Below are 68,333 nucleotides of genomic sequence, written 5' to 3'. Positions count from 1 at the left end.
CCTTTGTGTGTGTGTGTGTATCTTTGTACTCTTTTCTATTTTCTTTCTCTTGCTATCTCGCATAAATTCTTCTTAGCCACTTAGCTGGACTACAATGTGATTCTATATTTGGGATGAAGAACTCAACAGCTGGAGTCATTTTAAAAAAATAGCTTCCAAGTTGTTCATTCTTAATGCCATGCATTTGTGCCCCTGGTCGCTTATGTTCTGCTTGTTTCCAAAGCACAGAGTTAACTAAGAATACGAAACCCTCAGAAAGAAACCCGGCCTAGCTCCGATCTCCTTTCACACAGCTGCACCCTCTCTGGGAATGCCTTGTGAAATTTCTGATAAGGATCTGACTTGAGAAGGTTTTGAAAACAGTTGCAGATGGTTAAACCCTTGGTCTCCACACAAATAAATGCATCAGTAAAACTAGCTGTTGGTGGTTATAAGGTGATACAACGTCAATCCTATTGTCATCAAAATCAATGCTGGTATCTTGATCTTATCACTCAACTTCTGTAAGCCACAGATTTTCCCTTTCATACAAGGAGTATTGAACTAAAATAACAGAAATAACATGTTGCATGGCTACGGGTGAAGTGCACCATATGTGATAAGCAAAAGTGCAAAATGTCCTCAAGTAGAACCAGCTAATCTAGTAAGCATACTCAGCTTGGCTCTGGCACTTCAGAATAGGAAGAGGGCATTTGAGTGTGGGGGAAAAATTTTCATTTGTTGTTGTGTGCCTCCAAGTCACTTATGACTTATGGCAACCCCAAGCCAAAACTATCTTAGGGTTTTCTTGGCAATGGTCTTCAGATGGGGCTTGCCATTGCCATTCTCCGAGGCTGAGAAAATGTGACTTGCCTAAGGCCACCCAGTGGGTTTTTATGCTCGAATGAAGATTTGAACCCTGATCTCCAGAGTCATAGTCCAACGTTCAAACCACTACACTATGATGGTTCTCCACAATTTATTATTAAAACAAATAAGAGAGGTATTCTGGCCCACAATGACTGGTGCACACCTTACAGCTACCACATGGTGGCAGTCCTCATGATGAGCTCCTCTGCAGTGGTGTACAGAAAATTATCCAGTCCACAGTGAGCTGCTATACACAAAATGGCTTGCCCTATGGAGACTGCAGCTGTACAGAGCCATTTAAACTGGCTTGTACACAAGCACTGCAATGTCTACATGGACTCTTAGTCGAGTGTCATACCTCAGCCATAGTCAATCAGCACAGTAAGCCAATACAGTTTTAGATTTATTCTCATCTCACTTTTTTTAAAATTAGAAATAATATCACCACACAGGCTGAAGACATATTATGCTACTCCAGTGCTAATCGGAATGTCCCCCAGCTTCTGTGAAGATTTAATAATAATAATAATAATAATAATAATAATAATAATAATAATTTTATATACCGCTATTCCTGTGTAGATCATAGTGGTTTCCAACAATAAATTGCAACAAAACAGTTAAAGCAACATATATCCCCAACATTTAAAACTTGCCTAAATGCCCATGGCCATAAAACATGTTATTGAGAAGTTTCTTCTTAAAGAGAAGAAGAAAGACACTATGTTGAGTCCTGGCAGCTTTTTATGCTCAGGGCTTTCCTCTACCAAATACCTTTCCATGCCTCCCAAAGGGCCACAGTTTTCCAAGATGGCAACTGTATATTAGCCAGTTAAGCAACTTCACTGTTAGAAACTGAATTTCTTGCCATTTTCCAATAAGACTGTCCTGCTTGTAGAAATTGGACAAACAGCACAAATTAAGAATCAGCTCCTGACTAATCCTTGTCATATCAAATATATGCTAAAGTCTGACTCACAGATTATGTTAATCCAGTTAGGACAATCGGAGGATATGAGCAACATGCTTCCCTATAATGCTCCATATTCCCAGAGTCCAGTACAGAAATACATCGTTTTAAAGGAAGCCAATGTTCTTAGTATATACTTAAAAAATCACTGGGTCCCTAAAATCCATCTTTGGGAATAATTCATGTGGGCTTGACCATTAATGATATCATGTAGTTCATGTCTGGGGTCAAACAGCCTTCAACCCAGAATGTTTTAAATAGAGGTCAAAAAGTTGTCAAAAATAATTATCACTCAATAAAACTTTATCTCTCTACTGAGCTCAGCTCACTGGCTTGTTTTTGTATGCCTACAACTAAAATAATTGCACTCCAAAATCATCATGCCACCATTAACTCTTTCTTTGACACTTGTTTGAAGGTGATGGGATCTATGTAACTAAATTCTTCACTGCTATTGATAAAATTACACAAATTAATCATTGTATCCAAGTACTTTAATACTTCTGCACCCTGCAGACAGATTCATTACCTTTTATTGTCAATGTGTCACTTGATGTAAAAGGAATGCTTTCATTAACTCTTCCCCAAAGTCTGGCATTCCTTTCCTACTGAATTTGATTTGTGAGGAAATCCACACTTGGAGTAATATTTTCAGGACAGAATATTCTAGTATTATGTGTATATGATGTATACTTTTCGTGATCACCACTGGAACCATGTAGATCTTACTCAAGGTCCTAGTTTTGATTCACTTCCTCCCATTTTTTGTTTTAATGGATCCCTATTTTTTATTGCAAGTCCTCTTCAGAACATTAGGGAAAAGGGTCAAATCGTAATGGGAAAAGAGGATGTGTGCAGTTATTCTAGGCCCACAAATATCTACCCATCTTCCTTACATGCCTTCCTAGTCTTAGAAACAAAGGTTTGTACATACTTTTTCTTCTCTGTTCCCTTTTACCGATAGATCTCTTGACTGAATCTCATTCTTACCTGAGAGGGAGAAGCTCAGAGAAGCAAGGAGCTTTCTGCCGAATGGGACAGGCTGCAGGGTCTGCAAACTCCACCAGGCGATTAAGTCCTCCTGTTATAGTGACATTTGATCTTCTAGAGAATCTCATTGGTCATGGCACACAACTCGGTGGAGGGAAAAAGTAAGGAAAGGGAGAGAGATGGAAAGGGGGTGGGAATGAGAAAAGGTCATACCACCCATAGCAGCAGCTGAAGGAATTGCACCAAGCTAAGATGGGAGGGACACATTTGGGGGGGGGGCAAACACCCTATACCCTAGGCTTCTATATTTACAACCCAACCAGGCAAGCAAAATTTAAAGAAGGTTGTTCAGTGCAAAGGAGATGCAGGCTCTCCAAGCATGGTGTGAAGAGAGGAGCCTAATGTCATTCTGCATCCTATGCCATTTTAAAGCCCATTTTATCCTATAATTGTTCCAGTTTTAGTAAAACTAGCTGCATGCATTATCACCCAAAGTAGGTGTATTCTAGTTTATTGTTTTAAAGAATGTGAGGTGAGATGCACTTTGGCAAATAGTGAGATCTTGCTGAGCAGACACAGTCCAAAGCATTTTGCTGCCTGCTGCAAAGGACTATATGGCACATGCTCCCTTTATGTGTACAGAAGCAGACCAGTCTGGCAGTTGAATCCTACTGTGACAATGGCAATGGGCCAGTATCTTCCACTGCACTTGGTGGTAGCAAACCAGCTTTGGTACTGGAATAGGACAAGACATACAGTACACACCATCCTGTCCTCCAACATGTCATTTACACTACCTTCCCCAGTTCTCACACCCAAGATGACTGCCTCACTTTGCCTGCTGAAATTCATGAGGGCTGTGTACATGATTTCCTAGCACAATACAATCTCAATGAGGAATGAGGAAAGTATCTGATGAAGTGGACTGCAGTCCATGAGATACCTAATAAAATGTGCTAGTCTTAGCAATGCTGTTGTTTGGGGAGCAACAGACTAAGGTGTTTACCACACTGAGCTTTTTGGAGCTTTTTGCAGCTCAGATCCGGGGTGACTGAGGGTCCAATGATGCAAATTCACATTATAATGTGAATGTGTTATCAGACAAGATTCCTTTCTATGGGCGCTCCATCAGTGGCACTTCTGCAGTGATTCCAAAGTGACCCCTTATTTTGATGAAATCAGAAAAAAGTGAATTCACAGAATTTGCTTTCAAGCTCACTTCGATTTCACTTTGAATTGGTCTGGTGGAAGATCTCTCCAATGTTGCCCCCCTTGCCCCCCTGTGTCCTGCTCCTTCATTCCCCTCCTCCTCCTTCATGCCATCTCATCCTCTCTGCCACCCTGCCACCCATCCTATCATCCCCTGACTGCTCCTTCAGCCCGATCCTGGCCCCAGTGACCCCCTGGCACCTATCCCATCATCCCGACTGCTCTTTCAGCCCGATCCTGGCCCCAGTGACCCCCTGCCACCTATCCCATCATCCCCTGACTGCTCCTTCACCCCGATGAAGGGTGACAGCTAAGGAGGGGGCAGGGAAGGAGGACAGCTTCCAGAGCTCCATTGAGCATGCTCAAGGGTGCCGATTCGAATCGTTGAACCTTCTGGTGTGGTAATACAGTGTGCACTCACCACACTTTGCTTGAATCCGCATCACATGACTTATCTGGAATCAAACTGACTCCGCTTCCCCCTTATTCAAAAGGGCAACGGAAAGGCAACCAGGTGTGGTAAAGCATCACGTTTTAACATGAATTTGCATTGCTACACAGGAGTGACTCTGGATCAGGTGTGAAAAAACATCACGTTTCACAGATGTGCCTATACACACACACACACACACACACACACACGGGTATCAAATCTGCTGTGGCTTTAAATGGCTTTAAAAGCAAGCATCAACTAATCCCAGAAGAAACTTCAGTTGGTCAAAACCCTTTCAGAAGCTACATGCTGGTTCAACAATGGCATGCCTACCCTAATCATACAATTAGACTGCTACCAGGATACAGATGAACCTGCACTTCCAAAAGATCTTTGAGGCCATTTTTTAGTGAACCTGGACCCTTTAAGTCATATTCAGAGTAACCCCATCCTACCCATATTTCTTTTTGCTAAGAAAGAGAGGGAGAGGGGGAGAAAGAGAATTCCTGCTTCCGAAGCCCTACAAAACATCACAGGAGTGACTGCGGATCTGAGCTGCAAACCCCCCATGTGTGATAAGGCTCTAACATTGCTACTTCCCTGAAAGTAAACCGCATTTCAACCATGAGAACTTAACTGAATCCTAGAATTATAAAGTTGGAAGAGACTTCAAGGGCCACCAGGTCTAACCCCCTGCCATGCAGGAACTCACAATCAAAGCACTCCCAACAGATGGCCATCCAGCCTCCAAAGAAGGAGACTCTACCACTGTCCAAGGGAGTTTGTTCCACTGTCGAACAGCTCTTACTGTCAGGAAGTTCTTCCTAGTGTTGTTGTGGAATTTCTTTTCCAGTAGTTTCAATCCACTGTTTTAGGTCTATTCTATGAAGCTGCAAAAAAAACCCCCCCCCCCCCCCCCAAAAAAAAAAAAAAGTTCCATCTTCAGTATGACATCCCTTCAAATGTTAAAACAAGGCTATCATACCACCTCTTAACCTCCTCTTCTCCAGGCTAAACATACCCAGCTCCTTAAGTCACTCTTCACAGGACATGGTTTCCACACTTTCTCCATGTGGGGTTGCCTTCCTCTGGACACACTTCAACTTGTTCACAAGTTTTTTTTAATTGTGGTGCCCAGAACTGGATGCAGTATTCCAGGTGAGGCCTGACCAAAGAAGAATAGAGTGGTACTATTACTTCCCTTGGTCTAGACACTATACTTCTATTGATGCAGCCTAGAATTGCATTGGATTTTTAGCTGCCACATCACGCTGTCAACTGACTTGGGTCATCACAGTGTTCTCACTGTCTTGCAAACTATCCAATTATCTTGTAAAGTCAGTGGATAAGGGAGGACACAGAGGGACCTGCCAGATCAAAACACCCAAAATAAAGAGCACCATTACCTGTGCCAGTAAAATCAGGTAGTCTTTAAAGCTTCCCAAGAATAATTTTTGGCTTTGTTGGAATAGACTAACATGACTTCCCTTTGGGAAATAATAATATAATAATAAAATTTTATTTATATACCGCCCTTCTTGGAATCAGGGCGGTGTACAACAAAACATACAATAATACAGGAAATGCAATAATACAAAGCCCATTAAAACAATGTAGTAAAAACATTAAAACTCATGCCAGCATGACAATGCTAGCAGACGGGGGGGGGGGGGGGGAGAGCATTCTGGGGGCAAAAGAATCAGGGGTAGGCCTGCTCCACCCTGAACAACTCTGCTGGACGCAACTCCGCGGAAGCGACACGGGCACCATAGAACGAATTCTTAGCTGCCCGTATCGCGTCTCCATAGTCCTCCAAAAGGCGGTCTAGGAGAGCCTTGTCGGCTAAGCGGAGGTGTTTCCGCCAGACATGCTCTAGCCGTCGCAGCACCCGCTTCCTCGCCCAGAGATCTTCCGTATACCAGGGCTGTTTTTTGGAAGCAGGCCTGAGAGGACGCCTGGGAGCAATACTGTGTATAGCCCTGGAGAGATCCGTGTCCCAGATGTTAGTCAGGGCATCAACAGAGTCGCCGTCATTACCAACCATATACCCCTCTAGGGCTTCCTGGAACCTTTTGGGTTCCATCAGCCTTCGAGGGTGGACCATTTGAATAGGTCCGCCACCCCCGGGAGGGATCTGGGTAGATGCCTTGATCTTTGCCTCTACCAGGAAATGATCCGTCCATGACAAGGGGGAAATATTGGTTACATTTCATGGCTATGTAAAAAAAACCACACATACTTGCACAATTATCAGGGGCGTAACTGGGGGGGGGGGTGCAGGGAACTCAGACAGCACTAGGTGACACCTTGGGGGGGGTTGTGAAAACTTGGTGGGGTGGTTGCTCCCATCTGCCTCAAGAAACCCCTCCAGCCACACACACCATCCAGGGCACTTCTGCTGTCAACTTGCTGTGACCGCTGGTGGCAGTAGGGTGCTGCTGCCATCCAACAATTTCTTCTGGATCTGACAGGGCTGCTGTCTGAGCCAGAAAAGGCTGCCAGAAAACAGGGAAGGGACTACTCCCAGGCCTGGTGGGTCTCCTAGCCAGGCAGGAAAGTGAGTAGCTTTCCTTTCTCACTCACCCAGCAGCTCCACAAGACTCAGAAAAGGCTACAGAGTGGCAGCAGCACTGCACTTGCACCAGAAAGCTAATGGAGGGGGCAGCTGGATTGTGTACCCTATGGGTGACAGCATGGGTTACCACACTGGGGTGACTCTCATGACATCACTGACAGTTATCACAATTTTATGGTTAGAGGATTTTCATGATTTTCTCACCTTAAATATTTATCTGTGGCTATTGGCAGTTAGTCATATACACTGCTTTACCCATTGGCTTTCCATAAAGGTAGGACAGTTGTGTGTGCATGTTTTTATTTTCACATTTGAAGAATGAATATCCCTATGCCAACTTTAATTGCCTGGAACTGCTGGCATTTTTTTTGAAGACAAGTAGACCTCTTATTTTCAAAACAGTGTGCCATAAGTTGCAGTTAGTACACAGAACTGTTAAAACAGGTTGAGAAAGATGTATTTTTTTTTAACTACAACTGCCAGAATCCTCAACCTCCAGACATCTTGGTCTTTCAAATTCTGGGATTTGTAATCCTATCTCAGACTAGCTTTTTCAATTTCTGGAAATGCTCAAAATGAAATCCCTTGACTATAAAACCACTGAGTGGGGGAATACGCCTTCAGAGATAATAAGGAAATCAAAATAGTCAAAGATTTCCAGCACCTGTATTGATCAAAACAAAGACTGTAGTCAAGAAGGTAGAAGATCAGGAATGGGAAGGGCAGACATGAAAGAACTAGACAAGATCTTAAAATGTAAAGATAGACAAACACTGAAGTTAAAATCATCCAAGCCATTGTATCTCCTATCACCATATTCGGATGTGAAAGCTGAAGAAAGTGGACAGGAAGAAAATCAAGTCATTGGAGACATGGTGCTGGAGAAGAGTGCTGAGGATACTGTGGGCTGCCAAAAAGACAACAAATGGGTTCTAGAACAGACCAAGCCAGAACTCTCCTTGGAAGTCAAGAAACTGAGGCTGATGATGAAACTGATGAAAGTGAGGCCGTCGCACCTTGGCCACATGTTAAGAAGGCAGGACTCAGTAGAAAAGACAATAATGTTGGGGAAGATGGAGGGTAGATGAAAGAGTGGATGGACTTCATCAAGAAGGTCATGGCCATGAGCCTTCAGGACCTAAGCAGAGCAATGAAGGATAGGGGGTCTTAGAGATGCTTCATCGGAATGACCAGATGCCCTCACCACAAAGGAGGACAAGGCACCACGTAATGTAGGACACTCCAGCAAAATGGGGGACATGACCAAATAAAAACTAAAATGACTCGTATAAATATAAATTCATACTTCTTAGTGGCATCCGCACTGCAGAAATAATCTCACCACTTTAACTGTCATGGCTCTGTGCTATGGAATTCTGGGAAGTGTAGTTTATTATGGCACCTTAGCCCTGCTTGTGGCACCTTTGAGACTGGGTGATAATGGTAATGATAATTATAATAATAATATGCAAAAGGACCTTGAAGCACCTTTGAAACTAACTGAGAGAAATAAATAATAATGATAACAAATACTGATAATAATACACAAAGGAATCTTGTAACTCCTTTGAGACTAACTGTATGAAAGAAATGGTAATAATAATGATGATGATATGCAAAGGGATGTTTTAGCATCTTTGAAACTAAGAGAATGAAAATAATTGTAGTAATAACAATATTGATACTAATAAGAAAAGGGACCTTGTAACTCCTTTGAAACTAACTGGTCAAAACAAATTTGTAATAATAAGTATAATGATAGTAATAGGCAAAGGGACCTTGTAGCACCCTTGAAACTAACTGAATGAAAGAAATTGTAATATAATATTGATAATAATATGTAAAGGGACCTTGTAGTGCTTTTCAGACTAAGTGGAAGAAGAAGCTGATGATGATGAAGCTGATGATGATATTGTAGAATCATAGAATAGTAGAGTTGGAAGAGACCGCAAGGACCATCCAGTCCTGAGGGCAGGGAACCGTCTAACTAAAAGGATTGCATGTACAGCGCTGTGTAAATTTACAGCGCTTCATAAATAAAGGTTAATAATAATAATAATAATCCCTAACAGATGGCCATCCAGCCTCTGCTTAAAGACTTCCAAGGAAGGAGACTCCACTACAGTCCAAGGGAGTGTGTTCCACTGTCGAACAGCCCTTACTGTCAGGACATTCCTCCTAATGTTGCGGTGGAATCTCTTTTCCTGGAGCTTGCATCCATTGTTCCGGGTCCTATTCTCTGGAGTAGCAGAAAACAAGCTTGCTCCCTCCTCAATATGACATCCCTTCAAATATCACCTCTTAACCTTCTTTTCTCCAGGCTAAACATCACCAGCTCCCTAAGTCTTTCCTCATAGGACATGGTTTCCAGATCCTTCAGCATTTTAGTCACCCTCCTTTGGACACGCTCGAGTTTCTCCACATCCTTTTTGAATTGTGGGGCCCAGAACTGGACACAGTATTCCAGGTGGAATATGCAAAGGGATTTGGTGAGGCTAGCTGGGTGAATGAAGGTGTAGTAGCATCAGCTAAAGCCTTAGTCCTGCTCCAAAGGGAGGCCATGTTGGCCAGAAGGTGGAAATGGAGGACAGGTCCTGAGGGGGGGGGGGAGAGAAAGGAGGCCTGGTCCCCAGGGGGCCCTGAGTCAGGAGGGTCACCTTGAGGAAGGGCTTCAACAACAAGAGAGGAAGGACTTGGGGACCAGGGTGCAATTGCGTGGCTTCTCCAGCAGGGGGCCCGCGGCGCCCGAAGAAGCGTGGCTCCGGAGTGGAGTGGCTGGCCTTGCCCTCCCAGAGGCAGCAGCAGCAGCAGCAGCAGCAGCCTCCTGTCTCCTCGCAGCAGCAGCAGCAGCCCCACAGAGGAGAGAGAGGCGCCCTTGGCGGCTAGGAGCTGCTGGGGGGCATGTTTTATTTTGGGCAGGGAAAGGGAAGAGTCCCCGGCAAGGATGCGCCGCCGGCAGCTCTAGGGAACCCCAGGAGCTGAGAGCAGCCAGAGGCAGCCTCTAACCACTGAGCAGCACTCCCCAGGTAAAGAGATTCCCTCCCCCCAACAGCCTCCCTTGCTCCCAGCCTCTCTGAGATTCGTCTTAAAAAGCAAGGTCATGCAAAGGGATCCTTTAGCATCTGTGAGAATTACTGGCGGAAATAATAATAATAATAATAATAATAATAATAATAATAATAATAATAATATGCAAAGGCATCTTGAGGCACCTTTGAGACTCACTGGGCAAAAAAAGTTAGTAGTAGCAATAGTGGTAGTAACTGTATGCAAAGGGACCTTGTAGCACCTTTGAGAATAACGGGGGGGGGGGGGAAGAAGTTGTAATAATACTGATAATATGCAAAGAGATCTTGTAACACCTGTGAGATCAACTGGGCGAAAGAGGTAGCAGCTTTAGCTGATCTCTGTGGGGTATTCAGCTGCATTTGAGATTTCCCAGAGAGGTAACTGTGTTTGTCTGCAACCTAATACCCATCTGTGTTGGAGAAGGACTACTGAACTCAAGAGGAGACGTGCATAGGTGGTGGTATACTAAGTGGGCGAAAGAAATTGTAGCATCAGCTACATCAGCAGCCTTTTAGTTGTTTTGGGGCTGCTGATGCTACAATTTCTTTCGCCCACTTAGTATCAAAGGTCCTCTACACCTTTATTATTATTATTATTGTGGTGTTGAGGCTGTAGAGCCCCTAAATTGTCCTTTTGAAAGGAATGAGTATCCAAGGAACCAGAGAGTCTACTAACTGGGCATGAAACATGGCTAACAAACTTAGATATTGCAAAGGGGGATATCTTAGATATTGGAAAGGGGAAGGGAGAAAGAAAAATCCTTTCGGCTGCCAATTTGGGGCTTAGGTTTGTTGACATGAAACTCTGTGCTGTTGAAGGAAGCTGTTCTGTTTCAGTTCTCTCCCCATTCCTGTACAGTGTACAGCTTTTCATGTGCCGCCCTCTGAAGCTGAGAGAGTGTGACTCACCCAAGGTCCCCCCCTTCTGAAGAGATTTGCCAAGAAAACCTTATGATAGGGTCTTATAGAGTCACCATAAGTCAAAAACATCTTGGGGGCATACAACAACAAATGTATGGAAGCATTTGCAAAGGGTTTGACAGGATTCTTCTACCAAGCCCCTTCTTTTCTCGAAAACCTTCCTTTACAAGACCCCTTCCCGAAATCATGGCACGCTTAAAATGGGCAGAAATCAAGAGCCCGAAGGAGGCTACAAAGTTCCTGGGATGGTTCCTTTTAAAATGCAGAACTGACAGCTGGATTTACAGCCTCTGTGACCTTATAGGCAGCCTTTCATGGTGAAATTGTCGCCAAGTGCATCATACAGTAGGCAAGAAGGCTGGTGGAAGGAAATCTGTGCACTGGCACTGGTGAGTACAGAAGAAAGGTATACCTAGCTGCCTGATCTGAGGGCACATCGCCTGGTCTCTTAACAGGGCACTTGGCTATCAACAGCATTAGATGATACAGAAAAGAGGAAACATTGCAGGGTATATTCCACGTATCATATCAGCTCCTTATCTTATATACTGTACATGAATGTGACTGAATTTAGAAATAGCTTTCCAGAAAGACCAGGATCTCTCAGCAGCAGGGCTGGCTTGACCATTAAGCAACAGAAGCATGTGCACATCAAGAGAAGGGGGCACCACAGAAATTTTCCATTGCTGTAGTCACCATGGGTCAAATGGTGCAAAACTGCAAACGGTGCAGCTGAATTAGGTTCCATGGAAGATGAGGGGGTTTCTCTAAATTTTGAGGGTTTTTGTTTTATCGTTATTATTGTTCATATTTTGAATTAGATATATATGGGGGCACAATAAAGTGGCCTCTAAATGTCTTAATCCAGCCTTGCCCAGTAGGCTTCATTTTAGATGCTGGATGCGCCTGCTGAAAAATCAGGTCCATCTGAGACTTACCAGAGAGATAAAAGTGTTTGTCTGCAATGTAAAATCCATATATGTTGGAGAAAGAGCACTCAACTCAAGAGGAGACATGCATAGATTGTGTTATTAGTCAGCTACAGCCCCAAAACAACTAAAAGGAGCCATGGAGACCTTAACAATTAACATATTTATCATACTATATATGCATTTTGCGCATTAGTGGTTTACTTTTCTCAGGGGCCCTTTCACACTGTGATTCACTGCTGTGGCAACATCTGCAAAGGGAGGAATCCTGAGACTGGCAGTTCGGAAAGTTTAGCCTTTCATATTTTGGTGTCTCTCCAAATTACAGAAGCTAGGATCTCATAGGATGCACTCGTGGCAGTTAAAGTGGAATCATATCAATATTTGTGTAGTGTGAAATGGCCCTTAGTATAGTTGCTACATATTGTATCATTAGGCATAGTGAGGTGATTGCCTCAGGTGACTGGTTCTGGGGGACAGAGAGAAACAGCTAGGGACTTCTCCAAGTTCTGTGTCTATCCCAAACCTCTTAATCATTAATTTTTGAATGTGTAATAGAGCTACCTAAAGGGGGAACATCCTTCCACCTTGAGAGTGAATCTAGTCTCTGGACATGATAGTCTTACAAGGGCAGGCACTTCTTTAAGTGATGGCATATATTATTTCACTTTGAAGTGTGGTATTCCAGGTATGCTGCATTTGCAGACCCCTTTGCTTATTCTGCAAACTAAGGTCTTTTTTGTTGCCTCCAAAGTCTTGCCAAACTGGCACCACTGGATGCATCTTGGACTCCTGGAAAGGCTGGTGGAAAATGCTATCTTATGTAATAAATAGCTGCCCTTGTTTACCAGACACTTAGGCTATGTTTTAGTTACTTGCAGTGATGCCTATCCTTACTTTCTTACACTCAAGGCAACTCATAAGAAATTCAAAGCATATTCAAAGCATAAATAGACAATCATAAATAAAAGCCTTCAGAACAAAAAAAAGATACAAAGAGTGACAAATTAAAATGCTTTTTCTTTGTTTCCTGGAAATGTATAGCACACCAACAGCTCATGGCTCACCACATTTGGTAGCTCAGGGATAGACTGCACTAGGCTTGATGATTTTCCACAAATGCATCTATGCACCATTTAAACATTTAATAAAACCAGTGATAGTGGCTATAAAGGGTGGCAGTTATCTGTCCATCTGTCTGTCTGTCTATCTATCTGTCTGTCTGTCTGTCTATCTATCTATCTATCTATCTATTTGATTTGGGTTGTTTATTTGCCTCATCAGCACAGCCCACAGCTTCACTCAGGTTTTTGTACATACTTCATTTATTACACCAATTGTCTATCCTGTGCATCATTCTCTTGCTTTATAAGACATCAGTTAGTTCATCATCCGGATGTACCTTTAGTGACATGCATAACAAAGAGAATAGCTGCCTTTCTCTTTCAATTGTTTTCATAGGTAATCACTCTGAATGGCAAATTATTAAGTGCACACATCCACTTTTTGCCTCAGCATCATGAGCACCATGCTTATCGGTGATATCTCTCTCTTTTATGCCTTTCACTTTTCTCGTTACGTTTGTAACCTTAGTGTCCTCTCCAGTTATCATTACCATTTCCTACATGATTCTTGTTGATATGAAAGGATATGCCATCCATGTATCAGTTCACAAAGCACCTCTGTATTGAGATCTCTTTCATCCGTCATCATTGCTTTTGCTTGCTGTCCCTAACCACCATTCTGCACTTTTCATTATAGGGTGGTGGCCTAGCAGTACAAATTCTTGCCTCTTTAAGACTTCAGCGTGGATTTTTTTGGTAGAAACCTATCTATGTTTCTAGTTTTTTGCTGTCTAATAAGAGACATAGGCTGCATCTGAAATACAGAAATAATCCAGCTTGACACCACTTTACCTGCCATGACTCAATGCTATGAAATACCAAGACTTGTAGTTTTGTGCGACATTTAGCCTTCTCTGTTATAGAGCTCTGGTGCCACAACAAACTACAGTTCCCAGAGTTCCATAGCACTGAGCCATGACTGTTAAAGTGGTGTCAAACCAGATTATTTTTGCAGTGAAGTTGCAATCCTATGTTATGCCCCTCTCTCACCCTTTCCTTTTCTATAAGAAGTGAACTGCAACAATCTGCAGTATGTTAAAATATATCAATATAAAATGGCAGAGTTAGGAGTAGAGATACAAATCTTCAGTTATTTCATCCTGACATGCAAGAATAATGCAGAATTGGGAGTAGGAATGTAAATCTTCAATTAGTTTGCATGCAAGGATAAATAATTACTGCAGTTTTCTCCCCAGTCTGAGATAAAACAAAATATTTTTGTGTAGCATTCTCCCCTATATTCAAGCATTCTGAAGTTTTTTCTGGAGAGTTGTTTCACATTCTGAAGAATTTTCCCAGGCAGAAAAAAAACAAACCCTTATGTTTTGTGCAAAGCAAAACAAAAAACAAAAACCCTCCTTGTGTTCCTACATAAAAAATACTGTGTAGAAAATGTGGCTTTGCACACAAAAGGCATGTGCAAAAAAGGAAAGAAACCCTATGGAACATTCTGGGATAATTGAGTAACAGGAGAAAACTCCACAAATGTTTCAGTGCTCTATTATTCTTTCTAATGGGGGCATCCATATTGTCAGGCACATATTTTTTGACCAAGAAACAAATAATAGGAAACAAAATTTCCATCCATATTTGGGAAGAAAGTGGGCTGGGGTGGATGGGAATACAGATTTAACATTGTTGGGGGGAAATTGAAATTGAAATCATAGAATGATAAAGCTGGAAGGGGCCTCATATGTCGTCAACCCCAGCCCCCCTGTTCAGTGCAGAATCTCCAGCTAAACCATCCCGAACAGGGAGCACTTCAGCCTCTTTCTGAACACCCACAGAAAGAGACCCCACCACCACCCTCTAAGCAGTTGGTTCTATTGCAAGAACTCTATTATTGTCAAGATGTTCCTTCTAATGTTCAATTGAAATCTACCCTCCTGTAACATCAAACCATTATTTTAATGATAATATGTTTAATTGATGTTTTAGAGGAGGGAGGGAATAATTGGGATGTTGTATATTGTATAGATTGTTTGTAATTGTAAGCTGCCTCAATTGTCCTTCTGTCAGAGAGGTGGGGTAAAATTAAAGCATTTATTTATTTATTTATTTAACCTGGTCCTACTCTCTGGGGTAGCAGAGAACAGGCCTGTCCCCTCCTCTGTGAGAGCTCTTGAGTTATTTAAAGAGGACATCATGCCACTCCTCAATCTTCTCTTCACAAAGCTGGACAAGCCAGCTCCTTCAATCTTTCTTCATATGTTTTGTTCTCCATAATGTTTATCTTTGCTGTCCTTCTCTGAATTTTCTTCAACTTGTCTATATACTTCTTAAAATGAGGCACCCAGATCTGGACACAGTACTCCAGATGAGGCCTGACCTCATCAGAATATAGTGGGACTATTTCTTCCCACAACTTGAAAATAAATGACCAATGGTGTAGGCATCCCATTTATTTATTATCTCGCTTTTCTTCATCCTGGAGTACAAGGTGGCATACATGGATTCACAAGTGGTTTACAGGGAGAACCCTAGGATGAATAGTGCCCTCCACAAGAACTGCTTTTGCAGCTGCCTCCCACTTCTGTTTGGCACTTTTGGCAGTGTTTACAGTAGCAGTGGGTGAAAACTAGATGTTTTAGACTACAATTCCCATGATTGGCAGTGCTGGCCCAGCCTGATGGAAATTGTAGTCCAAAACATGTCGAAGATCAGCACTTGCTTACTCCTGTTTATAGCTTCTGTAGTGCTTTGTAGTGTTACCTTAAAGTAAAACCCTGTTCTCCTATGATGGCGAGGTGGTGGGATATGGAAAAAAAATACATCAGAGTGGATATTGAAAAAGAAACATACTTGAAAGGTAGCCAGTGGAAGTTCATTTTTGCAGAATAAAGTGCAGAACTTTGAAAAAAGGGGTTGAAGACTCTTCTGTCCTTCCTTCCTTCCTTCTTTGATTTATATCTCCCAAAGTTGGGATTCAAGGTAGTTCACAACAATCAGGGGAATTAAAAAATCAGGTGCAAATAAAAATATAATTGTATTATACTATTAAAATAAAATGACACAAATTCTAATATTAAAAAACAAAATGAATTAAAAGCAATGGCCTTCCTGATTTTAGTTTTATAAATGGATTTGTAAGGGGGGGGGGAGTGACTTCTTTTGAGAGGAGATGGTATGTTGGAGCAAAGATACATGGGATGCCTAATCAGCCAAATAAATGTGTAAACAAGGGACAGAGGCTGGAGATTCTCAGGAATAATGCAAAAGCATAGATGAGAAGCATCAAATCCTGGTCCACTGAAAGATCAGCAAGAATTTTTCCTAACTTATTTAATCTTTAGCACACATTTCCATTAATTGTTATACATCCATGAGAAGCAAATATATATTGTTTTAAACAGAAGGACAGTACATGATTATGATGTAAGCATCATATCAATTCTGTATGAGGCACGTTGGTACAAACAAGCACATGTCCAGTCTGCTTTGTGCTGCAGTTGATAAGACTGCATAGGTTTCAGTGCACCACTTATACACATGCATCTCCAAGCTGCCTGTTGACTTACGGTGACCCCATGAATTCCATAGGGTTTTTTTTTTGTTTGTTTGGAGTTTTGTTTTGTTTTGTTTTTGGGTTTAGGGAATGAATGCTTAGGAATGGTTTTGTCACTTCCTTCCTCTGAAATACAGTATAGCCTACAGCACTGAGCCTGCATAGTTTCCAAGAACAGACGGGATCTAGTGCCATAAGTACCATAGTACCATAGCCATAACAAAATGGTTTGTAAGCAGTAAACATATCTTTTGGTATATTGTGCTGTGGTTAGTTCCAGCTTCACCAAAGGAGTGATGTGAGACAAACTTCAAAATCCACAAATGAATGATACCTTTATTGGCCAGCCAAAATACACAGACACATAATGAAGCTCCATTGGGTCTTCATCAAGCAAAAGATGTTTTAAAAATCATACAGAAGAAAGAAAAAAAAACATGATGGTCTTGGAGTCACAGGCCTACCTTTTATAGATGCTGTCTTTGCTATAGTTCATTTGATTTGGAGGGATCTCATTGTAGGCAGAGGCCATGCCTTTCTTGGCCATATAGGAACCAAGACAAAGGGCAGTAAAACTGAACTGCATTAGCAGCCCTAAAGATTCCATAGGATGGAGCTATGACAGTTAAAGCAGTAGCAAACTGCATTATTTCTGCAGTGCAGTTTAGACCTCTATCTCTTGTGAAGCCACAAGCCCAGAGGACATTGAATTTCTTATGAAGTCTGTAGTGCTTCACCTGGAAAAACATTTAAGTGTTTTATAGGCAAAACTCAGCCAATTAAACTCTAAAGAAATGTTTTCAGTTTATTGGAGGAAGAAACCTTAAAGAGTTAAGTTCCAGTCCTACCTTCCTTCTTGTTTAAAATTCCCCTGTTGTGGCTAATTCTGGTATTTTCAAATCCAGGAAATATATTTAGGGATAGCTGTGCTGGCCATACAGCAAATTAAAACAAAATTCACAAAAGAGTGATATTTTTATTGGAGTGACGATTAACCTATGTCTCATCTTTGCACATAGTAATAGAGTCTGTATATGAAGTCTATGCAGCTGAAGCTCTCAATTGTCCTGGCTTCAGTCCAGAGTTGTTCTGGCTCTGGGTCAGTTATTCTTAGTCCAAGAGAAAACACACCAAAAAAGGCACATCATCACACAGGAAAATTTGACCTAGAATCAAGAAATGCAGGACAGTAACTGATGAAATTTTGTGTGGCTAACAGTTTGTTGATTGGTTACTCTTCTGCATTCTTGATTCTAAGCCAAATTTTTCTACGATCTCTGATTCTGCTTTGTTACCTACTTTTGCATTCTAGTCGACTATGATTAACAAAAAGTCCTGTTTTGGTGTGTCATCTATTTTCTCCTGGACTGTCGCATAGAATCTTTCAACTTCTTATTCTGCCTCTGTAGTTTGAGCATAAACTTGGATTATGGTTATATTTATGGGTTTTCCCTGACATCATATTGATATTGAAGGGGGAGGGTAGCAAGTCCTCCCAACCTATGCTGGAAGGGTCCTTGGAGCACCCAGCAACAAAGAAAGTTCAGAGTCCGATTGTAGCTCAAAATAAGCGCACCTTTAATCTCCGTACGGGATGACAGCTGCCTACATGGCAATTCCAAGACTGTCATACCCAATTGTCTTTCTTCAAACCTTTTATACATTCAAAAATGCAAGCATAGTTTAAACAGCATCTCTTTTTGGGTTAACTTTCAACATTTCCCAAAACCAGTTTATTGACTAATTCCTATCTTCCTGCCTTCCTGACAAGTTTCCACAGTTCTGGTTAATCTTTCACAATCCCATTGTTCCTCTTTATCAGATTGCTTTAGCCATGTTATGCTGTAATCATTAAACTGCCCAACTGTCTTTTGACCTTTAGGTATTTGTTCCTCTCAATATGATTCAATCATACTTTGCATTATATCCTTTTACTGCTTTTGCTACATCTCTCCTTAGTTTAATGTTGTGCAGCTTTGGACTTTCTTTTTACCTCTGAGCACATCAACAGCTGAACATCCTTTCAGCTAGACTTCAGTTGCATCATTACTCACAGTGCTGCTCACCGTTTTCCTCTGCTGTACCTCAGTACCGGTGACCTGACAGTATTATCTTATGGTATTATCTCATTTCATTTTGGATTGTCTCATCATAAGATTTTCATGGTACTCCTTCTTCGCAGTACTAACAAATGTTAGCTGCGGTGCCAGTGCTGTTGTCTCTGAGAGAACCCCTGCTAGTACAGTGCACCCGTGTCATATGCGGGCGCACTATATGCGGCTTCCAGGATACGCTGGGAGCTGCACCGGAAGGGCTTCTCTCGCACCCTGGAAGAAACAATGGGGCGCACCGGGTGCGCACTGCGGGAACGAGGCCCATTGTTTCTAATGGGGCTTGACCTTACATGGAATTTCCCTTACGCGGTGGGGTCCGGAACGGATTCCTCATGTAAGGGAAGGACCAACTGTATTACCACCCCCCAACACATGCACATTGCTGCTGCTGTCCAATAGCTGTTTGGCATATTTAGTCTGGCTCCTCAGAAAAGACCTGTCTAACATGGGAGACCTTACCAGCAGTGCCGCTGCCATCAGCTCCTGTCTCACATGAGCACACAAGCCACAGAAGGGTAGTGCCATTGGTGGGATAAATCTTTTAGCAATGGTAAAATCATGCAGGATCCAATTATGTTGACCATCAATTAAATTCCAAGTTGTAGGTGTATAATTTAAAAATGTGCATGCAACTATACATGTCAAAGATGCTTCTAATGCAAAATTAACATGCTGTAAATCAGGGGTAGGCAACCTGCGGGCCGGATCCGGCCCGCCAAGGCTTCCCAGCGGCCCCTGAGCAGTCCTGCCGCCGATTGCCGCCGATTTCCTCCGTTTTTCGCCGCTCCGGGCACCATTTTGTTTTTCAAAATGGCGACTGAAATCTCGTGTGACCTCAGGATGTCAAAGGTCACGCGAGATTTTGGCCGCCATTTTGAAAAACAAAATGTCGGCGCCCATGTAGGAGGCCTGGTGCAGCCCCTGGAGCACTCCAACAGGGGTCCAGGAGCTGCAGTGGGCTGCAGCAGGCTCCACCTTGCTCTCCGCCCTCCTCCTCCTCCTCCCTAAGAGCAGGGAAAGGAGGAGAGGCAGATGGAGTGCAGAGCCAGGGAGAAAGGGAGCCAGGGAGCCAGAGCAGCAGCGAGGCAAGAGGTTGGTTCATTGGGGGAGGGGTTTAGCTGGGTGTTCTATGTGCAAAATTCCCTCTCAGCACCTTGTGGCATTTCTGGGTTGAAACAGTGCATGCTTGCTGCAGTTTATTTTCCATTGCATTTTAGTAATTTCCTTGCTTGTAACTTTATTCTTAGTATTATTTATTATTATTACTACTTGCCCTGGGTGTTCTTTGTGCAAAATCCCCTCTCAATGAGAAAGAGCAGGAGGAGGAGAAAGAGGAGGAGGAGGAGTGTGACTTTCCAAAGTGCATTTCTGTGTATTTTTGGTGCATTTATTGCTGAAAGGTCTGCTGTAACAATGATAGTAGTGGAGGTGGTGATGATGATGATGATGCTTCGGTGGAAGCTCCGCCCCGTAGAGTGGAAGCTCCACCCCTGGCATGTGGCTCCGCCCCTGGAGGGTGGAAGCCCCACCCCCGGCATGCGGCTCCACCCCCGGAGGGTGAAGCTCCACCCCCCGGCTTCGGCCCCCCAGTTGTCTGAGGGACAGCAACCTGGCCCCCGGCTCAAAAAGGTTGCCTACCCCTGCTGTAAATCCTCCAGCCAGAAAGGAGTAACCATTGAGTATGCCCAGGCGATAATTAAATTCCAATTGGGTGCAGTTTATAGTTGTCCCTCCCTTTCATTTTCAAAACCACATGTGAGCTTTCTTCAAGAGCTCAGTATCTATAGTTCGAGTAGAATTACATTACATCCTTGCTTTACGCAGAGGATCCATTCCGGACCCCTCCGCATAGGGCAAATAGTGTGTATGCTCGCGCCCCATTAAAAATAATGAGGCTCGTGCATGATGTGTGGCGTGGTGCGCGCATCATGGGCAGCACACCATTAAAACTTCCGTCATGCAGCTTTCAACATAAGTCATATGCGGGTGCTTTCAGTAAAAGGCACCTGCATATGACTTATTATTATTATTATTATTCATAGTATTTATAGTATTTATACACTGCTCTTCAACCAAAAGGCTACCAGAGCGGCTTACATTTTTTAAAATTAGACATTTCCCTGCCCTCAGGCTTACAATCTAAAATGGCTAAAAAAAACTCTGGTGCACTGTACATGAATACATGTCAAGGACAATGAAAAAGAACCACAGTGTCTTTTAGAAGTAAACCTGTCATTGGTGTGAAAGCATGAATGTTAGAAATGTAAGAGATTTTCCCTGTATTTATTTTTGAAATAGGAGACTCTTTCATTTCCTTAAAGTGCATATTATTTTACTCACCATCCTTTCCAGAAGTTGTGTCCCACTTTGATGAGGTCCATTTGGTTTAAACCAGGTTGGTTTAAACCAAATGGCTTTTTTTTTAAAAAAAAAAAGACTCCTTTTAAAAAATTAATTGTTCTTTTTTTTAAAAAAATCTGGGTATTATTACGGTTTTCCAGTCATTTTACTGAATCAACAATGCCTGTTTGAATTTAAATATTTTAGCTTTTAACAGTTTATTGGAAGTTGTTCATTTCAGCAATATTTAGTGCCAGCTACTTCCTTTTAATCACTTTATTTTACAGTGCAAGAAATACCCATCCCCAAACAAATCCTTCAATCAATGTAAGTTCATCCAAAACAACTCTGAGAGTACTTTCTTTGTTTTATTATGTATAGTCTACATGTATTCAAGTTTAATAGGAATAATAGCAAATAAAAAATGGTGTTTTATTGAAAGACGTAAATCATATCAAAGCTTAATAACTTTGGATTTTTTATGGTAAGAGCATTAAAACATGGTTGGTCAAGCTTTCTAATACATAAAATAATGTTTTACAGTATTAATATTATAGGCAGGATTCAATTTTTCTTTTCATTAAAACATTAATGAAAAAATAGTTTAAACCAAAAAAGGTTTTTTGGGGGATGACTGTCCTCCCCCAACTCTGTAGGAAGGTCCTGGTTGTGGTAGTCTCCTGGCAATACAATTTCAGTAAGATGTTGCCCAGGCATCCTTAGGCTCCTCTGACCACTAATTAGCCATGGAAGCCATGGGAGCGCACCATCAAATTGTTATTGTTCAAGGAGACACTGGACACCTGCTTCTGAAATGTCCCCAAAAGTACATATGAGGCCTTAAGCACCAATTGTGTTAGTGTATAACACCTACAAGCTAGCATGGTGTAGTGCTCTGAGTGTTGGATTGTGACTCTGGAGACCGGGGTTCGATTCCCCACTGGGCTATGGAAATCCACTGGGTGCTCTTGGGCAAATCATACCCTCTCATCCCCAGAAAACTCTGTGATAGGTTCTCTTAGGGTCACTAAAAGTTGGAAACAACTTGAAGGCGCACAACAGCATCATCACTCGCAGAATTCCAGCTTTAGCCATGAGAGGTCATGGGAACTGCAGTTAGTTGCAAATTCACTTCCAATACCAGTGTTTTGGGGTTTTGGTTTAAATCAATTAGTATGTGGGCCCTTCTACATGAAAATCATCTGCCCCGCCTTTCCTCTTGAAGAGTTAGCTTTAAATAGAGTTTGGGAAGGAGTTTCTTATGCATGTGTCAGTTTTACCTAGCCAGAAAATACCATTCTATATTAGACAGACTGATAGTGAAGCAGCTACAGATATTGCCCAGTAGGGCAACAGATTTCCATAAAATTAATTGAGCTAGGAGATCCTGCCCTAGCTAAGGATCTGACTGCTAATACTGTACTGATATTCCTTAACTGTATCTTATTTTTAGATCCATGTTCATCTGCTCTAGAATAACTAAACAGAGAGGACCGCTAAGGGACTGGTAATAAGATACTGACTTTCTTGAAATGGAGACTGGGTCAGAAGAGGCCAAAACTTCTTAGCATGTGAAACTCCAAGCATCCTTTCTGGCACATGTTAGAGATTTCTCCGTGCTGTTTCTAGCAAATATGAATAAACTTACCAAAATGGCTCTCGGGCATTGTGCTTTGGTTGTAATGAATACAGAGACCAAGAATGCAAGCAAATGGAAATTTGGGCAGGATCTGGAGCTTAGCAATCGTATACTTAACATATAGGAAACTATAGCAATTCACAGATGGTTATGGTTTGATATGCAGAAGTTTTCTTTTTGTTCTCTGCACCACTGCACAACAAATGTTATCACCATGAAATTTTAAAGAAAAGAAAGAAGTGGGTTTTGGAGGACTTGTGGAAAGTTTCTCTTGCCAGCCCCCACCCCCCCCCCCCCCCAAATCAGGCAGCTGTCAGGAGGAAATAGAGAATCTGTCTCCTTCCCCTCCCTGCCAGTGGACCTTGGTATTGAGGAGAAAGTAGCACAGTGGGACTTGGAGTCCCTTCTCGCATTTTCTTCTCCCTGTCACTGACCAAGCAAGGCTGAAATCAATAAGGATAAAATCTAAATAACCAGAAACACTTAAAGAGAATGAATGAACGAACGAAAAAAAAGAAAGAAAGTGTGGAGTTGTTCAGAGTGTCTAACGAAATGCATTAGGGATACACTGAGCAAATATGCTGGGTTTCGAAGGATCACTTTGCATTCTATTACTTCCATTACAAAACTGTTACATACCATGGGCTGTTTTGAAATTGTGTGAAAGGAAAAAAAAGGTGGGGAAGGTCTAAGTAAATAAGCTTGAGGAGGGGATACAATATTGTAAGAAAGGCATTACAATATTCCTCCTAATCCTTCTCCACCAGGCTGAGGAGCTAGGAAAATAGCAGGCTATTGCACTGTCTGCTTCCATAGATGTGAAGGAAGGGGGCTAGCTCTTCCACCAGTTGCCCCCCATATAGAAGGCAAAAAATGTTCTTTAATAATGTTCCCGTACCACATCATCAACAACAAATATTTCATAATATTCTTTGTTCAATTTTAGAAATGTGTAACAAATACTTCTCATATACTTTACTGGATATAGCATGAGAATAGATAACACCAGATCCCATCTAATCATGGAAGCTCAGCAGGGCCAGCCCTGGCTATTACTTGAATGGGAGACTGCCAACAAATGCCAGATGTTCTAGGCTACATTTCAGAAGAAAGAACTGGCAAAACCTGTAAGTATTATTTGCCCAAGGAAACCTAATAGAAAAAACATAGGACCGCCATAAATCAACAGGTGTCTTGAAAGCACACACACACACATACAGTATAGACACATTAAATGTTGTAGGACCACTGTTCTAATCCCATTTTTCTAGCTGATTTCAGAAAAGCAGTGCTCCTGGCAGAGGCCTACCATGGAAACAACTTTTTCTAAGATAATAATGGAGACTTAATTAATTGTCCAGATAGTGTATATCCTTATGTTATTATTAGATAGTGCAACTTGCTGCATGAGGATGGGTTTTCATAGAAGTGCCAACTGCCTGGATTTATTTCTGCTGCAAAAAGCACATCATCCCTAATTGTCTCAACAAATATAAGTTGGTATTGATATTAAGTGATTTGAATTCAGACTACTCAGGAATATATGGTTATGTATCATCATACTTGTGCTGAAATATTCCCCCCTCTTTTTTTTTTTTTTTTTTTTTTTTTTACAAGTAAGGAATATAAGCTGAAAGGAGCTACCTAGATCCTGCTCAATGAACACTAATCCTGGCTCAAGGAGTGTTAAGGCTAACACTTCCTGGGAACTGTTTGATACTAATAGCTCCTGTTTTCCTTGGGGTACTTGAAATACAGTACAGGTGGTTTTGGTTATAGCAGCTCCCATTTTTACTGCATAAAAATATAGAATGGTTCTCTCAGCCTCAGAGGCAGGCATGGGGTTATTTATCACCAGCAGTGAGGAAATTGAAAGGAGGAGAGGAATGAACTACAGTAAATGGTGGCTATGTGTGATGTTTGAAAGGGGAGGGGGCAACCAGGCACAGCTGGGGTTAAGAAAACATGCACAAGTCAAAAAGGATGAAAGGGGAAGCATAAAAATGGAGAATCTGTTAGCAGTGATTATAGCCTTTGGCTTTAATGTGATAATTTTGCCTGATTTTAACCCAAAAAAGATGACAAAAACACACTTCTTATTCAAATCCTGCAACGCCCAATTCCTCCTAGTGGGAGGGGAAGTACCAAAGAGCTGCCACCATCACCATTTTCCCACCCAGGCATTCAAAAATGTCAGAAATGACACCAGGGAGAGTAGAGGAGGTTGGTGCTACCTTTAGGTGCTCCCCCTTGAATTAAGCTCTTGCCTTTTGCCATTTTACTCAGAGAAAGGGGGATGCTTCCTTTTTTGATGAGAGTTAAAGTACAGTACTTACACTGACCTGTGTATAAGTTAACCCAGGTTTTTTGGGTTGATTTTTGTGACTAAAATTTCTAGATTTATACATGGGTATATATATACAGTAACTAAACTAATTAATTTAGGCACAATAGAGAGCGAATGGGATCGAAGAAAAAATAGTAGTAAATATTAAACCCAGCTTGGTCTACCACTCATGCCAGTGTAAAACACTTGCTGTTGTTGTATGCCTTCAAGTCATTTTCAACTTGTGGTGATGCTACAGCAAACCTATCACAAGGTTTTCTCAGCAGAATTTTTTCAGAGTGATTTTGCCTCTGAGTCTGAGAGAGTGTGACTTCCCCAAGGTCACCCAGGTAGTTTCCATTGATGAGGGGATTTGAACTCTGGTCTTCCAAGGTCCTAGTCCAACACTCAAACCACTGCACTACTCTGGCTCACCTTAAAAACATGAGCACTTTAAATTATTTGCTGTAAGGAAGAGGCATATCTAGCATTTCAATGGAGTCTGGTGGTTTCAGCCCAAAAATGCAAGATGTTTTCCCAAAAACATTCAAATATCATTCGGGCAAATGTTCAAAAAGTATCAGAGGGGAAACTGAATAAAGAAATAGCGGTGTTCTTTTTTTATTTGGTTTTTGTGTGTAACCCAAGATGGCAAGCACATCCAGGGTTGAGGTTGGGAAGTAGAAGTAAACTGAAAACAGATCTATTTAGTATTATTCAGAGTGTAAAAAAATGTCTTTCTAGCTTGAGAGAAGGCTCCATGTATGCAGTTAAAGTAACTTGCTGTATTTATTACTCATATATAAGTCTAGAAATTTTAGTAAAAAAATTGATCCAAAAAACCTGAGTTGACTTATCCATGGGTCAATGTAACTACTGTCCTTATTACTGTTATTAAAAAAGGAGCCATACCCTGGTGAAACACAAGAGTGTATTCTACCCTGCAAGCACTGACCTCCCTCTACTCTCTTATCCATCCAGCCTTTAGTGTGAGCAGAAACAGTTATGCCTGATGGAATTTTGTAAATTCTTCAGCATTGTTTTCTTTGCTTCATCCTTTAGATCCTTTGTTACATTTATCCTCGATTTATCCACAGGTCATAGCAAAATCCATAATTTTGGCCTCAGAACCTAGCCTTGACTTATACATGAGGTCAACTTATAGTCAAGTGTATACAGTAAAATATCAAAACAGAAGGGAAAAAACATAGGGCCCGTACAGACAGGCTAAAATAAAGCTGCTTCAGGTAACTTCGGAGGTATGCTGTTTAAATGATGCATGCATCCTAAGAATCTAGAGGCCGGGCCAAAGCCACACTCTAGTCCTTAGGACTAGAGTGTGGCTTTGGCATGGCTTCTGGACTCTTAGGACAAATGCATCATTTAAACAGCATACCTCCAAAGTGACCCGAAGCAGCTTTATTTTGGCCCGTCTGTATGGGGCCATAGCTAACTTTGTGCTCCACATTCTTGGTTCAAGAAAGTATATATTAAATCATGTGTTTTTGGTAAAACTCCAAAACTTGGATATTTCCAAAAATTCTTAGTATTATGTCCAATTAAAACTAGTTACGTTTTCATTTATTACTGCCTAAACACTTCAGGTAATAAAAAATAATCATTAAAAAAAAAAAGACCGGGTATTTAACCAAGTCTAATCTGCCATTTAACTTTCACCTGATGCAGAGAACATGAATTCCTAGCTTTAGAAATTAAGGTTTAAGAATGTGAGCTTTATCCAGAAAATGCAGAATAGGATCAATCCTGGTTCACATGACTTTAGAATAAAAAATAAAGTTCATTCAAAATAAACTCTCACCTTGTTGTAGAGTTTTAAAATGTAACATTGTTATAACAGCATAGAAAGGAAGTATGGGCGGGGGAGGAATCTAGCAGCAACTTTCCCACTGTACCATCTTCCACAAATCTTTGAAGGTTTATTACCAGGGTCTGAAGGTTTATGACAGTTTGCATCATTCTGTATCATATGACACTCTGATCCAATTTCCTGTTACAGTGCATACGCGGGCACGTTTTACGCGGCTCTCAGCATACGCTGAAAGCCGCATGGGGAGGAAGGGGTGGTGTGTCCTATAGGGACTAATGGGGCACATGCCCATGGCATGCGTGCGCTGCCGTACCACCATGCCACCGCATGCATGAGCCCCATTCATTTAAATGTGGCTTAAGGATATGCGTAATTTGCCTTACGTGGGGGAGTCCAGAACGGATCCCCCGCATAAAGCAAGGGCGCACTGTATTATACCTGTGGCGTTTTGTACTCCATCAGTGTGCCAATGTGATTCTAGGCTGCATCAATAGAAGTATAGTGTCTAATTAAAGGGAAGTAATAGTGCCACTCTACTCTGCTTTGGTCAGGACTCACCTGAAATACTGTGTCCAATTCGGGGCACAACAATTCAAAAAGAATGTTGAGAAACTGGAGCGTGTCCAGAGGGGGACAACCAAAATGGTGAAGGGTCTGGAAACCATGCCCTGTGAGGAGAGAATTAGGAAGCTGGGTATGGTTAACCTGGAGAAGAGATAGTTAAGAAGTGATATGATAGCCCTGTTTAAGTACAGTATTTGAAGGGGTGTCACATTGGGGATTGAGCAAGCTTGTTTTCTGTTGCTCCAGAGAATAGGACCTGGAACAATGGATGCAAACGACAGGAAAAGAGAATCTACCTCAACATTAGGAGGAACTTCCTGACAGTGAAAGCTGTTCAATAGTGGAGCACACTCCCTCAGTGTGTGGTGGAGTCTCCTCCTTTGGAGGTTTTTAAACAGAGGCTGGATGGCCATCTCTCGGGGGTTCTTTGACTGTGTGTTCCTGCATGGCAGTGGGGTTGGACTGGATGGCCTTTGTGGTTTCTTCCACTCTACGATTCTATGATTATGTGATCTAACAAAATGGGTTGAAATCCATGAAAGCTCATGCTAAGATAAATTAGTCCTAAATATGCTACTGGGTTGATTCTCCCATTGTTCCCTTTTTATGCTGAAACAGAGTGACCCAGCAGCAGCAGCAGCAGCAGCAGCAGCAGCAGCAGCAGCAGCAGCAGCAGCAGCAGCAGCCACTAGTAATGTGGATGGTAGTTGAGTATTTGCCAGGCACAAAGGTATCCAGCATAGGGCTTCAGTCCCCATACATATTGGAAACAAATGTGTTATAAAGTAGGGACCATCAACCTGAAGCCGGGGCAGCCTGAGTCTCCCTTATCTGGAAATATGAAATCCAAATTACTCCAAAAACCAAAGGTTTTTTCATGGGTGGCTGAGATAGTGACACCTTTTGTTTTCTGAAGGTTGAATGTGTACAAATTTTGTTTCATGTGCAAAATTATTTAAAATATTGTTAAAAATTATATTCAGGCAGTGTGTATGCGAAACAAATGAATTTTGTGGTTAGATTTGGCCCCATCTCCAAGGTCTCATTATACACATATATGCAAATACAGGTATTAAAACTTTTAAGAAGTCCAAAATAAAAATAAAAAACCTTCTGGTCACAAGCATTTTGGATAAAGGATACTCAACCTGTATTTTGTTTTCTTCTTACCCCCACTGACTTAGTAGCATTTATGGAATGCACCGTTTTAAAGGTTTTAGGCTGGAACTGTGTGTCAGGAAACATACACGTGTCCCATAGCTATACCTCCAAATGCCACCCCACCAAAAAAATATGTAAGCAGCGCACCAGCTGTCCAGCCATTGCTATGTTGTTGGCAAATGATGGGGATCGACGGACATATGTCCAACTATTTTTCTGTAACAGACACTGCAACAGATATCTGGGGGACCTCTACAAAAGCAGGGAAATAGCTGGCCATGCCATTGGTGATTCCTCCTCCCACTCCCAAACTATCTGAAAATGGTCATGTGGAAATTGTCAAATAGAATTTCTGCATGAATGAAGGGAAATAGAAAAAATAGAAATGCAGCCCTGTCTGAGAAGTTGACCTTATAAATTAAGACTAGCAAAAAGATATATAAAAGAAGACGTTTTGGCATCCCATGGAAGCCACTTCTTACTTTCATGTGTCAAAGTAATAGTAAATTTAAGCCACCAAACAACCAAGTTACATTTTGGATTAATAACTAGATAAATATTACTATTAGAATGTGTAAAGGAATAGAATTGAAATTTCAGGTGTAAGATGTTTGACAGAGTGGTATTTCTATTATGTGCTGTGAATTAGGGGAGGGCTGGAAAGAGGATGGGTTTGTTTGTAATGGGGGGATGCTGTAATGCTGAAACTATACTATTGTTCAATATCAATAAATTAATTTTAAATATTTTAAAAATTTAAAAAATTAAATGATCATGTGGATTGCACTGATTAAAAGGCAGACTTAGGAAGGTTGGGCGTTGCATCCTTGGAACAGAATCCCAAATTCCAAGTTGAACAAAAAAGTAAGTTACATAAATGTAAGTTAAACTTATGGTTATCATAATTCATAGACAGGATTCCAGCCAGTTTAATTCCCACTTACAGTTTATGAAAGTATAAAACAGAAAAGACTTCAGAACCAAATGACACTACAGGAGCCCAGCTTTTTTTTTCCTCAGAATTTTTATTAAATGCTTATAAAACAATTCCAGGTCACACAGAAAGCTAACAGGTTAAAGCAAAAGCAAAATGAAAAATCTAGAAAATAATGTTGGCTCTTGAGATGTAACATTCCAGTCTTGGGAGAACAGAAGTAGGATATTGGGATGAATCTTCATTTCTTATGCAGGAGGAAATTATTGTTTGATGCTGGCAGACTAAGAATGGCATTTATATTGCAAGGCATGGGGGGGGTCCTTTTTATAAGGCTAAGTATGCCATTCAAGTATTAGCAGCCATGTTTTGAAAGATTCCTTTTAAGATCCAGTTTTGCCATCCTCAAAGAGATGCTTTTCATCTCAGCACCAATCTGGTAACTGCCAAAAGCAGCACCCGAGTCCTCTTCAAGGCAATTATATTTCAAGCATGAAGAACAAAACTTTCCTGGACTCCCAGGTACTCTAGGTTTCCTCTGATGCTCAAGACTGCCTTCTGCCTTCACTCTCAAACCTTTACCTCAGAACATGTTTCCCAAGGAAATAGCCCAGTGTTCCAGTGGAGCTCAGTTGAAATGTTTATGCCCTAAGAAAGGGAAGTATATCAGGGTAGGGATTTTTAGGTGTAGCACATGAAGTAGGAGAACTCAAGGACAGACAAAATTAGGGCTTTAGATAAGACAAGCACTTTGGGGAGAATGAGTTCCTGTAATGCCTTGTGATGATTATCCTGGCTGAAATATTGGGGCAGATAACACATCATATAGTGCATGACAAAAGTACTTGCATCAGCTACAAGGTAGAAGCATTATCTAACCTGCCTGGATGACTGAGAAAAATAGGGGTGAACTTTTAAGTTGAAATCACCAATATCAGAGGAGACCCTCTTTACCTTTAGATGTTTCTCTTTTCACCCTTATTTCATATTGAGATGAAGTGTAGCCCCATCAAAAAAGCAAATTATAATTAGATGCTGCAGCATGCATTACAATTTAAAAGACTCACATGATAACAGCGTAACACAGTAGAAGGATGCCTAGAATCAGCTATAGCAAGGCTGGGGAACATTTGCGCCTCCAGATGTTTTAGTCTGCAACTCCCATAAACCTTGATCACTAGCTGTGCTAGCTCAGACATCGTGGAATTGACATGCAAACCATCTGGAAGGCCAAAAATGTCCATCCCTGAGCTATATAGACTACTTTTTTTGTCCCTTCTACACTTTTTGACTTACTTTATTTTCACATTTGTTTTCTCGCTTACAACTCAAAAGAAGTTAACAAATATTGAAGGCTCCTCCTTGGTTACTGAGATAGTGAAGATAAAGGCTTGTCTATTTCTCCTAGACAAGCCTAGGTTCTAAATCCAGAAAATTAGGACACAGAACATCACACAAGCCGATTCCTCAACAGAAAGAAAACCCGATCTAAGAACGTTATTGACAGTTGAATCAATGCTGTTTCCAAGTCCAAATTAAATCAGCTTGGAGTCCATCTATGAAAAAAACAATAAACCGTGGCAGGGTTTATGGCAGGTTGCCAATTTGAGCTATGAAGGGAAGATATCCTTATAATATACTCCACTTTTAACAGAGAAAACATCAGCGTTGCACAGAATTGTTGCCTCCAGCATCCAAGCAAGGTCCAAGCTGAACTGTAAAACAAACATACAAAGAAAATTACATCAATACAACTGTAGGTAAAGAGCATTTCCCAGGGGCATGGCCAGTGTCTTAACACCTCTGAACTAGAAACATTTGTTCCATGTAAACATCAGTAAAGAACAACTCCAAACATACCTATTCTCCTGAGGAGATAGTCATGGGTTGGGTTTTTTTTTTGGGGGGGGGGGTTGGTTCCACAGGTCCCAGAATCCTCAAGCAGCAAAGCTATTGGACATGTTGCTTGGCTATTCTGAGAGTTGTAGCACCCAAAACAATCTCTGTAGCTGGTTATATATGTGTGGTGTCCCAAAAACAACTTTTACAGTAGGACTCTGCAAAGTACAGTCCTCAAGATGCTGTTGGATTGCAACTCCATGACAGTTTTACCTTAGGATCACCATAAGTTGGAAATGACTTGAAGTCACACTACAAGAAATTTTGTCCACCTGTTTTACGGACTCTGCCCTTTTGACCATAGAAGACAATGATATATATTTATTTTTGCAGTTGACCAAAATATTGTTTTCCACCTTCCATCCCCTGGAATCTAGTGTGGCAGTTAGGCATTGTGGCTTGGATGTTTCTGTGGGGTGGCACTTTGATAAAGAGAAAGAAGGAAAATACCATAGGAAGCACAGACATTGTGTTACACTTATTTAGCCCACTGGCCCCTAAATTTCACCTTACCCTAATTGGGACTGACCCCAGGGTTTCAGGCAGGGATTTTGCCATCCCAAACTGATGATGCTGGGAACTGACCCTGCAACCTTCTAAATCCAAATCACATGCTTTTCTGCCCCCCCAACCCATCTCCTTTGTGGCATCATCCATCATACATTTGTTGTCTGCTTGAGAAAAGAGGAGGCAAAGGTGTGTTGTGAGAACACAGGGGCTTTTTTGTGTTTACAGCCAATACAGCCCAAAGGAAGACCATTCAAAACCATACCAAATCTTCACCCAAGGTGAAGTGCCACAAGACAAAGAGTGATCACATCTTTCTGCTAGTATATATCTATACAGCAGTATGTCCCTGAAAGGAGAAAGGAATCCAGGGTCTGATTCCCACTACCTTTTAAACCTGATTGCAAATCAGTTTGAACCAGTTCAAATGACCCTAGTTTCCACTTGAATCAATTCGCTGAGGCAATTCAGAGAGGAGGCCACGTGCTAGAGCCATTTAACCTGCATCTTTTTGACACTGATATTTTCCCTGTCCTTTTGGATAAATCGATTCTGCAGAAGTGTGAACCAGATGTGGATCGGAATTGATTTAATAGCAAGTACATTTCTATACCACTTATCAGTGCACTTAAGCACTCCCTAAGCAGTTTACAAAGTGTAAGCTAATTGCCCCAACAATCTGGGTACTCATTTTAGCGACATTGGAAGGATGCAAGCCTGAATTGAGCTTGAGTCCTTTCGCAGGTATTGAACTCGCAACCTTATGGTTTGTGGGTGAGTGGCCGCAGTACAGACATTTAACCACTGCACCACTAGGGCTCCTTAAATTTGCCCTTCAGCTGGCTGGAGCAGGTCCATTTTGAACTGATTCATTTGTGAATGTGAACCACAAGTGGGTTATTTTACAGGGAGAAAATGCAATCGGGGCAATGTAGTGGGAACCATGCTCCGCTGTCGAATCGATCCATCAATTTGGATTGCAAACTGCTTTTTTGTAAGAGGGAATGAGGCTCAGAAGTGTCCCCAATCATTTCCTTAGCCATGGTTTTCTGGCTGAATGAGTAGAGGCAGTTTGTTTGTATATCATGTGCAGACAAGACATAGAATCCTGTGGGGAATTCCTCTGCTCTTTGCTACCGATTTCTATTCTTGCCTCTAACTGCTGAATGAGCAGCACACAGGTGGAAGCTCAGAATAGCTATTTTCTATCCAGACAGCTGCCACCAGCATCTGATCTTTGCCTGCAGCAAGGTCTCTGTTGGAGGCCCAAACTCACTCCTGGAGCCCAGTCTCACCCCCAATTTGGGCAATTTTATGGTCTCCTCTTTTAACTCTTTTCCCATTGCCCAAGCAGTGTTTATTAGATTAGTTTGCCATCATAAAGGGGTGACCGCCAAGAAGAGTTGTTGCTTTTAAATACCAGTCAGAGACCAAGTGATCTAAGCCTTCAGTCTATTGCCCAAAAAGGAAAAGTCCATCCTCCAATATCCCACATAAATAGACACATAAAAAGAACCTGTTCACACTAAGTTATCAATTCACTATCTCAAGTCTTCATGTTTTTGCCAGTGCAAGAAAGGACAAGGATTAATGCTAGCAATTTTTTTCCTTCTTCCTCAGCTGCCATAACAGTTGTATAGACAGCTACTTCTGATTAATTCTTTGCTTATAACTACTGAATAATAAAACTGGGTGCCACATCAGGAGAAAGGTGATATATAAACTAAGTAAATAAATAATAAATTAACAATAGCAATAAGTGATAGCTTGATTATTTTACAGTGTATTGTAATTTCTTAATTTCTTTTATGGTCACTGGTACGGCCTCATTAATAATAGTGAGAGTTCAGGTTACAGTGTGGTAGGTAGGAGGACTATGTTTTGTATCATAGGTCAGTGGCTTCCATCATTCACATGTTCAACACATACACGCACACATATCTACCTGTTTCATACCCACCAACATTTCACAGATTAAAACTGGGACACATGGCCAAGCAACATCAGTGTGTGGTCAAGAAGACAAAAGTTATTAATGAGGAAGATCACTCAATCTAGGAGAAGTGACAACAGTTTGCTTCTGCCTGAGCCTACTGGGAAGTACAAGATTATTTTCTCTCCTCCTTCCTGAGTCAATTGAGTTCAAATTTTGAACTCAGTTTGCAGCAATTGAAGTAAGGTGGGGAAAAGGGGAGAAAGTGGGAGAAGAAGAGAGAAACTGGGACATTTTAAAAGCAGCTGAAAAATGAGAGGAAAGGATTAATCTGAACTGTCTCTCCCAAACAATTAGAGAATATGGCACAGTGCGCCCACCCCCTACATGGGCTCACCCTACAGAGATTTGAGGTCACGCAGATGGTGCACCCTAATATGGTGAATGGAACACACACACACAGCAGATACCATGCCATGTGCCATAGGGGCACACCCCATTCAAATGAATCAAGCTTGATCACACACGGGATTTGCCTTACGTGGGAGGGGGTTTCAGAACGGATCCCCCACAAAAGGCAAATGTGCACTGTATTTTAGTTATTCTTGAGAGACAGGGAAATAAAAACAAGTAACTGTTAAATACTGAGAGAACTTGGAAATACAGTTAAATTTCCAAGACTCCAAATTTCCTAGAGCCTCTTATTCCCCCCCCCCCCCAAGTTACATAAGGAAGATGGGACAGAGGTACAAATATGCTGTATGGTAGGTGCCCTGATAACAGTGTGATCATCTATTAGTCAGATTCTTCCCGCCTTTGAAATGGGGTGGACAAACTTGGTCAAGCACTTGGAGAAAGAAAGTAACTTGCAGTTTTGCCTTAGCTCTTCAGTTGCAGGGACACAGGTATCAAGTTTCCTCCCATCTCACTCCTCTCCTAGCAGAACAGCTGGTTCTGTAGTTGATTCAAGGACTGCAAATTGCTTTTCCATCTCTCAGAAAGCTATTCCCTTTCCTACACTTTGAGGCTGGAGGTATACAGCTGATTGAAGACTTAAATATAAACTGACGCACAGGAGAACAGCAGTGGTCCCCAAGAAGCAAAAGTGATTTGGCATTAGTTTAAAAGAAATGCTTGTTAATCCCTGGCCTTTTCATGCTACTCTTCCTTTCATTAAATGTCATCTTGCATGAGTCTCAAGCTATCTGAGGTTTTTTAAAAGGTACTCAGCTGCAGAGCCATGATAACTTATTTTTTAATGACTGAACTCAATCAGGCCACACAAAATACCAATGCTGAAACATGTATGAAGAAATCAAAGGAGGATCTGGTGCAGGAGATGGAGTGGGGGATCCACAGATCTTCCAATCCTTTCCCATGGTATTGAGAAAAAAAGTTGAGACCTCCTTAGTAGAGGGTTCTGAGCCAGGGTTAGTAGAACTTTTAAAATGATACTAAGCAAAAATCTGAAGCTGAAAAACAAACATCCAGTCACCCAGATTTACAGTTGATCATGGCTGGAAGTGGAAAATGTAAACAAGTTCTGAAAATAACCACAGAAATGATTTTATAGATTGAAGGCTACCTAGAAACCAATAAAACTCGTGCTCAAGGAAGGAACAGCCAAGGTTTTAAATACTAGTGCTTTCCAGGGGGCATGTCTCCAGGGAGATACTCAAACACTTCTGCAGTAATACTAAAAGGTCACAGAACTGGAAAGAGCCTTAAAGACCACCCAGTCCTAGGGTATGTCATCATGGAGGGTCTGAGGGCCACATCAAACTGGCATTCCAGTCCCCTGGATTCAGATGAACTATACCAGGGGTAGGCAACCTTTTTGAGCCGGGGGCCGGGTTGCTGTCCCTCAGGCAACTGGAGGGCCGAAGCCAAAAAATAAATAATTAAATAACTTTTTAAAAAATTAAATATATAAATAAACCAGGACAAATGTAGGACAAAATTTTCAAATGGAAGACACTTTTTAAAAAAAAAATGGAGGACGCGTGAAAAATTTGCTGATTTTTAAAAAATGTTAATATAAATGCATGTTTCGGAGGCTTCTATAGACAATTGCCCCCCCAAAGGCCCCGGCGGCAATCGGCGGCAGGACCAGGCTGGGGGCGGTCCCAAAGCCTCGCCGGGCCGCATCCGGCCCGCGGGCCGCAGGTTGCCTACCCCTGAACTATACTGTATTCCTCTCATTAGTACAAAGGTGACACCTGGCATGCTCTAGTTTTGATTTACTTTGCTGGTGGAAGATGGCTACTTTGAGCCCCCAGTAGGCCCATAACCCCATGAAAAAGCCTTAAAATACAAAACTGTGCTTCCCAGGGGTTTCTGGAGGTGTGACTCACACAGAAAGTTGTGTCAATTTCCAGTTCACTTCTTACTTTTTAAAAAAGACATCTCCTGGTCTAAAATGGCAATGGAGGGCTAAAAATGTGATAAAATTCTTGTCCACTTCCTATAGGGGATAATGTTTTAAAAACTAGAGGGGCTTAAAAACCACTTGGAAGACACATGCAGACTACAGGCCTTTACCTTTCACACCCCTGCTCTTAAATGTTAAAAAAAAGAGGAGTGCTCATTCCTCTCCTATAGAAAGATTCATACTGTTCCTGTGTTGGAAATACATTATTTCCTACTGAAAGAAGTGAAAATGTATGATTTCCCCTTTAACCAGTTACAAAAAAAAACCATACAGCCCATGCTCCAAGGGGTGCGTGCAAGAAGAGTTCCTGCTCTTTACACAGGGAACCATTTATGCAGTATGCATGTATGCTGTCATTTAAGTTGAGTTCTCCCAACCCATGTCGTTGCTAAGAATAATTCATACATATGTTTGGGAGCATAATAGCAGCTTCCATATGCAGTTGAGTGGCAGCTGCTCTGTGCAGCAAACCATAATTGTGTGCTGGCTTGCTATGCAGTATTTGCAGTTTTCATAATGTTGTCATAATCTTTCTGGCATTTACAGTCACATACTATAAACGTGGCCCAGAGCAGCTTCGTGCAAGCAATTTACCATACAAACAGATTTGTCTTGTATTCTCAAGCAAATCGAAGCCAGTGGGTTGGGTGTATGTATACATTAGCCTTAGAAAGAAGTAATTCTGAGGAAGTTGCTTTCTCTGCTTATTTGCCGAGACCAAGTCCTCCTTCCGGAGGAATAATTAGCTTGTGCTGAAAGACAGATTGCAGCCTAAGCAGAATATTGCATGAACCACTTGTGAACGCAAGTAAAAACATCTGTTCTCCATATCAAAAGTTGAGGAATATGAACTAAAGAAGTAGGGCTTCTCCTACTCTGTGGTTGCTTTCCTCCTCCCCAGAGGATCTGCCATTCGTTGAGCAATGGTTTTTGGCTTGCAGACCACAGCAGCTGAAATAAACACACAAATCACCAAGGAGAAGGAGAGAGGACCCAATAGCCCTGATGAACTTTTGCAAGCGATACTCAACACCATCTATTGCTGGGAGCTAAAATTCAATTTGGACGTCAGCTTCTTGGCACTCATGTTGCACAGCTCACCTTTAGCTGACTCTTGGTTCACAGTGTAGCAGAGCTGGGGCAGTCAGCATTCAAAGCAAAATGATGCGCATTCTTAAAATGAACCTGTCACAGATAAAATTATAGTTGGCCCTCAACATTTGCTGGGTTTAAGGTTACAGGATCCCCATAAAGGTGGGAAAGCAGCAAATTTTAAAAAAACAACAACTTTTTTTACCTGACAAAACACCTCTCTAGGAATTTCTAGGTTCTCCAGGGTAATTCTATGGTCAAGATCTGCCACAAGTTGACCATGAAATTGCACTGAAGGACCTACAAATGTCTAGAGAAACGTTCTCTCTAGGAATCTCTAGGTCCTGCAGCATAACTTCTGGCAGAAGTGAACAACAGACTCATGCTGTAGAACCTAGGGATTCCTAGAGAGAACATATTAATCAAATCTGCAAAAGTCAAAGCCGCAAATGTGGAGGGCTAACTGTAGACCTAAACTATACAAGACAGTGGCTGACCTGCATCTTTAAAGTCTGCCCCATGCATGTGTAAAGTGGAGCAGAGAAAACAGAATTTTAAAGAACCAAAAGGAAGCAGATTCTACCCATAGCCTTACCTCCTGCAACCCATCCCAAGAGATAGATTTGACAGCCAGCCTCACTTTTGTGTGCATTTAGTGTGCAGATGAATTTTATTTCAATGCAGCGGCAGGATACCTGAAAGTAGGAGACCAGTCTCGGGAATGCAAGATAGGCTGCCTGGGTCTGATCTCAAATACCTAACTGTAGCTTCCTGTTCTTCCAGCACCTTGTTTTATCTAATGGCAGGGCTGAGCCTGTTTTTATTATCAGTGAAAAAATGCCTAGAAAGACTTGCCTTGCACCCAAATGTCCACACATTGAGCATGGAGATGTAAAAAGGGGACCCCTGCATGCCTCTATGTATGCAAGCTTCTTCAGAAGTTTGGAACTCTATTTTAGGGGTCAGTAATTTCTGTGGGTGCAGGGTCTGATTTTCCACTACCTCCAGTTTTGAAAAAATGCATGTGTATGTTTTTTTAAAAAATCTTTTATCACTAAATGAGCTACTTAAAAGGTGAACTGCAGCTCCCAGAGAACTGCTGGAAGGGCCAAGGCAGTCCAGGAACTGCAAAAATAGGCTGGGTGCTCTACATTTGCCCACTCCTGCTGTATAGGAGTAAGAACCCCACATACTAAGTTCCCCTTCTCCAATCACCTACAGTTAATGTGTGTATTGCGGGCACAGCAGAGAAATGGGCAGAACGACAGCATGGCTTCACTGGCTTTTTCACTATCTAAGGACCTCCCTTTTTGTGTTCAACACATGAACGGGGGCTAAAAAGAAGAGTAAAAAAACACCACTTGTCTATTGTCTATAAATGCAAATAGATTTCAGCTAGTTAAGAAATGGTTTTTACCCTGCATGGCCAATTGTTGCTTGTGTGAACCAGCTCCATTGCAAACATTGTGTCTGAAGTGCTGGGAATCAGTCTGGAAGTTCTTGCTGCAGTGCTTGACATGGATGGCTCACTACTGTGAGAAACATACTCGCACGATCCAAACTAAAACTGTTCCAAGACAAGGCTTGGCAGCATCAGGGTGACCAGATGTCCTAACCACAAAGGAGGACAAGGCACCACAAAATGTAGGATACTGAAGAAAAATGTAGGGCATTCCAAAAATAAAAGCTAAAAACTCATATAAATATAATCTCATGTTTCTTTGTCATGCTGAACATGGAGGGCACTTTAGAATTCCTCCTGGACAGAAGGCTGAAATGTAGGGATATCCTGGAAAAGGAGGATGTCTGGTCACCCTGTGTAGCATGTATATGCCATGTTGGATTTCTCTCTCTCTCACTCACTCTCTCCCCCCCCCCCTCCCATTTTCTTTTATATGTGAAGTTAACTGGAGCAAGAAAATCCTTTCATAGGTTTTGGTCTTCCCTGTAGAAGACTCAGGTTTCAACCCTACATCTGTGTAGGCCTAAATCACCATGACTGTCCAAGGTATTACAGCAAAGACCAAAATAAACTTATTTTGTTTGCTTGTTTTAGGAGGACAAAATGCTGATAACTATAACACCACCCCACGAGCCACCCTCTCTACACCCACAGGCTCCACCTCCTCCTATTCTACCAAAGCCTGGAATGGACAATCTTAAACTACAGAGACTCTTGAAAAAAGCAGCAAAGAAGAAAGCAGTATTATCTACACAGCAAACCACATCATTCCGGTCTACCTTGTCCCCCGTGAGTGAAGCCAGCCCAGACTTGGAGCACAATGAACGCTCTTCTCCATTAAAACCCACTGAAGCTCACAGGCACCTGACCATCAACCTCCCACCCCGCTTTTCCATCAAGCCTATTGTCCATGTTTCATCTCCCTTTCCTAAGGCAAAGCCCTTTACATTCAAAGTCACCGAACAGAGGAGCATTTCTGAGCATCTCAAACTCACTCTCTCACCCGCAGTATCACCATTTCAGAGACAGAGCACTCCTGAGTCCTCATGGCCACCCGCAGAACATCCATCAGACATGCACACACAAGTGCCTCCTTCAAGCGCCACACACACTGTATTTGTTTTCCCTGAACATCCTGTTTCCCCTAAACCTGTAGTGGAGACCCCAGTGCAAGTTACTCATGTTGCTGAAACCCATGCCTATATTCATAGTGTTCAAGAACCAAGGGCTAAAACCTCACTGTTAGAACAGTCACTGGAAGCTCTTAATAGTGAAGACAAGGCCACATCAGTTCCTTTGCAGATCAACTATTCACATCCATCTCCAGGTGACAAGCAAGTTACACACTTTATAAGCCAAGCCTCTACTCCTAAAGTAGATGTTACCTCAGCCCCTGAGCCTCCTGCCAGGACAATGAAAACTGAAATACTACATGTTCCCAGACATCATACTGGGGATACATCCCCAGTTCCTCAGGTCAACAGGCCTGTGACTTTGGAAAGCAGAAGCCTTCAACCACACACTGAAGCCCAGAAACAGCCACGTACCACTGCCCTTCAGAACCACATCATGACAGAGGCAGTCATACTTCCTCCACCAGTTGTCAGCATACATGCTCCTTTGCCAGAAGGTAGGCCTGATATGCAGACTCTATCACCACTGTCACATACTGCTCCTCCGAGTACAACAGACTCCTTACCAAAACCAAAGCCAGCATTGCCTCCCAGAAACAAGTTTAGTGGCTGGTCTCGTCTCAAGAAGCACTTAATCGTGGAATCTGAAGAACCACAGTTTCCCATCTCAGAATCTGAAACACCTAGGCCTGAACAGATGGGAAAAGAAAAGACAAAAGTACAGGAGTCTCAAGCCCACAGCAGTCCAGAGAAGAGCATAACCAAGTCAAGAGCAGTCAAGATGTGGGATGCCATCTTGTATCAGATGACAACCAGCAAGGCAAGGAAACAGCAAGCAGAAGAAAAGGAAATGAGGAGAGAAGGAACGTTTTCATTCAAGAGACGTTTACCCCTTCTCCTCCACCGACCACGCTTTGATGCAAGGAAGCTTAAAGAGCTGGCTTCCAAACCCATGACAAAGATCACTACTTTGTTTGAGGTACGCCGAATCCAACCCAAACCACCTGAAGAAATCCTGATAAGTTTTAATAGGACTGCATCCGGGTGGCAGATGAAAGGAAGCAATGAATGAAATCCTCTTTAGAAGGTTGTATGCTGAGCTAGAAGGATTTGAAATAAAAAGCAAAATTTATCAAAGTAGAAATCACTTGCAAAGAAAAAATAAACAGAATCATCCACAGGGTTGCTGCCTGTTACCTAGAGATATACCTACACATCGGCCTGTTACAGACGGCCAAAATAATGCTGCTTCGGGTCTCTTTGGAGGTATGCTATTTAAATGATGCATGGGTCCTAAGAGTCCGGAGGTCGCGCCAAAGCCACACTCCATTCCTAAGCAATGGAGTGCAGTTTTGGTGCAGCTTCCGGATTCTTAGGATGCATGCATCATTTAAATAGCATACCTCCAAAGAGTCCCAAAGCAGCTTTATTTTGGCAGTCTGTAACAGGCCATCGTGACCATTAAGATACGATCTAAGAGGGAATGATATTCACCTCAATCATCTTGTACAAATTTGTTCAGGGAATATGAAGTGGCCCAAATAAAGCCAATAGCTTAAGTACTCTCAAAGGCTGTTTCATACAGCTGAATCAAATGTGGACAATATATTTATTAAGGGATACCATCTTAGGCAGAGTAAGCATACTACAGAAAAGCCATCTGTAGTATAGAAGTAGCATTGCCAGAACCTACTTCTTATTCTACAATAAATGTAAATGTAATGCCTTCTTCTCCAAACCCTAGATGTGGTATGGAGCAAAGCCTTTGGATCTGTTAAGAGTTGACTTGGCTATTCATTTTGCAAAACTCATCACCTTGTCAAGTCACAGCCTGCCAGCAGAGGTGAAAACAAGGGTGGCAAACTTGTGGCACTCCTTAACTTAGTGGACTCTAAGTCCAATCATGCCTTACCTTTTACCATGCTAGCTAGGACTGAATGGAGGTGTAGACCAACAACATGTGGGGGGGATGTGTCACAAATTACTCATAGGTGTACACATGCTCAGTTTTCTCCTACCTTGCTGTGTTCTTTGATCAAAGCCTTTCACATGTTTACATAAATGCTTGACAAACTGGTAACAGAAAAAAATGAACATGAGCATTATGGGCAACAACGGTTTTCTGAAGGGACCTTCAAGATTCTCATACTAAATATCAATCTGAAACAGTACTTTTTGCAAACTAGAACTGGAAGCAATCCACCTAGACTAGCAATTTTTGGAAAACAAAGGTAAGACAACATCACAGTTTTGACCTATCATCACAGACTGTCACCTACTCCTTGGGCATAATGTGTGTAAAGTATGAGGCATACAGATCACAGCTTTAAGGCTACAGCAGCAATGATGTTAAAGGGTCTGGGCATTTGGGGGAGGGGCTGGCTTAACAAAGAAAACTGGATTTCTGTCATTTGACCACTGAAAAGACCCTGCTCAGACTTAGCAGCATACATCACTTGGAGCAACACTCTGTAACTTAACAGGCAGGGAGTAGTGGCTTTCATGTCAGTGGATCACTGAACCCTATGCCCCAAACAGTCTTAGTACCATTGGGACTAAAGCAGAGTAAATTTACTGCCCTATGAAAGCCACCAGCTGCCACTGCAGCCAAGATAATTAAGGCTTGATCTCACTCAGAACTAGCACCTTGAATTGTGCTCATATAGACAAAATTTACAAATGTCTCAGAATCTTCCCTGAGAACCACCTCAGCAGAAGGTAGATAGTGGCAGTCACAGAAGCTGCATGTTCTGAACACTCTTTAAGGGTGATTCCATGTAAATCACACTGCACTAATGAGTTTATAATGGCAGCAAGAGAAAATATCAAATTCCTGGTATTCTGCAACAGTGCTGCTCAGGCTATCTGGTGCAAAGAACTGGCAATCACCCTACCCCACCCCATGTGCCAGGCACCTGCAAAATATATGTGCCCATTGGCTACAACTGTTTTTTCTTTCCTAGTAACTTGCCACGGACTGACAGTGGTCCATGGACCATCACTCTGAGTAGCACTGATCTGCAGAAAGTGGTTATGACAGGAAAAATGTTGGTACCTAGTATCCCTGAATTTATTTGCAACACAGGCCATCTGGAACAGGCGCCATTGAGAAGCCACCCTCAGGCCCCAGAAGCACACAGGAAGGCTGTAGCTTTGCACACCTTGCTTTGACAGATCTTGCTGAGTAGTTGATGCAATGAAGTCACCACTTCAGGGCTGTTTTCAATTTTGTGTACACTCATTTTGGGGGAAAGGGGGGTGACATGTCTCCAAGATGTTTTTATGAAAAAATAGTTTGTTCTGACATCAAAGGCAAGACCTTCAGCCATTTTGTAGTCACTTCACAGGTACTGACTATCTGAAACAACACAGCAGACAAGCAGGTAGCAGTCTTCTACAATGCAAACATATAGCTGACTTAGGCAAGGTTCAGAAAGTGAATGCGCAGTCAGTTTCAGAGGAAAGCTGTCCTCAGCATATGAATATGAAGAGGGTTAGTTTCTACTATTAGCAGACCACACTGTTATTTGCAATCATGACTGCCGTCTCTGTGTATCACCAGATTTGTGCTTGCCATTTTGCTATACAAGTATGCTTCTCATAACTTGGGAGTTGCTTGCACTGAGAACAGAGTAAGCTGCTTACATGCATGAGATATTATATTGGTTGTTGGTTTGTGTTTGGCTTGCTTAATCCCAGCAATGCAGCAGTGAGTTCGCACAGTATTTTTGGTGCAGTAAAGTACACATTGCTAATGTTGCTGTTTGAATCATGGATTAAGTAGCTCTCTCTGTGTTTCCCCATATTGTTCATGCCCTTGGCTCATGCTTATCTTTGCCACTTGTGTGGTAGATGGAAACTCACCAGCAGCTTTAAAGCAGTTACATTACTGAGCATCATATATGGAGCACTTTGTTAAGGCCACATCAGAAGTTTATTTTTCTAAGTACTTTACATTTGCACCATGAACAAGCCCCTTCCCAAGATTTCAAGAAAACTTATTGTACTGTGTAACAATCCTGTTGTTAAATAAGGCATTATTCTCACATTATTCTTACTATAGCAACATTACCAATACAGAAAGATATTGTTCTAAACAGAAAATTCTTCCACACATGAGTGTAGCCTTTCTACACAGCTTCTCAATAGTAGCTGAATGCTGGCCAGCTGGCTGCTGTTGTGTGGTTGGGGAAAAGGCATTCCATGAGGAGGTACTGTATACCTCCTTCTACAGTGCCCCAAAAAGTATTTACTCTGGTGTAATCCCAGTCACCAAAAGGATTCCATACTGAATTTGAAAGAGTAGACAAGGGAGAGAGCTGCTCCCAATCCTGCCATGTTTCAGAGGCAATCAGGGACCCAGCTCCAAGACCAGACTGAATAGGATAGTTGCCTGAAAGATGACTAGGCATGAGTTTGATTTCCATTCTGCAGCCATAGCAAGAAAAGCAGGAGGATGCATTTTATATAAGAAAGATCGTTGGAGATAAACTACACATGACTGGGAACTGCCTTGTCTGGAACTCAGGACAGAACTTCTGAGAAGCTAAAGTTCTCTTCCTATCAGAGGTTCCAGAAAAAGAATTACCTATCAGAAACAAATCTTATTGATGGGTTTGAAGTGTATTTTTGCCCTGACTGAAAGGATATTTCCCCCCCCACCAATAGTTGTTTTCAGTCCTCATGAAATGAAATACCCAATGGATTGGATAACTCAAAAGTGTACTTTGAAAAGTGAAACAAAGTCTACTAGTTTTTCAGATGCAGTTATGGCTTAGACAGAAGGGAAATACACAGGGACAGCTTTAAAAATTGGGACACTCACTGCATAGAGAAAGCATCTTACTCTAAGATTCTTCTCTGGTCATACATAACACAGAACTCTTGTCAGCAGCCAGCTGCCTTCATATGTTCCAAGCGGACCATACATATCAGGCCTTTTGCTCCCTCACCCCCAGTCTTAGAACAGCAGATATTATGTGCTCCCTTCCCTGCATTAGCAGCATCTTGAGGCTAAAGAGACTGAACTTTCCTGCCAATTGAGGTGTACAGCCAACAATCAATAGGCAGTATACACCATTCCCAATTTCCAGAAGCAAAAGCTTAAAACGAACCAATAATGCATATTTGATAGCATCACATGCTTCATTACATAACTGGGAAGTAAACCAATCTTTGGTAATCGTGAAGTCTTTGACCTTTAAATATAGAGCAGTAAGTATAGCTTGAACATGCCCAGTAGTCAGCTCTCTTTTTCCTTCAAAAGTTGGGTGTACAGATCAAGGTTCAACTTTTGAGTAATTCTTCATGAATGTGTTTTATCCAGCAATAGGCTGAATGAGCAGGAATTCTAAATTAAGGAAGGACAAACATGCAAGTTGTATTGGAACTTCAGAAGTCTGACAGAGTAAGACAATACTTCAAAGCAAGAAAATGGGACAGCAAGGAGGACGAGTGTTAAGTAATAAGGAAGCAGACATGTTTGGAAACTGAAAGATGTGAGATAGGATGTAGTGAGAAAGGGAAATATGACGACAAAATGGTGCCCATGTGGAGCACTTTAACAGTGAGAATTTTTTTTACTAGACTTGTAATAACCTAAATTTTCTTCTGCAGCATGCATTGCCTGTAAACTCTAGATGTAGTTCCCAGGAAATCTAGCTGCCTGAATCAGAAATAGTGTGGTTGTTTTTTTCCAATAAATAAATAAATAAATATTGTATATACAGTTTGAATAAAATATTTCTATGGGGAAAAAATGGAATGTTCTCTTTCATAAAGAAGAGTGTGAGAGATTGGTACCATAAAGCTGAAAAGCTTTCCAGGGTTATAGAAAGAACTCCTTTTCCCTACACAATGCAGAGATTATGTCCTTGCAGCTGAAGACAGTGGTCTCTTAGAAATGGTACACAAGCAGCAAGTGCAGGTTTACAGTGTGATGAGCACTAGTATAGTTAGTCACTAGGTCTAGTGAACAATATAATAATAATAATAATAATAATAATAATAATAATAATAATGATTTATTTATAGCCCACCCAATCACGAAGAATCCGGGCGGGTTACAACAATAAAATACATCAATTACAATACAGTTAAAAATCAGACTCTAGACCTATACCCAGTACTAAAACAGAATTAAACAATAATAGTATAAAAAACATTAAAAGCATTTTTTAAAAAAGGCAGAAACATAGGCGGGGAAGAATAGACAAATGAGAGGACAATATCTTTATATCTGGGGAGGGTAACTAAGTTGGAAAGGCCTGCCAGAAGAGATCCGTCTTGAGTGCTTTCTTAAAAGCTGCCAGAGTGGAAATGTGACAGATCTCCTCTGGCAGGTCGTTCCATAGTTTAGGAGCAGTAGTAGAGAAGGCCCTCTGGGAAACTGATGTTAGCCTAGATTTTTTTGACTGTAGTAAATTTCTTCCAGAGGACCTTAGTGTGTGGGGTGGACAATGGGGAAGAAGGCATTCCCTCAAGTACTCTGGGCCCAAGCCATATAGGGCTTTAAAGGTGATCACCAACACCTTGTACTTTGCCCGGAAACTAATAGGCAGCCAGTGCAGGGACTTCAAGACCGGTGTTATATGGTCATTCCTAGAAGTTCCCGTGATCAATCTGGCAGCCATATTTTGTACCAACTGAAGTTTCCGAACTTGGCACAAGGGTAGCCCCAAGTAGAGTGCATTACAGAAGTCCAATCGAGAGGTTACCAGTGCATGTACTACTGTTTCCAGGTCCCTCGGCTCCAGGAAGGGGCGCAGTTGGTGGATCAGACGAAGCTGATAGCAGACGCTCTTGACTGTCGCATCCACCTGAGCTGTCAGTTGGAGCGACGAGTCAAGGAGCACCCCCAAGCTGCGAACAGAATCCTTCAGGGGAAGTGTGACCCTATCCAGAACTGGCTGATACAACTCCATTCCTGGATTCGGGGTTCCTATAGCGAGTACCTCCATCTTACCTGGATTCAGCTTGAGTCGGTTTTCCCTCATCCAGTCCATTACCACCCCAAGACAGGCATCCAGAGGAGAGATGCAATCCTTAGTCACTGCTTCAGTCCGAGACATAGAGAAATATATTTGGGTGTCATCAGTGTACTGATAACACCCCGCCCCATGTCTCTGGATGATCTCACCTAGCGGCTTCATGTAAATGTTAAACAGCATTGGGGACAGAATCGTGCCTTGAGGGACGCCCAATTTGATCTCCCTCTTGGCCGAACAACTGTCCCCAAGCGACACCATCTGGAACCTCCCCGAGAGGTAGGACTGGAACCACTGCAATGCAGTGCCTCCAATACCCAACTCTCTCAGGCGTTCCAGAAGGGAGACTGTGGTCAATGGTATCGGAGGCCGCTGAGAGGTCCAAGAGCACCAGCAGGGTCACACTTTTCCTGTCGATGCCCAGACGGAGATCATCAACTAAGGCGACCATGGCAGTCTCAACTCCGTATCCCATCCCATCTTCAGTACATATTCTCATGAAGCATTAATTTAATAGATTTCCCATAGGGTCTACATATGGCTCTACCTCTGCTTCCAAAAGTTGATGGGGATTGTAAGCCAACTTATAAGTTTGGGCAAATATTACTGAAACACATAGAAGGATTTTGCGCCATTAGGAAAAAACACTTAAACATTTAAGCTTTTTCATTGTTCACCATACCTGCCTGTGTTTTTTTCGTGCGTATGCTATTTTTCTGTTGCTGCCTCATCTTCGATCAACACCTTTTTATACTGGCCATGTCCAATTGCCACATACTTGTACTTCTTGCCAGGAAGTTTCACCTAAAGGTGAGCAAAGAAATGTAAGTACCTTTAGGAGCTGAGATTCAGGTACTTCCCCTCTTCCAATATTCACATTTTGTTTTCAAGTGCTTTCTCTTGGCTAAGTTGTTTTGGCTTTCATGCTTTCAGCCATAAGATCTGGTCCATCCAGCCTCACAGTGAGGTCCCTCTCCTTCCTAAAGGCCCCCTCCTGCCCTGCCCCACTGCAAAGGAAGAGGGAGTGGGGAAGCCATTGAGCCATAGCCATGTGCCTGCAGCTAAGTTACATTGCAGTGGGACAAAGTCGGACATATTCAGGCAGTGCTTTGAGAGTGTCAGCTGAGTTTTGATAAATTTACAGCGCTTCATAAATAAAGGTTAATAATAATAATAATAACTAGTGAAGGTTCAGGTGAGTGGAATGTACTTCTCCGTTATTTTCCCATGTGGGGAAAGAGAGCAATGAAGCTATGAATACTCATCCATCTTGAGTCCTGAACTCCCAGCTGAATGTGCTTCAATCCTTTCCATTTAGGGAAGGCAAAGAAGTGAAACCAGATTCCCATTCAAGGCACCAGCTGGCATTCCAATCACATGGCTTTAATACTATTCAGCCAACTGGTGGGCCCAGATTCTGTCCCTGGTTTCCCCTAAAGCAAGCAACGCTCACCTTTGCATTTCCATCTGCCTTTGGGCTATCTTTCTGCTCCCAAATGCTTCTCTTATTCACAATGTCTCCAGCCACAATGTCCTAGGAACAACATAGGCATAATGATCAGATTTTTAAGCCACCCTTCATGCAAGCGAGTAAACTTTAACCAGAAAAAGAGTTCAGTTTCCCATATTCTGACCCCACATTGAAGGCACATAGCTTTTTTGCAAATAAAGAGGTCTCTTTGTATACATGGGGGATCCATTCCAGCCTCACGCATGCGAAAAAATATGGGACCTCAAGTCCTGTTGATCCTAATGGTGGCGTGCTCATGCGTGTGCACACCATTTTATTCCCCCTTGGGTTGCCATCCGCATGAGCTCAAGTCCGCAGATGACAAGCCCGAGTTTAGTGTGGGCAGACTGTACTTTGTTCATAATATTAATCCTTCATGGGAGGTCAAGCCTTTGCTGAAGTCAGGGTGCTTTCTTTAACACAAAACACACTGGATGTCTTACCTTACATGCCGTTGTCTTTACAGGGGACTGAACCACTTCACCAGTCTCCCAAAGGCTTTTTGTGCTGGCAACTGCAGCACTGTTGGTAGGAAGGTCAATAGAAAGCTGACGCACTGGCTTCGGGGTCTTGCTAGAAGTCTGCAAAGGAATGAGTGATAGAGATACTTTACTGCCACACCAACTCATCCCTTACAATGAAGGAAATGTATGGCTCCATTCAATTTACTCCCACCTGCAAGTTAATTTTATCTGTATTATCGGGGCACACTTTCTCCATCTTAATGGGAAAGAACTGTAAAGTATAGCAATCTTGTATCAATGCAGGTCCTGTCAATGGCAATGCAGACAACCATAGTACAGGGCAGCTTCTGAATGCCCATAGTTCAGACACAAACTACAGTTTAGAGATGCATTATTACAGTTACAGCAGTACAGCTGAAAGGGCCTCATAATTTAGAGAGCAGGTAGGATAATTCCACTGTTTTAGGTACAACACACAGTGGCCAGGTCCTAGATGCACAAATAATGGGTGTGGGTTAAGGGGGGCAGGGAAGCACCTGCATAGGCTATAACTTAATAACCTGTGGCAGAGGTAGGCAACCTGCGGTCCGCGGGCCGGATGCGGCCCAGCAAGGTCTTGGGACTGGCCCCAGCCCGGTCCTGCCGCCAATTGCCGCCGGAGCCTTTGGCCTCTCCCGTGAGGGCATAGGGCCTTTGGCCTATCAGGAGGAGGCAGGCAAGGGTGGGCAAGCGGCAGGCAAGGGGGGCAATTGTCTATAGAAGCCTCCGAAACATGCATTTATATTAACATTTTTTTAAAAATAAGCAAATTTTTTGGCGTGTCCTCCCTTTTAAAAAAAAGAAAGAAAGTCCTCCATTTGAAAAATTTGTCCTACATTTGGCCCGGTTTATTTATTTAATTAATTATTTAAAAAACTTATTTAATTATTTATTCTTTGGCTTCGGCCCCCCAGTTGTCTGAGGGACAGCAACCCGGCCCCTGGCTCAAAAAGGTTGCCTACCCCTGACCTGTGGCATTCTACTAGCTTCACAGCCTTTCACAAGCCGGAAGTTCACAGCCAGCATAAAACATAGGATTTTGGATCTGGCTTCTACATGGATTATGATACTGGAAAAGTTGAATCTTTCATCTAGGACAGAAGTAGTCCTGTACTTGCCTAGCCACCAGTTGAGAAGGTTGGCTTTTCTTAGCAGTTACCACATTCACATTCTTTAAAGCTCTCTTTTGGCATTTTGAAATTGGTAGAAACATACATACTACCAAGGCAAATAGAGAAAGGTCTGTGTTGAGCCTGCAATCGCATTTAGATCGACACCTTTCTAATCTTCTATGGTGAAATGGGCAGCAAGCGGCCCTTATGGCTCCCCCATGCACTGGTGCCAAAATACACAGCACTACTTCAGCCAAAACACATCTCACCACTTCCCCTGCCTCACCTTTTATTCTGTAACACCTGAATAGGGCTTATGAAACCTAGCAAAGAGGAGCCGGAGAAGGGGATGCAATCTCAGCACAGTTTCAGAAAGCCATTTTAAGCAGAATTTAGGAGTTTTCCTTACCTCAATGGCATGTGTGTACTGTTCAAGTTTGTCATCAATCTTTGAAACAGGGAGAGGTGGCTGTGTCTTCTTCACACTGTTACTGGAAGGAAAACAAAATATGCTTGTGGAAAGGGGGTTATCACATACCTAGATTTTAAAAAATATTTGCTGTTTTTTTGACTAATTTGCCAATAAGCTCAGTGTCCCCCTCCCACAACCTGCAAAGTATTTTTGAAAATTACTCCACACAAGCCATGTGGATCTCTGCAGACAGTATGCCCATAAGATCTGTTGGCCTAATCCTAAGATTGCATGAATCCTATTAAACTATGATATAACATGCTTAGTGAGCTCTGCCACTGCCAGAGACAGGTGTAAATTGGTAGAATTTACCAACTGCGTCCCTGTCTGGACCGAAAGGACCTTGAAACAGTAGTACACGCACTGGTAACTTCTTGCTTAGATTTCTGTAATGCGCTCTACATAGGGCTACCTTTGTACCAGGTTCGGACACTTCAGCTAGTACAAAATGCTGCAGCCAGATTGGCCGCTGGAACTTCCAGGTCAGACCATATAACACCGGTATTAAGATCTCTTCATTGGCTGCCTATTAGCTTCCGGGCTCAATACAAAGTGTTGGTTATTACCTATAAAGCCCTACATGGCTTGGGCCCGAGTTACTTGAGGGAGTGCCTCTTCCCACACAATCCACCCCACACTCTCCGAACAACAGGGAAACATTTGGTAGAGTGCCCTAGGGTGAGATTGACATTTATTCACCAAAGGACATTTACATCGACAGCTCCAACCCTCTGGAATAAACTTCCAGATGAAATGTGGGTCTGTTCCACCTTGGATGCCTTTAAAAAGGCCTTGAAGACCCATTTATTTCAGTTGGCATACCTGCCTCTTTGTAGAATGTTACTCCCCGATGGAAGTTCACTTTAGGATTTGACTGATAGATTCTGAGATTGATGATTTTATCTTGTTGTATGTAGGTAGATTTTAAAATTTTATTGAACTGTATGCTTATTTATGATTACTATGTAAACCGCTTTGATCAGATGGAAAAGCGGTATAGAAATAAAGTTTTATTATTTATTATTATTATTAAATGACATACTAGTGACTCCCATTTATCTGGTAAGAACAGTCACTGGAGAAGTAGGAAAATTACCTTAACCATGGTTTGCTTGCTGAAGATAGTTTTTAATCTAGGCTGGCACAAGCTAGGGTTGCACATTCCAGTTTGTATCCAATCATTAATCATAGTTTAAATATGAGGATATAATGAGGTTTAATTATGGTTAAGCATTATGCCTGAATATAGACAGGAAAAAAAAGAAAACAACCCAAACTTTGCCTTCAAAATCCTGAAGAACAGTGGATGCTCTTAACAGTTTGGAACTAGGTAACTTGAAAGATTGTGCACATTGATATGAACCTGTCTATACCTAAAATTGGCCTCAGAGGTCCTGCTCACAAAACTACCACCTAGAAAATTGGTAGGGTCTTTTCAGTGATTAAAGTTCCATATTTTTGGAACTTCCACTTGAGATATGCAAGGGTTCTTCATTATCAGCTTCTAAAGATTCATAATCACTTATTTCAATATACATTTAACTAATGTGCTGAGTTGAGTTTTACATTGTTTTAAAATTATCTTTCTGAGCTGAGTTTTATATTGCTTCAAATGTTATTAATATTTTATTATTTTATTTACTTATACCCCACCTTTCTCTCACTAGAGGGACTCAAGGCAGAAAACATGTTCTTAATTTTGTAATTGTACCTAGACTGGATAATTTTTTAATTGTTTCTGTAAACCACCTTGGAGAGCTTTGTCCTTAGAGAGAGCATTAAAAAACTGGGGATTTTTTAAAAATGTCTTCAGCACAGTTTCTATTAACTAATTAGAAAGTTAACATTACACAGCTTAGCCACCATCCAGGCTTTGAATAGATGTTACCTTTTCTGTACAGAGCGGTTCAGAGATTCAGTTCTGTCAGTAATCTAAAGAAAAAACACAGTCCATTTAGCAGTTTGTTCATTGCCTAAATGGCAGATACACCTTTTCTCCTTCAGTCAAGAGTTATCGTGTTTAGGTTGTAAAGACTGTTGCAGGAGGGAGACAAAGAGAAAAACCATATGATGTCTGCCCTTCCCCTACCTAGGGTTGCCATAAGTCAGGACCTCCAAACCGGGACAAACGTAGGACAAAATTTTCAAATGTAGGGCACATTTTTTAAAAATAGAGGACACGCAAAAAATGATGATTTTTTAAAAAATGTTAATATAAATGCATGTTTCTTAGGCATGATCAAAATGGAGGACATTTGGCATTATTCCTAGACAGATGGCAGAAATGTGCTTCCCTTTCTGGCCAAAAACCAGAAGAAGCGGAGGAAGAGTGGAAGAAGCAGAGGAGGAGGAAGAGGAGAAGAAGAAAAGGAGGAAGAAGACGCAGTAGAGAGGAAGAAAAAGGGGAGGAAGAGGGGAAGAAGAGGATGAGGAGGAGAAGGTGGAGAAAAAGAGGAGGAAGAATAAGATGAAGAAGATGGGGAGGAAGAGGAGGAGAGGAGGAAGAAGGAGGAGGAAAAAGAAGAAGAGGAGGAAGAAGAGGAGGAGGAGAGGAGGCAGAAGAAGAGGAGGAGAAAGAAGAGGAAAGGCTCTTTCCCCTGCCTGAGCGCCTCCGTTGCCGGCAGAGTAGGTGGCAAGGCAGGGGAAAGGGGCCTCGCTGAGGCGAGGCCCTTTGGCCCTGTCAGGCCGCCTCCGTCGCCAGCGGAAGAGGCGGCAAGGCAGGGGAAAGGGGCCTCGCTAAGGCGAGGCCCTTTGGCCCTGCCTGGGTGCCTCTCTCGCCGGCGGAGGAGGCAGCAAGGCAGGGGAAAGGGGCCTTGCTGAGGCAAGGCCCTTTGGCCCTGTCAGGCAGCCTCCATCGCTGGCGGAGGAGGCAGCCAGGTAGGGGAAAGGGGTCTCACTGAGGCGAGGCCCTTTGGCCCTGCCTTGCGTCTGTCAGCGGGGGGGGGGGGGGCAGGGGCAAACCGGGGCGGGACCGCCCCCTACCCCATCTCCACAATTCTGTAACCCACTGCTTTCATCCATTCCATGGGTCTAAAGGCAAAATGAACACGTATATTTCTCAAATGCATTCTTTACCAGGTTTCCGTTTAAGCAGTAGAACACATACCTTTATAGTAGGACTTAGTGGAACCTGACACTCTTCCTCATTGCTAGATGTGCTTGGAGCTCTTTGTCGTTTTTCTGGTGCCTCTTCCTCCTCGTTCCATCTTCTTTTCTTTTCCTGAAGAAGAAGAGAGGTGTCAATTGACCAAGAGAGCTTGAACACGAGAACATTACTTCTGATATAAAATCAATTCCTCATTAGCAGTCAACGCAGCACTGCAAGCTGCATTATGCTGAACAGCAAATTTCCAGAACAGGGCTCTGGATAGGGAGGAAACTAGGTGTGGGAAGCTACCATTCAGCAGTCTTTGCTACAAGGATGGATGGATGAGCATGTCAATTAAGTGTCACATTTTTCAACATTTAAGTTCATTTTGTTTCTATATCCAGTCTGTGATTCCTATCCCAAACAGCTTATTCCATACTTATTTCTCTTTGTGACTGCATTGTTATACACACTTCCCCTAGTGTGCATATTCTGGAAAGGGAATACACATTTTTAAACATTCTGCACACTCCACTACAAAATTTGGAAAAATACAAATTTTATAACTGCACTCCAAGTCTTGCAGAGGTTTCAAGAGGTGTAAATTTGGTGTATTTGTATTAAATTGTGAACTGAATCAATCTCTGTCACCCATCTCTTGCTACATCACCATTGCATGGATGCATTCTGTTAGATTCCTTGCTTCTTTGCCCCAATCTGATGAACCAGACCAGAACGAGTAGTGACAGACCAACTGCCTCAGGTACAGAATTTGGCCTCCTGCACACAGGGCAAATGGGTTGGGGGGCTGCTGTATTTGTTACAGTATTTGTTGCTGTAATTGTCAGGATTTTTTAAATCCAAACAATATTTCGATTGGTCCAGATTATTTTCAGCTGTAGTATTTTAATTCCACTCTCAAGTAGGTTCATTTTTAATTCCAAGAAATAGTGAAACAAAAGCATCCTCCTTTTTTAATTTTTTAAAAAATTAAATATCAAATGTCACTTTTGCATCATAGCACTATAAGTCTAATAACATTTTTTTATTAGAGGGAAATAAATTGGCATGTTAATACAGTAATAGAATCACCTCAGTGAATCATACCCAGCAAATCACACCCCATTTAAGAAAACAAACAAGAAAAAACTGCCTTAGTGAAGATTCAAGAAATTGGTGTAAACTATTCCCCTCCCATAAAAAAATAGAACAAATGGATGCAGAGGTTGACAACAACCGGCAAAACCCAGGGAACTATATTATGAAAAGTCATATCTTTTTAGATCAATATGTAAGACAGGACCTTGATAGCTCAAGATGTACCATGGTTGTCCAGTTCTAGTAGAAGATGTTGTGAACATCTGGTGGAAGATGTTGTATTTTTGTCAGATATTTAGCCTTCTCTGTCAGAGAGCTCTGATGCACAACAAACTACAAATTCCAGAATTCCATTAGTATTGAGCCATGGCAGTTAAGGGGGTGTCAAACTGCATTAATTCTGCAGTGCTGATGGAGCCAAAGTCATAGGCTCACATATAAAGCTAAAAATGAGGAGTTGCTGCCAGGTAAATGCTTTTTTAAATCATTTTTAAGCTTTATATATGTAACCTTATTGTGAAAGTGCACAATATACAGCGTAAAAGAGGAGTTGCTGCCAGGTAAATGCTTTTTTAAATCATTTTTAATAATTATTTAGCCCTCTCTGTCAGAGAAGAGACTGTGACTTTGGCTCCATCAGCACTGCAGAATTAATGCAGTTTGACACCCCCTTAACTGCCATGGCTCAATACTATGGAATTCTGGAATTTGTAGTTTGTTATGCATTAGAGCTCTCTGACAGAGAAGGCTAAATATCTGACAAAAATACAAATCCTAGAATTCCATAGCAATGTGCCATGGCAGTTAAAGAAGTGTCAAGCTGCATATTTTTTGCGGTTGCTGATTCAGCCTTTACGTTTTCCTCTGAGCAGCTGAAATCCTGATAGCTAGCTAAAGAGAAAGGAAGTGATAGCTAAGTCAAATACAGGAAATGCTATTCCTGCAGATAATCATAATCACACAGAATGCAGGTTTCTGCTCTGGTATTAAAAGAACTTCTAAATATGACTAAAAATTGAACCCAACTCCAAATTAGGTTTTCAATGTATCTAGTAGCAACATCAACATTCGTGTAACTATTTCCTCTCTGAAATGTATGAATGCATGAAAGCAGGTATGGGGGGGGGGGGACTGACCTCAAAAATATGTTTGCTGAACCTAGTAAATGCTATGATCCTCTACACACTTACATTCATGCAACTCACAATGAATTATGTTGACTGCATTCCTATCCAAAGAGAAGCTCCATAACACAAGTAAGTCCAGGGTCTAACTTTAGCTAGCTAGTTATGGCACTGCCTGAAGTGTCAACACGAGTGTTATATGTATCTGCCAAAATTTCACCAGCTCCCCTCGCCTCTCCGATAACCTTCTTTCTCATGTGGTCACATTGCCTCCTTTTTAATTTAGTCTGCTAGTTTGGGATGTAATACAATGGAACACATTATCAGCTGAGTTCCTTCACACCTTTACTTTACCTTTACTCACCTTGGAATGGCTGAGAAATTTGTATGAGGGAAAATTACTAGGAAATACATTTAGAAATATCTGAACAGTTTTCCTTTTGCAGTTTCTCTGTGGCACAAGCTGAACACAAGGGGTAGGATGGGGAGAAATGAACAAAATGTTTTCATTCTGACCTCTTGCTTCTCCTCCTCTTCTTCAAGCTTATTCTCTTCTTGGGCATCCTGAAGCTTGTCTGCAATGTCCTCATTCGTCTCTCCAACATATGCTGTTTCGATAAGCTTTTGCTGCCCCTCCAGTTCTGCTTCGGGCTGATCTTGTGATACAGAAGTTGAAACAAACTTGAGGAAGTTTGAAGGCCCAGGCGTAAACCGGATAAAGGTGGGAGAATCCTGACCCAGATGGACTTGTTCTAGTTGGACTTCTGTTCCCCTCAGATTGCCATCTTCTTCGTAGGAATGCTTTGGTGACCTAGGATTCAGAATTGCCATGGGAAGGATGAAATGAAAGAAAGAACTAAGAGCATCTGGTAATTTTATACTTTAAAAGAAATACAAACTTTTAATATCTTTGCGATGAGAGACAGACTTGTTATACTAAACAAAAATATAATAAAAGTCTGGTAATTTGCAAACATTAATTTGTCTCCTAATTTTAAAGTTATGGCTAATTCAGATGTTATCAGTTTAATTTCAGATGGTAGATTAATAAACTTTCATATAAAGCCATCAAATAATGAGTCACTTTTCTCAAGTACCTTAAAACTACTGAGATAAAAGCATACCGGATAGGGCCTTAGAGAGTATCTAGTATAACAGTTATATAAGAGGCTTCCCATCCTGGAAACAATGAAATCTAGGTTCCATCCTTCTTAATACTCAAAGCAAAACAGACAAGCACTTGTTCTCACTACCTAGAAATGTGTAAAAACCAATTCTTACATCCCAGGAATTCAACTATTTCTTCCATGATGCAGTTGCCTCCTTTTGCCTCATGGTGGGGCTGATTCTACCCAAGTTTCAATTTACCATACCTCAAACATAAATCATGGGTACAAAGGGGGAGAATTTTAAAGCCTGGGCGTAGAGAAGAGAATTGTGAGAAGTTCAGTGATGCAAATTACACGGTAGGAAATATATTGTTTCCAAGTACAGCTCCAGTCATCCACCCCATTCCTGTATTTCTGAAGATTAATTCAAAGCCTTCTGAAGTCAATCTGTTTGGTGACAATAGCTTTTGGATCATGACTATCCTTTGGCCAAGGATGCTGATCACACCTCTGTGTTACTGCACAAAACAAAAGCTCTCCTTTGAAACAGTTCCTGTGAATTGTAATGAGACTATATTGAACAGGAGTAGAGAATACTTGTAGGATTAAGAGATAACATCAAAGATGGAATTCAATTTAAGAATTCTAAAGGACAACAACAATCTAATCGAACACCATCATTATCAATGTCTTCATTGCTTCGGGTAATATAAAATGCATTTAGAGACATAAAAGGCATCTATGCTTATGCTAACATGGAATAGTGCAAGTTTGTGGAACAATATTCCAATCAAACCCTTTCGGGCAGAATAATACAGCACTGTACATAGTTCGTCCTTCAGTCACGGAGCCTGTCTATATTATTGCTTTAGTACATCAGTGCCAAGTTAAAGTTAATTTAACCGGCAACTGACCCATGCTGTTCATACCAAAAACATCTGGGAATGTGTGAAGGCACCACAAGAAGTTGTGTTTACACAATTCCACTGCAAAGCTCCAAAGAGCAGATGTTCTTACTAAAGCAGAACAGGGTACAAACATACAAGATGGACATACACAATCCAAATTAACCAAATAAATGTTGGCAGTCTCTTGGCAAGTGGGCTTGCTTTGTCCCTTCCCTTCAACTCCATCTGGAATGCAATATAAATGCACACAAGAATGGGGGGGTCACTATACCATACATTAGCTACTAACACCAGGAAGCCATTTATGCCAAGCCTATAGCCCTCCAAATGTTGAAGAAATGCTAGGACAGTACAGCTTATGGGAACTGGGAATCCAACATCATCTTGAGGACCAGTGATGTCACTAGTGGTATGTGGGGAGTGCACACTGCACCAGGTGACACTCTAAAAGGAGGTGACACCATTGCTCCTCAAACACTAACCTTTTGGCAAAAACAGGCTGTGGCATTCATCTGCTTCCCTTTAAAATGCTTTAAAAGATAGTGGGGGTGGGCTGACGCTCGGTGGGAGGAGAAAGGAGAGGCCCCAGAATTTTTTAAAATTAAAATTTCAGATTTCAAAATTTAAATTTATTTTTAAAACAAATTTAAATTTTATTTTTTTAATTCCTTTAAAATTTTCTTTAAAAACATCACATTTTAACCAAATTTTCTCTATGTATATTAAATACATTTAGGTTGTGCATACGATATTGTAATTTGAAGGTATAATTTTAATTTTGCTAGTTGTTTATGTCACAACTATTAGCAGTATATTCAGTGACATATGGGAATTATGATTTATGAATAACAGTGCAAAAAGCATTGCTAAATGCTAAGGATTCTGTATAGTGTGAAAAGGGAAGAGGGCAATGGGGGGGGGAGATGGTGACACCATGAGTCCCCCTCACCAAGTGACACCAACCCTAGGGATGCCACTGTTAAGGACCACAAGCTTGGCATCAGCTATATATAGATTACTTCCTTGTATTAACAGCTAATGAGTGACATAGTGGTCCCCAATTTGTGTGTGCATTTATTTATATTTTGTCCCATTTAGAACAAAAAGGGGGGCACACGGCAAATCCTCTTGCCCACAATACTACAAGCATTTATTAGATTAATTGGGAATGTGTTATCTCCATTTTGGGTGTCTGTGTCTGTACTGTACTGCCTATACTGGGCAGACAGAGGGAGGCTGTTGTATTGAGCTAGAAATTATGTCTTCCGAGTAACCAAAACAAGATTACATTTACCAGAAAGGTGTGCAGTGCAGCCTATAACTGTAACTATGATCCACATCAGAGATGTGACAGCTTGTTACCATTGTCTAAACAGACTGCAGAAACATAATCTTGAGGGTAACCACATCTCATGTTTTCTCTTCAGAGGCTTGATGATGATGATTAAGATATCATTTTAAAAATGAAACTGTATGTGCCATTATATACAATAACTTCTGTCGCATGCAATTATCTCTGTGAGCAGGAAAATATATCCAAAACTTGCTTATTTTAGTTACTTAATGTTTACCTTGCCTTTTAGTTGTTATTTAATTTATATCCTGCTTTTCTCCCATAATAGATAGATGGTGAACTGTGTTGTTATACATTTCCATTATTGGGAAATGAGTGATCACAAAGTGCCTCTCACTCAGGTTGCAGCCTCACACCCAGCATCCAGTGTCAACCAAGCCTTGATCATACCTTCCAACATTTCACAAATGACTACACCACAGACAGAGACAAAGGGCTCATCACCTCCCCCCCTTTCCCCTACCATTCATGGCCTTTTCATTTCAGAGTTACTGATTTAACTGTACTTTACCCTGACATTTGTTCTTTGAAGCCTTAAGAGAAGGCTGTACTTGAAACTAACAAGATATGTGCCTTGCCCTCCTCTCTCCTCTGTCAGCAACAACTTTAAGTGATAACATCCAAAATCCACAAAATATTGATACCCCTTTTGGCCAATCAAAATGCACAATACATGTATATTTTGGGGTGGCCCAAAAGTGGTATCACTGTTTTGACTAAATAGCTAGGTATCATGGTTTTGTAATCTAGATATGTTAAGTTTGGATTTTATTTTTATTTTTTTAGAAGAACACCACTTAGCTACTAGCTGTATCTTAAAAGTAACATGGAACCTCACAATAACCTGAGCCCCAAAAATTGCTAAATAGGTGAGATAACAACAACAACAACACAACTCATAAGTATGAAAAAATTCTTAGGTGTTTTGCATTGTTAGACACGCCACATAATAAATTCATCCATAACTGATCAAGACTCCAAAGTACACCATCCACTTAATTGTAAAATAAAATAAAATATCCACCCAATGCAAAACAAGCTGAGTTGTAAGTTTCCACACCTTTCAAACAGAAAGAGTTTCTGTCAGTGCATAATTCTGGTGGAGATGAAAGGGCTTCACTGCCACATGTCAAGCTTCAGAACAAACCTTTTAAACAATCTCAAAGCTTCAAAAGATTGAAATTGGGAAGAATAAAATAACTGAATGAAGAAAGATTTTGCTCAGTATCTATTATAATCTAGTCAAATGACCAGTACATTTCAAAGAACCACTCACACTTCTGCAGTGTTTCTTCCTCAGGCTCCAGGAAGACAGAAAGCATTACAAAGCTCCCTTATCTAACTGTTTCCCTGTTTAAAGGTGCTGAGAAAACACCCGCCCCTTCCTTTGCCCTGACTTATTGCAGGTGCCCTGTATTTCCCCTCAACCACCTGAAAATTTTGTCCCAGTCAATTCTAACACACACACACACAGATGCCCAATGCAGTTGTGTTTTAAGGATAAAAGTTTAGAAACTAAACCCTAATGCAAGCCCCAGCTACAGAAAGCCCATTGGACCAAACCGGATTACTAAGTGTTGACTAACCATTCAGCAACTGATTAGTGTGTGTACTCTTATAAGGAATATCCATAAGGTTCAAGCTTAGAACTTATTTAGTTTACAGAGGTAAACATACCAGTCTTGATACTGTACCCACACATCTAGTCAATTAGTCCATGTATGCCTGTGTTGGTCATTTCAGGAACAGAAAGGAATCTATTTTGTTTTGCTGTTTTGTTGATTTTTACAGTCTGTCTTTTAATGCATTTTAAAGGGATTTAATTCTATGGATTTTCAGTATACACAAACACTGATTTTTAAATGTTTTTAATCTCTGCTGGTTTGAATATTTTGTAAGCTGTTTTGAATCCCAGTATTGATGGAAAGGCAGGATATAAATGAACAACAACAACATCACCTGTTTTCATGCAGTTTCCAAAATGTTTACCTACCTGACTGCCTGAAAGTGATTCACACAGCCAGATACAAAAGAGGCCAACTCTGTAGAAGACAGATACAAGCTACACCTGCTGAAATTCCTTAAATTGCACTAATATTAAAGATGCAGAAGCCCCTGTTCTTTTCTCTATCTGGCCATCCTAGGAGTGTCACACACAAACCAGGGTTAACCCTGGATAGAATGACAACTATCCACAAGACTGAAATACTACATCCAGCTGTATTAAAATAAACATTATAGTATACAGAAGACATCACAATATTCCAGTTTTGCTCTAACCATCTTTTGTGAGAAGCACTTTACAAATACCGCCATGAAGCTCAGCTTCTAACCTCATTCATCCATGCTGGTTCAAGATTAGCCTGAGACAAAGCTACAACCACCTTCTAATATGCAATTTGCTCCTTATTAGGTTGCCCCATGTTTTGGTTTGATGTTTATTTTTCCTGACAGATATTCAATCCTTTACCAACTATAAAGGCAGCAATCCAAGGGATGTGGCATTTTACCATCATTGTATCTCCATGCTGAGGTGCATGGTTTTGGTTGAATTTCCACCTGTCCTGCAGGAGTTAAAGCAAGAACATAGAAAGTTTAAAAGTAACACATTCTGGTTATTCATAATGTATAAAAAGTAATTCATTGTTATTCAGTGTTGTTGCTCGTTACATTACTAAAAGCGCTGCTTGCTGCTTTTGCCATATGACTACTTTTTTTTTGGGGGGGGGGGGAATAAGAATGGCACAAACCTTGAATAATTCCTACTAAAAGTGCCTCTAAAATGCATTAAAATAGCCTTTAAAAGTAATTTTCAGAACTATCTGTAAAATTTAACTGATTACACCCAAAGAAAGAAAAGAAAACCCTTAAATAATTTGTTGTATTGTTTTGGCATACAATTTTGTTTCACAAAATGAAGGGGAACTTATTCCACGTAACTATGCTGCTTGTAATTAGTTACTGTTAAGCTCCAGTTAAAAGCATAGCACTTCTGTGAAGAAGATAACACTACTATGTTCTACATTTAACAAGTATACAGATCTTAACACCTGTATTTCTCACTGCAAGCAAACATTCAAGACAAACCAATGCAACAATAAATATCAAATAAAAATATGTTCAGACCAAAAAACATAGTGAGAAATTAAATACCTTGCAATTAATTAAATGCTTTGGACCCGAGAGTAGTCACATCAACTAGCCTTACTTTGAGTGTTAGCCCTACTGAATACTGTGGAGCATATTTCAAGGTTCACAGATTCAAAATGGCTATATCTCTTCTCCCACATCAGCTCTTGTTGCTTGCATTTAACCATTTTCTACCTACTTAAAAAAAAAATCTCTACCTTCCTTCCCAGTGTGCAGGAGCCACTTGTTGGGCTTCTCTCCATTCACCATAAGATGTGCGCTCTCCATCTTGTGCTCCCTCTCCCATCTCTGCCCATCTCTGCTTTCGCTGCTCAAGTTTCTGGGACCAGTCACTAAAGCCCTCATCTTCCTCCAGTTCTGAAGTCCCGGAAGGCTTTCCATCAACCCTGAAATTCAGGTGAAAGAAAGACATTAAACACAATGCAAGCTCAGAATAGCACAACAACCATCCTCGGTTTTGTGTCTGGTTGTGCATCAACCCACTTAATATGTTCCTAATTATCACAACTGTCTTCTGAATCAAAACTACAGGTGCTTTGCTTGTGTATCTCTGGGCCCTAGCCCTCTAGCTGGACAGCAGCACCCAGCATTCCTCACCATTGACCATGCAAGCTAAGGCTACTGGGACTTACTGTCAAACAACATCTGGAGGGCCTCATGATTTTCACCCATATCCTAGCTGAAAGACAGAAGTTGGTAGCATAAGCTTTTGTAGATTTAAGCCTACTTCCCTGGGAACTTCTTACCCTCACACTTAGCATTCACTCAGCTTAAGTTGCATAAAACAGATCCTTCTTGTGCTTTGTTTACAAATGGCAAGAAAATGTAAGTAGGGTGGGAAAGGGGCAGTCATACATTTCCTAAACTCAAAGAAATGTTAGCTGGGCAGCATGGGGCAAGTACTAGTATTATATTTCATGGAGACTTTGCATGTATTGGAAGTTTCAGCTTAGGCCCATCTTTTGTTTGTGGAATGCCCTTTGTAGAATGGCTCAGATTCTTAGTTTACTGTATAATATCAAACTCTTCAACGCTCATGATTTGGCAGGGACATTCCCAATTAATCATCTCTCATCCCATTTTTCAGCTGCTTTTGAAATGCCCCAGTTTCTTTTTCCTCAGCTTACTTCAGTTGCTGCAAAGTGAGGGCCAAAATAGATGGCCCTAAAAGGGCAGCATCACACCGCCCCTTTGAGTGCCAGATAAGGACCACAGCAACTGCATGCTGCAGCCCCAATCCAGCATTTTTCTGATCCAAAAAGAAGTGGCAAAATGCCGCTCCTTTTGGGGGTAGAAAAAGGGCACCCTTATTACTACCGCCATGCCATTTCAGCAGTGCGGTGCATGTAAACGCCACACCATCAAAATGCTGCCACACATGTTATCAGCTGTGCAGCTTCCCGGCAGCGTGGGGGCAGTGTCAGAGCATGCAGTACCTAAATGCTGCACTCAGATGCTGACCCCAACCTGGAGCTTATTGCCAGTCTGTTTTGCCCCTGAGCCTAAAGTACAAAAGTAGTTTGCACTCAATTAACTCAGAGACAAGGAGAAGGTGGAGTCCAGCCCTTCCCTGTAGAATCAGGCCAAAGAAAACTGCTGTAGCCTTTTCTAGGTTGTGTGATCTTCCTCACTAATAACTTCTGCCATCCTGAACTCACTCTGAAGATGTGTGTCCCAGTTTTCATCTGAAATGTTATATATATATATTAACTTCTCTCTCTCTTTCTATCTGCAGGTATATGTATGTGATCCTCCTTATCATTCAAAGTTGCATAGTGATTGTGGAATATTACCCTGACAGTACAATGGTGCATTTTTGGCTGGTGGTTTGTTTTTTTTACACAAAATAGAAACATTTGTTCATTGCAAAGTTGTTACTTTTTTAATTGCTGTGTGGGATGCTGTTGTCCTTGGTAAATCCTGACAGTGCATATGTCATTCCGGGAACATAATTCTTTGGAGGCTGTGCATTCTTTTATAGATCTCTGTTACAGGAGCACTACAGCAAGGCTAATCCAGCATGCAGGCCCTCACACACACATACAGTTCTTCCATTTCTGAACACATAGCATTCCACTATTTTATTTTATTTTTATTTTTTTTTATTAATAAATTTTAATTATAAAAACATATGGTTACAATCAAATAATGTTGTATACAGTACACATAACATAAATACATTAATTACGCAGTTTGCAAGAAGAAATCCCATTTAGACTTAACTTACCAATGCCTATCCACCTTCCACTCAACTTCCTTTCTAAATCTTTCTTAACATCCCTACCTCCGCATCCTTAACTATTCTAGTTACACAAACCCAACCTACTCTAACTCTCTACACTTACTTCATCTCTATCCTCAATACTTTCCCTGGATTTCCTCCTCTTCTCTTTTCTTCTCCTTTACTTACTATAAATTTAAATTAACATACACAGACTTACTCACATACATACACATAAATAAAAATGACTTCCTTTCACCAGCATTTGTTCTATTATTGTTTGACATGCCTTTCTTAAAATACAGTATTATTACAGTCCAGATTCATATACCCTAAATAACTGTAGTAACATTATTTTATAGAGTCTAGTCTCCTAAAAATCTAAATTTCTAAATTTGCAAACAGATATCTTATTGCTACCTAACATTCAAATATAGTTTATATTAGAAATATCCCAATTTGAGTTCAGAAATTTATAAAATCTTTCCCAAACTTCTTCGTTTTTATCTATAGATTGATCTTTCAACATTTGAGTTAGTTTGTCCATTTCTATTCCTTCAAACACTTTATAAATCCATTCATCTATTGTGGGGATTGTTTGGTTTTTCCAATATTGAGCATAGCATATTCTTGCTATCACAACCAAGTAAAACAACAATTTTTCCTCCTTCCCTCTAATTTCCTCTTCAAAGATCCCTAACAAGAAGCATTCTGGTTTATGTTTAATTACTTTGCCCATAATCAGATTAATTTGGTCATTGATGGAATTCCAATATTCTTTAGCAAACTTGCACGACCACCAACAGTGGTAAAAAGTCCCAATATCCGTCTTACATTTCCAGCATTTATTGTTTGAATTCTTAGACATTTTTGCCAATTTTGCTGGGGTTAGATACCAATGAAAAAACATTTTGTAGAAATTTTCCCGTAAACTCTGAGAGACCGTAAATTTGAAATTATTCCTCCATGTTTTCTCCCATTGATGTAAATTTATAGGATGCCCAATGTTATTAGCCCAAGTTATCATTTGCTGTTTTACAACTTCATCTTCCAAGTCCCATCTTAATAGTAATTTATATGTTTTCCCTATTATGTTTGTAGTGTTATCTAGTAAACATTGAATTAATTCCGTCTTGTCCCGAGGTGGAGCAAACCCAACTTCTTTCTTATCCGCTCTAAATTTCTCTTGTAATTGTTTATATGTGAACCAATTCATGTTCCAGCCTTCCTCAGTCAATTGATCCTTAGATTTTAAAGATAATTCGGAGTTCTTTATAACAGTGATATCCCTATATCTTATCCAGTCCCCCTCTTTGCACATCTCCCTTCTGTAAAAAGCTTCTTGAGGTAAAGTCCAATCTGGAATTTTTGGTATAGCCCGGGTCCTGTACCTGTTCCAAACCTTAATCAATGAACCCCTAATAGAGTGAAAACCAAAAGATCTATTCTGTTTTTCTTTCCCATAAATCACATAAGCATGCCATCCATAGGTTAGCCCATCAGCTTCTATATCTAACAATGTTTCGTTATCCAATAAAATCCAATCCTTAATCCATAGTAGGCAGCAAGCTTCGTAATATAATTTTAAATTTGGTAAATTTTACCCTCCTCTTTCTTTTGCGTCTTGTAGTAATTTAAATTTAATTCTAGGTTTACATCCTTTCCAAATAAATTGTGACAAATCTTTCTCACATTCTTTGAAAAATTTGTTAGAAATATAAATAGGCAAGGTTTGAAACAAGTACAGAACCCCGGGCAACACCATCATTTTAATCGTTGCGATTCTCCCTAAAATAGATAGCTGCTGTTTATTCCATTTAATCAAATCTTTTTTTATACCGCTCCATAATTTTTTATAGTTATTCTCAAATAATTCCACTGTTTTGTTAGAGATTTGCAAACCTAGATACTTAATTTTTTTAACAATTTGTATACCAGATATTTTTTCTAATCTTGCTTGTTCATCTTTATTTAGATTTTTTGTCAAGATTCCCGATTTACTTTTATTCAATTTGCAGCCTGACATCTCACCGAATTCATCTATTATTTCTACAATATATTCAATATTTTCTACTGGGTTCCCACTGAATAAAATAATATCATCTGCAAAAGCCCTAATTTTATAATTATTCTTTTCCAATTTTAACCCCTCGATTTCTTTGGTTCCAATAATTTTTTTTGATCAAAATTTCAATTATCTTTGTAAATAAAAGTGGAGACAGGGGGCATCCTTGTCTGGTGCCCCTTTGAATCTCAATGAATTATGTTTTTTCTCCATTAATTTTAATTTGAGCCTTCTGATCCTTATAAATCGTTTTTATCCAGTTTATAAATTTCTCTCCTACATTAAATTTTCCCAAAGTTTTTTAAGTAAAATGTCCCAATTAACCGAATCGATAGCCTTTTCCAAATCTAATGATAGTAAACCCAATTTTTTATCGTAATGTTTGTCGTAGAATTCCAAAATGTCTAGTAAGAGTCTCGTGTTGTCTCTGATAAACCTTTGGGGTAAAAATCCTCTTTGCTCCTTTCCGATTATATCCTTCAGACAATTTCTTAACCTTTTTGAAAGTATAGATGCAAAAATTTTATAATCGCAGTTTAAAAGAGAGATTGGCCTATAGTTAGAGGGGTGTTCCAAATCTTTATTATCTTTGGGGATTAAGGTTATTTCCGCTTCCTTCCATGAAGGAGGTATATTTCCCAATGGTATCTCATTCATAATTGATTGAAGGATTGCGGACACATCCTCTTTGAATGTTTTGTAGAATAAGTTTGTTAAACCATCATTCCCCGGAGCTTTCCCTACTTTAGACGCTTGAATAGCTTCTATGATCTCCACAGTAGTTATAGGTTGGTTAAGCTCCGACCTCATTTTTTCGGAAAATGGTTGGATGTCACATTTGAAGAGGTAATCCTCAATTTTCCTATTAACAGCTGTTTTACCCAAATACAAGTTTTGATAAAACTCCCTGAAAGTTTCTTTTATATCTTCTTGCTTTGTAAAAATAGTGTCATTTTTGCTTATTTTACAAATTATTTTCTTCTTGTTTTCTTTTCTTAATCTATAGGATAACCATTTCCCCATTTTATTAGCATGTTCAAAGTGTTTTTGTTTGGCCAATTTTAATTTTTTCCCTATTTCTACAGGGTGCACTTCCAGGTGCAATACAAGGTGTTGGTTATTACCTATAAAGCCTTAAATGGCTTGGGCCCAGGGTACTTGGAGGACCGCCTCTCCCCATATAATCTGCCCCGCGCTCTCAGGTCGGCCGGGAAGCAACTCTTGAGGGTTCCAGACACGAAATATTCTGTGACTGTACAGAGGGTGTTCTCTATCTCGGCCCCGCAGCTTTGGAACTCTCTTCCCGGTGAGCTCCACTCAGCTACCTCCCTTGACCTATTTAGGAAGAGGTTAAAAACCTTCCTCTTCCAACAGGCTTTCCCTCAGATGTTGTAAGATCTGCTCTCTCCCTGTTGCACCCATTGTACCAGCACTTAAGCTAGTTATTGTGTGGTTTTAATCTTGTAATTTTAACATTGTTTTTAATAGTTTATATATTGATTTGGATATTATGTGATTACTGTTTGTAAAATGTACATCTGTGTACTTCTATGTAACCCGCTTTGATCTGCCAAGGAAAAGCGGGCTATAAATAAACAGATTATTATTATTATTATTATTATTATTATTATTATTATTATTATTACTATTATTATTATTATTATCATCTCACGTATAAGCCGGGCGCAAATTGGGGG

General features: G+C 41.1%; 3 protein-coding genes across 47 annotated transcripts in view; 1 reads left to right on the top strand and 2 right to left on the bottom strand.

Moving 5' to 3' along the window:
• The window catches only part of TNNT3 (troponin T3, fast skeletal type), a 47,548-nt gene extending 44,599 nt beyond the window's left edge, over positions 1 to 2,949 (bottom strand). For 18 of the 42 annotated variants that reach the window (XM_042470729.1, XM_042470788.1, XM_042470806.1 and 15 more), the window contains exon 1: positions 2,810 to 2,949. The gene's annotated coding sequence lies outside the window, so the exon portion shown is untranslated. The remainder of the gene's footprint in view (positions 1 to 2,809) is intronic. The other 24 variants (XM_042470887.1, XM_042470913.1, XM_042470880.1 and 21 more) reach the window with 4 other exon arrangements.
• A 6,892-nt stretch (positions 2,950 to 9,841) lies between these two features.
• LOC121920134 (proline-rich protein 33-like) lies at positions 9,842 to 41,118 on the top strand. 3 transcript variants are annotated; one of them, XM_042447207.1, is made up of 3 exons: positions 9,842 to 10,052; positions 10,954 to 11,404; positions 39,398 to 41,118. In XM_042447207.1, exons 2-3 carry the CDS (start codon positions 11,330 to 11,332, stop codon positions 41,006 to 41,008), a joined length of 1,686 nt encoding a protein of 561 aa, XP_042303141.1. In that variant the 5' UTR covers positions 9,842 to 10,052; positions 10,954 to 11,329; the 3' UTR covers positions 41,009 to 41,118. The 3 variants fall into 3 exon arrangements, with proteins under 3 accessions (XP_042303141.1, XP_042303143.1, XP_042303142.1); XM_042447209.1 differs by lacking the exon at positions 10,954 to 11,404 and having other exon boundaries at positions 9,843 to 10,052; XM_042447208.1 differs by lacking the exons at positions 9,842 to 10,052; positions 10,954 to 11,404 and adding an exon at positions 19,705 to 19,779.
• Positions 41,119 to 47,621: 6,503 nt separating this feature from the next.
• LSP1 (lymphocyte specific protein 1) overlaps positions 47,622 to 68,333 on the bottom strand; it is a 116,406-nt gene continuing 95,694 nt past the window's right edge. For both annotated transcript variants that reach the window (XM_042447211.1, XM_042447220.1), the window contains exons 3-10: positions 62,548 to 62,736; positions 56,346 to 56,640; positions 53,626 to 53,739; positions 52,408 to 52,451; positions 50,457 to 50,538; positions 48,876 to 49,013; positions 48,376 to 48,456; positions 47,622 to 47,726 (exon numbers count right to left, since the gene is read on the bottom strand). In XM_042447211.1, coding sequence (XP_042303145.1) covers positions 47,631 to 47,726; positions 48,376 to 48,456; positions 48,876 to 49,013; positions 50,457 to 50,538; positions 52,408 to 52,451; positions 53,626 to 53,739; positions 56,346 to 56,640; positions 62,548 to 62,736 — 1,039 coding nt within the window. In that variant the 3' untranslated portion in view covers positions 47,622 to 47,630. The remainder of the gene's footprint in view (positions 47,727 to 48,375; positions 48,457 to 48,875; positions 49,014 to 50,456; positions 50,539 to 52,407; positions 52,452 to 53,625; positions 53,740 to 56,345; positions 56,641 to 62,547; positions 62,737 to 68,333) is intronic.

Source organism: Sceloporus undulatus, chromosome 1 (assembly GCF_019175285.1).
Source record: "Sceloporus undulatus isolate JIND9_A2432 ecotype Alabama chromosome 1, SceUnd_v1.1, whole genome shotgun sequence".
NCBI lineage: Eukaryota > Metazoa > Chordata > Lepidosauria > Squamata > Phrynosomatidae > Sceloporus > Sceloporus undulatus.
The sequence above is the reverse complement of the archived record's forward strand: the minus strand, read 5'-3'. Positions and strand labels throughout refer to the sequence as shown.

Excerpts from the sequence above, each read along its gene's own strand:
- LOC121920134 (XM_042447207.1), top strand. The coding sequence starts at position 11,330 with ATGGTGAAATTGTCGCCAAGTGCATCATACAGTAGGCAAGAAGGCTGG. Across the intron at positions 11,405-39,397 it reads AAATCTGTGCACTGGCACTG|GAGGACAAAATGCTGATAAC; the intron begins GTGAGTACAGAA and ends TGCTTGTTTTAG.